Genomic DNA, 72,089 nt, shown 5'->3' with positions numbered 1-72,089 from the left:
CTCATGTGGTTTCCCACAAGATGAATGTCCAAGTGGTGGCAGCAGCCTTAGGGCTTTGATGACTTTCCACCGGGTTAAAAACACTTTAAGCAGAGATACTTCTATTATTTACTGGGTCATTTTGCTTCAAAACATGTCACTGATTCCATCCTGCTTCTTTGACTTCCTTTAGTGTGGCAGGCAGCTTCTTTCAAGGGACCTGAGAATTTATTCAGATCTTCTCAGTATCTCTGTCCCTCCAACCTTCTTTGCCTTTGGCTCATAGGCAAACAGCAAACTGCTTTGATTTTTCTCTTAAAATTTCTTTTCCCCGTCCCAAGTGACAGTACCTTCCCTTCCTCTCCCTCCCACACTCCAGTTTGGGAAGTTAGCATGAGTTTCATGGAGAAAACATGACCATTTTTTTCATTTTTCCCTTGGGTTTTCAATATTTTCTTAGAGCCAATTTGCTAATTTCTGTTTCAGGGAAGCTGCCCTCTTCCGCATTTTAATTTGTTTTCAAAAATAGGACTTTACTGTACTCTACTTTCAATCTAACTTTTGCTGTCAGGTCTCAGATCTATTTAAGGCAAACCCTAATAATTTTAAAAACTATTTTAAGGGTTGCTATTTTTAAGAACATAGCTGAACAATATAAAGTTTATCAAGATTACATTTCTACATTGTTTCATTACTTCATTCAAAAGAAATATAGGGACTTTTACAATTTCATGAGAGAAATAGGACTTACTCATAAATTAATATTTTCAAATAGCAATTAAGTATCTACTCTGTCGAATTCATTGTCCTTGGTGTTCAGTGATGAGGACGATGCTAGGTTATCACTTAGTGCTTTAATGTATGCAAAATCATTTACTACTGTTATCACATTTGATCCACACAACAAACGTAGGATGTAGGTATTACCATTATCCACAAATATTAGAGATGAGAAAATGAAACAAGCAGAGGTTAAGTGACTTGCCCAGGGTCACACAATTAATATACAAAGCTAGAGTTGGTCACAGATTTTCTCATTTCCAATCAATTGCTCTAGCTACTGTACCTCCTAAGTTATCCAAGGTAGCAAAATATACATAGAACAGAATACCTGTTATATGAGAGGAAAGAAACTACTAAATCATAAAATAAAAGGGGGTTAAGAATATTAAGGGGTAATTGTGATTTAAAAAATCATCCTCTAGTGCCCTACCAATCAAAATTCCAAAAAATTACTTTACTGAGTTAGAAAAAATTGTAAGTAAATTCATATGGAGAAATAAAAAGTCAAGAATTTCTAGGAATTTAATGAATAAAAGTGCAAAAGAAGGGGGGATTAGTCCTACCTGATCTAAAATTATATTATAAAGCAGCAGTCATCAAAACTGTTTGGTATTGGCTAAGAAATAGAGTGGTGGACCAGTGGAATAGACTAGGTGCAAAAGCAGGAGAGGAGTATCGTAATCTGCTGTTTGATAAACCCAAAGAGTCCAGCTATTGGGATAAAAACTCTCTCTTTGACAAAAACTGCTGGGAAAATTGAAAGTTAGTATGGAAGAAACTTAGCTTAGACCAACACCTCACACCCTTTACCAAGATAAGATCCAAATGATTACAGGATTTAGACATTCAAAACAATACTATAAGCAAATTAGAAGATCAAGGACTAGTTTGCCTGTCAGATCTATGGAAAGGGGAGCAGTTTATGACTAAGGAAGAGATGGAGAACATCACTAAAAACAAACTAGATGATGTAGATTACAATAAATGAAAAAGCTTTTGCACAGATAAAACCACTGTAACCAAGATAAAAACAAAGGAGTAAATTGGAAAACAATCTTTACAACTAATGATTCTGACAAAGGACTCATTTCTAAAATATACAAAGAACTGAGTTGCATTTTTTTAAAAAAGCCATTCCCCAATTGACAAATGGTCAAAGAATATCTAAAAGCAATTTACAGATGAGGAAGAGATCAAAGCAATCCAAAGCTATATGAAAAATTGCTCTAAATAATTATTAGAGAAATGCAAATCAAAGCTTCTCTGAGGAACCACCTCACACCTCTCAGACTGGCCAATATGACCAGAAAGGATAATGATCATTGCTGGAAGGGTTGTAGGAAATCTGGGTCACTATTACATTGTTGGTGGAGCTTTGAACTCATCCAACCTTTCTGGAGAGAGAGAGATTTGGAACTATGCCCAAAGGGCAACAAAAATGAGCATACCCTTTGACCCAACAATACCACTACTGGGTCTATACCTTGAAGTGATGATGAAAAAGAGTAAAAACATCACTTGTACAAAAATATTCATAGCAGCCCTGTTTTTGGTGGCAAAGAATTGGAAATCAAGTAAATGTCCTTCAATTGGGGAATAGCTTAGCAAACTGTGGTATATGTATGTCATGGAATACTATTTTTTTTATTAGAAACAAGGAGGGATGGGAATTCAGGGAAGCCTGGAGGGATTTGCTGATGCTGAGTGAGATGAGCAGAACCAGAAAAACACTGTACACCCTAACAGTAATATGGGATGGGTGATGTTCAACCTTGATGGACTTGCTCATTCCATCAGTGCAACAACCAGGGACAATTTTGGGCTGTCTGCAATGGAGAACACCACCTGGGGAGTTTGAACAAATTTCAAGGACTATTCCCTTTAATTTAGGAAAAAAACCAATATCTTATTGTCTGATCTTGTTATCTTTTATACTTTTTGTTTCTTACTTAAGGATGTGATTTCTCTCTCATCACACTCAATTTGGATCAATGTACAACCTGGAAACAAAATAAAGACTGACAGATTGCTTTCTGGGGGGGGGGGGGAGTGAAGTAAGATTGGGAGAAAATTTGTAAAACTCAAAACTCAAATAAAATCTTTAAAAATTAAAAAAAAATCATCCTTTGGGACCCAGTTTTTTTTGATAACTTTCATACACATACACAAGGGTACATGAGAACAAAAAATCTTATATAGAAGGAGTCACTCAGGATGTGAGGACATGAATTAGTGTTGATTGATACCATACAGGAGGAACCATAACCATGAGAACAAACAATCAATAAATATTTTTTTAAAATCATATGATGCGTCAGACACTAATACATGCTTAGAAATGCAAAAATGAAATGAGATATTCCCTGGCTTCAAGGATCCCTACCTTTTCTCAAGGGAAATAACATGAATTCCTATAAAATAAGCAGAAAAATACATGAAATGTAAATCTAAGGGAATTTCAAGGATTTAGAAACTACCAATTAGTGGGTTTGAGGAGGAGCCTCATAGAGATTCTAAATATGATTCTGAGAAGGGATCAGCCATGGGTAATACAGAGTGGGGGGGAATGATGAAATATTAAGTGTTTGAAAAAAGCAAATAATGTTTGACTGGGCCATAGAATAGTTGGAGGGGCTAAAAGGTTTCTTAAAAACCAGACTCATTGCCTTAATTTCATAGTGATGATTATTTTTGTCAAGACCCATGATTTGACTGAGATAAGGAATTATCAGTAAGGAAACTCCCCCATCAGAACATATTAGCACTGTCCTGCAATTTATAGCTAATCCCAAATTCATTAAGAAAAGCTAACTGACTTTCCAGGGATTTAATTCTCTTTCCCCTAAATCATACTAAGTCTCTCTAGCATTTAGAGGCATGAAAAAAAAAATAATAAAATGACCATAGATTTGGGAATGGTTAAACAAATTTGGTCCATTCTTTTACACCATAAAAATAGATGAATATGAATAATTCAGATAAGCATTCAAAGGTTTATATGAGCTGATGAAATATGAAGCGAATAAGTAGAACAAGGAAATAATGTTCACATTGACTACAGTAATATAAATAGAAAAATATAAAAAGGGAAGGGGGATGAATTATGTATGATAATAATGCCCAAGCTTGGATCCACCCTAAAGAAAGTTGAGGAAATATGCTAAGCTCCATTCTTTGTAGAAATGGGGGATTTGGGTGTGAAATGCTGTATGCACTGACAGACTCGATTGTTGTATTAATTTTGCTGAACTGAGTTTTTAAAAATTCTTTCTTACAAGGATGTCTTGTTAAGTACCTGAACATGGAAGAGTATATTTAGAAATTAAAGTGATATAAAACTATGCATCAATCATTTTTTTTATAGATAGGAAGGCTGGCTATCAAAGATCAATTTGATTAACTAAACCTTTTGCTTAGAAAAGTAAGAGATGAATACAAGCTAGGTTTTCTGGTTCCATAACCCAGGATCAATCATTATTGCTGCCGCATGAATACCAATTTGGTGCTCGTGGTCACTAGAAATAAATGCTTTGATGTCTCCTGACTACCAAAACTACAGTCTCAAAGGTTATCACTGATTTTCCTATCAACAAATTCAATATCCTGTTGTCTGTGTGCTTGTTCATTGACCTCTCTATGGCATTCGGCGCCACTAGAGATTGTCAAAAGTAGGAGAATTCGATAGATTTATGTCAATATTCCCCATGAAAAAGTTATGATAGTATATCACTGGAAATAGAAGAGAAGGGCAATAGCTTTAGGAAGGTCCCTGCACAAAGTATTTTCTAGAATTTTTAAGAGTTGAAATTTAGTCGTGCAATATCATATAGCAAATCATCACCTTTCTTTGAAACTTCCAAACACAGAAGGTCTATTCAGGACAAATGACAGTCAAGATCTTATCTACTTCCCCACTACCCACTACAAAAAGAAATGCTGATCTCTTCAGTTGTTTATGAAATCTTTGATGGAAGGACCAGGACTATGGATAATGACTTATTCAAGGCAGCTTTGGGATAATGGGAGACCTCATCTTTGCCAAGGCCTCTCATATCAATTCTCCTCCATGCAATACCCTCCCCTTTCACACACACACACACACACACACACACACACGCACACACACATAATCACATATTCTGTCTGGTTGCAGATTACTCATTGTACAAAATAAGCCCCAAATTTTGTTCAAAAAGCTCCAGAATCTTCCATCTGTAAGGGACCCCAGAAGTCTTTTGATTTGACCCATAATCAAAACCTAATCCCTCCTATGATATGATGGAGAAGTAGTCTTTCACATTTTATCCAAAGAAATCTAGTAAAGATTAATTCACTAACTCCTTGAAGCAGACCCTTCCACTTATGAAATTCGATGGCAGAATCTAATTCGGTGAATTGACCAGAAATACAGAGAATTTTAGACATTAAAAAGAACAAAAACAAGAAGAAATTCTTGACTACAGCAAAGACTTCTCAGACTGCCTTTCCCTTTTACTACCTTGTTTTAGTTAATATTCGCCAGTTGGCTTCATGCCTCATAACATTCTTGGAATAAGAAACATGATTTTCTATATTCTTCAATGTATTTGTGTCATAAAAGTCATTCAATATATTTTTTATCATTACTTGAGGCATTCATATCAAGCATCATCTCTGCCTATTCTTTTTGCATCAACACTCTCTCCTTCAGCTTATTCAAATTTCAGTCCCCAGGATACCCTTTGTCAATACTCAATTTCACACTATCCATTATACTTTCTTACAACCAAAATTGCCATCCAATTAATATGCTCAGTGCGGCTGCCTGGATTTTCATCTATGACTATTTAATTGCTATTTTGGTGTCTCCACATCAGAGGACAGGAAAGGCATTCTAACATTCAAAATACTGGGGAAATACTTCTTAAAAATTCATTTTTCCTAATTATTTTGAAATAAATCTAGAGGACTTCAGATTTCCAGCTAGAAGAGATTTTAAAAAGGCATTTAGGCCAATTGCTTCAGTTTACAGAGGAGGAAAGTAAGCACCAGAAATCCTAAACTATCTTCCTGGGGTAACAAATGTGATAGAGTTGGTATTTAAACTCGGGGGCTTTAAATTGAAAGTTGCAATTTGTTCTATGGTACAATGATGCCTCCTAGAGCTTTTTTTAGTTTTCCATTTAAATACCCATCCTACCATTTGTTCTCAGACTCATCTAATGGCAAAGGATGGAAGGTTTTTTCTCTTTCTGTTACCCATTAGTAAATAATGGTTTCTGTTCTAGTACTATTGAAATTTTATTTATGCAACAGAATGCACTGTTATTAAACCTTTGGCTCTGGCCTGCTCACGTTCAATTTCTGGCACTATCTGCATATCAACGCAATGTTCTCTGATGTCAAGTGACAATTTTCTACATCAGTTATGTTGGCAGAATTCATTCCTACTGAGAGACAACTCATTGGCTTCTAGGTAGGAGAAAAAGTGACTGATGAATTCTTGTAGAAGTTACTTTCCATGTCTTCCTTTATGGCTCAACTCTGGTGTCTCCACCTTTATAAAGTCTTTATTGAACCCAAACTGTTTTCTCCATTCTCAAAGTGAAAGTCAAAACACAGAACCTGAGACATACTATCAAGCTTCCCTCTCTCTGTTAAAATATTTATCAGCCAGCTATACCAGTACTGGATCTTTATCCTGAAGAAATCATGAAAAAGAGGAAAAATCCCACATGTACAAAAAATATTCATAGAAGCTCTTTTTGTAGTGGCAAAGAATTGGAAATTGAAGGGATGCCCATCAATTGGGAAATAGCTGAACAAATTGTGGTATATGATAGAATACTATCATTCTATAAGGAATTATGAGGGATGGGATTTCAAAAAAGCCTAGAAAGACTTGAATGAATTGATACAGAGTAAAATGAGAACCAAAAGAACATTTTACACTCTAACAATGAGTGATGATCAACTATGATGGACTTGTTCATTTCAGTAGTACAATAATCAAAGACAATTTTAAATTACCATTCATATCAGAAAAGGAATTATGGCATTTGTTATCTTTACTAATCTAATTATCTTCAATTTTAAAAAATTGTTTCATATATAATGCCATTTTTCTAATGTTTTCTTTCTTCTATTTGGATTTGATTCTTCTCTTACAACATGATCAATATGGAGCTATGTTGATCATGATTAGAAATGTAGAGCCTATATTAGATTGATTTCTGTTAGGAGGTGGGAGAGGAAAGGGAAGGAAGGAGAAAAATGTGAAACTCAAAACCTTACCAAAAAATGATTAGTAAAAACTACTGTTGCATGTATTTGGAAAAACAAGCAAATAAATAAAATATTGATCAGTATAAGATAAGAGATTGAAGAATATGGAGCAGACATAGCTCCTTATAAATGTAATATAGTAGGTTTTCAGAAATTGCTACCTATACTCCGCTCTCTCCACCATGAATTCTTGATGCTTCACATTTTTTTTTGCAATAGAGAGCCCCAAACAGGTATTCATCAGTGAGCAAAAAATAACCTTGACTCACCATTGCAATTCAGTTCATATTCTATTTAATGTTAAGGTAATGAATGCATGACCAATGCCAGCCATTGGGCTAAGAAATCTGGATAGTGACAGATGTCAGACATTGCTAGCTCTTAGGCACAGCTACCTATTGAATTAAAAAGTGGACACATGGAAATGGGGTGGCAGAGGTATTTTAAGTAAAAGGGAGAGACCAATACAAAAATTCAGAGATAGGCTTGCAGATACAAGATTTGTTCAGTGATTTAGAAAAGGAAAAACTGATTGTGAGATAGAGTAGTCAGGAAAATCTTCTGGAGTGGGTTGAGATTTCTGAGAGCAACAATAGAAAGGAAAGAGAATTTCTCCCTCCTATGTGTCTTTTTCACTCCAATTCTCTTGTCTAGAGAGGCAGAATTGAGTAGATTTCTGGGTTAGAGAATTTTGGCTAAGAGTTAGCAAGATCTGAGTTCTGCCTCTCATCTTAGCTGTGAGTTCACAGGTAATATCTGTGCCTCAGTTTATTTATCTGTAAAATGGAGAAAGTAATACCTATATTCTCTAGCTCACAAGGTTGTCATGAGACTTAAATGATATAAGGAATATAAAGGGTTTTGTAAACTTTAGAGCATTCTATTTGTGCCCTTCTGATTGAACTGAAATTGATGACCTGGTCCATCAGAGAGAATAAAATTGCAGGGATAAAAGAATCATGGAAGGGATCTAATATAAGGCTTTCCCTTTACAGAACAAGAAACTGGGAATTTCCAGGTAAAACCATTTGCCTATGGTGCACCTGATTCTAGAACCAGTGCTCTCTGGTCTCAATTCTGTACCAATGCCTTCTGACCTCTTCCATGGTTTTAGTATCCTTGTCTCTACTTTCTTTTGGAGGGAATGGAATCCTGGTAGAACAGGGAATATGAAGAACATATAATCTCATTCCCATATCGACAGAACACAGCTATATTTCACATAGAGATTGAAGTCAAAACAAAACCGAACCAAAAAAAAAAAAACCCCAAAACAGCCTGTCCAACTAAATTTCACAAATTAATAGTCCCCAGAGTCCACAGCCCTTGCTAATCAAAGTGCATTGACTCATTGGCTTTGGAGATTAAGTAAGAGTCCAGGGATCAAAAGGATGTACAGAGGCCTCATCAGTACAAGTGGTTCCAACCAGCCAAGGAGCAGGAACAATGTAAGAGCCATTAGGAAGATCAAACTCCGCGAGCCTTAGTGGTCTGGACAGTGGCAATTCAGAGACCTCACCATAGGAAGCAGAATTTCATGTATTGACATTACAATATAATACCACTTAGAGATGTTTGTAAGGGAATGAAAAAAGCCCAGGAGTCCTTTGAGAAGCCTGCCACGTGTGATAGCCATCGAACACAAGACTGGACTAATAGTTCTTAACTTGGAGTCCATTAATTTATTTTAAAATGTTTCAGTATAATTGATTTCCTTTGTAATCCTATGTATGATATTTATGCATTTAAAAGCAACAATATTCTATTTTCTTAGGCTGCCAAAGGCTTCTTTGATCCAAAATGGCTGTTGCTGACTAAGATGTGGGCAACAAAAGTCTCATTCTAGGGCTATAATGAGGATCTTTACAGAGGTCAACAGCCAGCCAAGAAAAGGCACCTGCCAAAGTTATACAGGAACCAGTCACTGGAAGGAAGATTTGAGCCCGCTCATTTGACGCTAGAGACAGTGAACATCCTATTGTGATACTTTGCGCAGTTTTGAAACAAGCTTTCAAAAATAGGAAAAAGCTAACCTGTCACTTAAAGGTTTATGCTGCTTAGTGCTGCCACTGCACTACCCAGGGTTCAAGCTCATTGGAAACCCTGGGACCACAAGGCTCTCCCAAGGTGCAATCCCCTCTCTCAAGGCGAACCTATTCCAGAGTGGCCCTGCCCATCACAAAATAAAGTGAACTCTCCTTGGAGGTCCCACCAGTTTCTCCAGGATCTGTCACAGTGTCTGCCTCAACCAATATACATTGGGGGATCTGAACCCAACTCCCTTACAATCAGTCAAGGACAACGGAGGCTATTGCTCCTCAAACTTTACCTTACTGTTGAAAGATTATTGCCAAAATATCAATGTTCGGACAATTAGAGCATTGAGAGGTTAGTTTCATCTCACTGGTGAAAGACTATTCCTATAGAATCACTATTCTGATAATTAGATCATTGAGAGACAGGTTAACTTTACTATATTGTCCCCTCCAAATAATCTACCTGGTATTAGGGTAGTGCCATGGTGCCTCAATAACATGGGAGAGACCTCATGCAAAAGGACAAGGTCTCCCACTCTATGCAGGCTATCATCAGAAATTCTGCTTCCTGTCAGATCAGACCAAGGGGTGAAGATGGTTCTGGAAGAGGTAGTGAGAAGAAAAAACTCCCCTCACTATAATCAATATAATGTGCAAATCATATTGTCTTTTACATGATGTCATAGTTTTCTTCAATTAAACAGGGCAACAATCGATCATCAATCAGTCTTCATCATGGGATTAAGCTCAAGCAAAGCCTCACCAGTTGGAGATTTCACAGAGGAGTTCCATATCAGTTTTTTCTTATCAATCTTTCCAGAAAGCTTATACAATTTTGGAATAAATATTAGAGTTTGCTATAGGAAAACACTTTTCTTTAGGTTTTTGCAAGGCAAATGGGGTTAAGTGGCTTGCCCAAGGCCACACAGCTAGGTAATCATTAAGTGTCTGAGGCCAGATTTGAACTCAGGTACTCCTGACTCCAGGGCCGGTGCTCTATCCACTGCACAACCTAGTCACCCCAGGAAAACGCTTTTGATGACATTTTACTCTACTGAATCACTTAAATGATAAATGAGTAATTCTGTACATCTTTAGTTAGTTGAGTTACTTTAAAGAGGGGTCTGCTATAAATTTTTGGTGATACAAATCTATATGTTCCATACCGATCCTTGTTCAAAGATGTCATTGTGTGGTTCACAACAAACCTCTAACCGCTGTAGTTTCCTTTAGGAAATTCTCTCAGTCCATTTTGATTAGTAGGAACTGAGATCTCATGGGGCTCCAGTTACTCCAAAAAGATCGACATAGTTATCCATACAGGAAAAAGCCAAGTGGACGAAAAGTCTTTATTTTCTTGGCTAGTATGAAGACAATTTATAGTGACAATCCATCAATACATTTATGTTGGGCCACTACTAGGAAAGAACAGAAGTTGAACAGGCTGGATTACCTTGAGAAAGTGTTAAATTCTTTAAATGACCCCAAACTTGTTCGTAAAACAAAAGCATATACTTTAATGCCCACATTCTTGCATTGGTGGTGCATACATCATTCAGTGAAAAACAATGAAGATGAGGATAAGGTATGAACAGCAAACAAGCACATCATAAATTAGGATTAAGAGAGGTTTCTTAACATATGACATCGAAGAAAGGCGGGCCTAAAAAAAGAGGCAGATTGGTCATAATGTAAGAATCAAGAATTGATGATAGCATGTTCCATTGGTAACCAAGAAAATAGGAATCTCCCACCCTAATCCTTTCCTCAAATGCATTGGCTGGACCTCACTTATAGCTGATTTGCAGGAAAATGCAGATAAGATTTATGCTGGATCTATAGTCATGGATTGACTACAATTTCCTTTGATTAAGGAAAGGTTTATATTAATTGGATCATTGATAAAAGCATTGTATTATTGAATTGAATTTGGTAGTTTAAAAGATCCAAGGAATTCTCCAAGGATCCTGGTTACTAATGAACAATTCGAGTACTACTCAACCTTTCTTGTGTTTTGATCTTAATGTTGAATTTGGGGCAGCCTATTCATTGCCTCTGCTCCTGTCTTTTTTTTTTTTTTCTTAAGGCTTTAGAGACTTCACTTGGATTTGAAAGATGACCCCATTTTTATAAGAGATGCCCTGGAGGAGGTCTACGGTAGGCCAAGCACAAATAACACTATCATTCTGAGCTTCAGGTTTTTACAGACAAGGAGTGAAATTGCGCAGTGGGATGTAAAAAGGCGTGACACTGTGTCTTGTTTTACATGGACTATAAACTTAAGGTATTCTCTGATCTTGGTCCTTCCATCCAACTTAAAGCATAACTGACTTTACCTGGAAGGGAATCTTTTTCTGCATAAGATAAATGCTTCCTACAATACTCCGACCTCATCATGGAAAGCAGACATGGTTTTCTTTTTCTCTAGGTATTGCCAGCAGCTAACACCGGGAAATGCACACAAAAGACACTTAATGAATACATACAGAATTGAATCATTCTCTCCCTTAGACTCTTCATTGGCTTTTTAAAATAATGTCAAAAATAGATCTATTTTTTTCATCTGCAAAATGGAAGTTGTAATATTTGTGCTGTTGCTCATAGAGATAAGTAAACTGAAAAATTCTTGAGGTCAGTGTTAGAAAAATCAGTCATTCAACTATTCAATTTTTACTATGTGTGAGGTCTCACAACCAGACAACAATGAAAAAAATTCTTCTTTAGTGGAGCTTTCATTTTTATCAAAGGAAGAGACATACACATATGTAGATACATATATGTGCATATCAAATGTATATGTAAATATATACACACACTATACTTGTATACACACAGAAAGTGATATTTTGGTAGCAATAATGGGAAGTGCTAGGAGCTAAGAATACTAAGATGCAGAAAGTCTATGATTATGTTTAATAGGTGTCTATAGACAAACAAGATTGATTTTTATATTACACAATTGTAAATCCAAGGATAATTGATATAGAACCTGAAAGTACTTCAGAAGGCATCAAGTTCAATATCTCATTTTTCAGAAGAGGAAACTGAGGCACTAGTCATAAGATGATTTGTCTAGAACAGATGCAGAATATTCAGGATGCTTGTGGATAAAGCTCACTAGACTCTAAAACCAGCACTTCAATCTACAAGATTGCTTATGGCATTAGAAATATTTGTGCCAGATTAAAAAAAAATCACAGGCCATTTAATATTGCTATAATAATAATAATAATAATGATAATGCCATCAGTAAGTTGATGCCATTAGATTTAAGTTCTGGTTCTCCTACATACTTATTCTGTGCTTTGGGTAAGTTTTAAATTCTCCAAACCTCAGTTTTCTCATCAGAATTAGGGCAGATAAGAGTCATAATAGCTATTTTTAATTTAAAAAATAATTAATTTTTAATTAATACCAATCTATTTTTTCTTCCTCTCCCTTGTATTATATATGACTCAGACTGGTATTGAAGAAAGTACTTAGTAATATAGAAATGTGGGAGATGGCTATGAATAGATATAGGAACCCAGCTACCCAGTTTGTCCAATCTCTTCCCTGCCCTTTGCCCTTCCACTTATTAGATTATGGTGCTATTTCCTCTATGGTACAGGTATCATTGTTTTTAGAGCAGTATTGAAGGAGATATAGTAACTATCTCCTATATTCCGCTTCCCCTGTAGCCCTAGAGTCCTTTTCACTGCTTCTAGTCCTATTCTTCATGAAAAGTCTGCCCTTGATAGGAGGCCTGCAGGGCCAATGGCAGGTCTTTTGAAAACTCATGCTTTTGCCATTTCATCACCTGGACAGCATGATGTTGGGGTTTGACTAAAGATTCCTTGCCTTTGATTGTAACACAGTGTGATCTGACAGTATCTGCTGTTCTCATCCAACACAGAAACTACCCTGTCCCAACTTGTTAAAGGCTTCAGTAAAGTAGCCTGCCTTGATGGATGCCTAATGTGGAATCTCTTATGAATGGTTGTCAGTGGAGGCCAACTGATACAACAGCACCAACAACCAGGATCATCACACTGATGGACTGTTGCCTCCAAGGAAGTCAACAGGTATAAAGATTCATGAAAGCTTATATCTAAACAGCTTTTATGTACATGAACTTGCTCCCTTTATCTCTGGTCCTTTTTTGCCATTGCTGCCAAAGAAGTTGACCAACTTTGTTTAGTTTTGTTTTCTCTGTGGGACATTTGATATCTTCTACATGAAGCCTTTCCTTATTCTTATAACTGCTAGTGCCCTTCCCTCAAAAGAAAAGAATGACTTGCATTCATTTTAGAAAAGTCAGTTGACTTGCCCTACATAATGTAAAATTCCAGAGGACAGGGAGGACAGTTTTGTTTGTTTACTTGTTTGTTTGTTTTCTGATTGTAACTCTAGCTCCTTTCTGTTTGAGGCCACAATAGTGGGCACTTGATGAACATCTGTTGACTTATTGATAGATTGATGTAAAAGCGCAGGAGAAGAGGGGAACTCAAAAATGTGCTTCTCTTGTGCTTTTTTAAAAAGTTTTTTTGTAAGGCAATGGGGTTAAGTGGCTTGCCCAAGGCCACACAGCTAGGTAATTATTAAGTGTCTGAGGCTGGATTTGGACTCAGGTCCTCCTGACTCCAGGCTCGGTGCTCTATCTACTGTGCCACCTAGCTGCCCCTAAAAATGTACTTCTCATTAGAAATGGAATTAGGATTAGAAATTTAAATCTAAATTGTAGAGGAAGTTGTTAAATAATAAAATAAAGAGGCCAGACATGGACAGACAAATCACTTTGTCTCATTCAGCTCTTTACTCCCTCCCCCCTTTCGCCCTTCAATGTTAAAAAAGATGGTGAGAAAAACTGTGATTTGCTGGAAAATCCTTATTGGACCAACTAGGACTGTAGAACCTGATAGATACTAGGAGAAATCGAGATTTTTAGCCTTTCAGTTCCATCTTCATTCTTCATTTAGACTACATCATGATGGCTACCATCAGGAATTGAGGTAAAATTCCAAAGTACAATAATGCACCTTTGTCCTCTCTCATTCATATGTATGTCTCACTTCTTGCCTAGATCTTGCTTCTCAAAGTCCCCCGAGACCCAAAGACATCGATGCCATCCAGATCCACCTTCCTTCCTCAAAATGTCTCTTCTGCCCTCTGAATATAAATCAAAATTCATTTTCCTTAAAATCTGTGTACATTTGATTAGAAGATATAACCAATGCTAGCTATGAATGAGGTTCATCCCCTAATAAAGAAGTAGTATAAATTTGTCATTCCCTTTTTGGGGTAGGAGGAAATTGGTTTAAGTGATTCGCCCAGGGTCATGCAGCTAGTTCATATTTGAGGCTGAATTTGAACTCAAAGTCCTTTTGACTTTAGAACTGATGCCCTATTATTATACCATCTAGATCCCCCCAAATTTCATTTAATATGCAAATTTAGTAACTGAAAGAAATCTCTAGGGTAGTGGTTTTAAAGCATAGATGTATGATCTATTTTTTTTATAATTATAGTTAGATGTAGTTGGTTGACTTTTTAAACATATATATTTAAGATGATGCATTTAAAAATATTCTAATGATATCTACAGCCTTCATCAGAGGACCAAAGATGTCTAAAACACTTGGAATTTCTTTCTTGACAACTTTACCTTCTTCTTTCCCTACCGGCTCATCTTTTCTACATAACTTGGTAGAATGGCGATCATATTAAGTCAAAGAACTAGAGAAGGAAATGACTTCAAAAATCAATACAACCCCATCTCTGCACCAACCTCCCCTTAGCTCCAGAGTTTAAGATGATAGGGGTGAGTGTAGCAATTCCATTTGATTCATTTCAAATGCACATTGGCATTAATATTCCATTTCCCTTGGGTTGCCTGACAGTTGCTTCAGTCACGAATCAATGAGATTGTCTGGGGAAAATTATTATTATTGTTATAATTATCATTATAATCATCATTCATAATAAAATAATTAGAATTAGCCTAAGGCATTACTGTTAGATTTAGGGATATTATTTGAGAAGCCTTTAAAAAGGAGAAGGAAGAGGAAGATGAGGAAGATGACTGGTGTGTGAATGAAGAAAGGTCAAAGGCAAATATCTGAAAAATGTCAAATGTTAACAGAATGAAAGCACTATAGATTCATTGATAGAGAAGCATCTATCCAACCCACAATCATAACATAAATGTTCATCAAGGGTTCCTTTCTTTCACAATTGATGTTTTTCAGAGGTGAAGGAATCTAATTCTCTTATTCTTCCTTCTTGGGAAAAATAATTTTAATATAATAGTTTTTTTTCTTCAGTGTATAGCTATATGTTTATTTAAAAAGTAATGTCTATTTGTTATCTCATGTTAGACAAATTTAAGATAATAAATGATAGAAATGTTGTATGCTGAAATGATATTAGTATCAATGATGCACTGAGAAGGATCTATTTTTCTTATTCTCAGGAGAGACCCTACTCACACCATCTCAGCCTTTTCAGCAATAAACCTAGAACCTATCTCATTTAATAACTTTTCTTCTTCTCAGTATTTTATTCTGTGATTTCTATCTCATCCCTGTGACATATGTTCCACTGAAATTGTTCAAGCTAACATTAATGACACAAGGAGAACATATGGGAGGAAAACTCCTTGAGAGTAGGCATGGCATTGAACCTCTCTGTATCCACGAGGCTTGACCCATAGGAGATGGGAAGTATTTATTGACTAGCGTAATAGGCTTTGGAAGACAATACCTGATAGAAGCATTATGGACAGCCCCCAGAGAAGCTTTTGATGAAGTTTTTAAAAATGCCTTTTATCTTGGGGTCTCAGGTCTTCCATTGATAATCTTGCTTCTAAGAAAGCATATTGTCATCATATTGTCACTCATATTGTCATCATCATTATCATCTCATCACTAGGAGTAGTTTATCACCTTAAGTTCTATTATTCTCTCATTCTCATCCTTCTGAGGGGTTTTAGATAGAAATTAGCCTAGCATAAGAACTTTCATGTTGTTTTATTTTATATGGAATCTTTTTGGTATTGTTGAGTAGATGAATAAAACAACTTTAACTGAAAAATATTAGAATATATACTCATCCTTTCACTAAAAGTTTCATGATCACCGAAAGCATATTCAGGACATCCCCAGTCGCAAAGAGGACAACAGGGTTGATCTGTACTGAATTTTGCTTCCCATTGATTTTTATATTTTTAGTAAAACATTTGTATTTTGGAAGCTTTTTATGCTAACTCTGAAATTCTGGGATTATCTTCTTGGCAAGCAATATTTTTCATTTACTTCCTAGTTGTGACCTAACTTTGTGAGTCAAAACAAATCTCTTTTCCTCTTTGAGACTCAGTTTTCTCAGGTGGAAAAATGGGGATAATGCTTCTATTTAAATGTCACTATAAAACTAAAGAGCAGTGTGGTAGCTCAGATGTGAGGTAAGAAGGACCTGAATTCAAATTTGGCTTAAGAGGCTGTTTTTGTGAACCTAGACAAGTCTCTTAGCCTGATTTGCCTCAGTTTCCTCATCTATAAAATGACTTAGAGAAGGAAAGTACTCTGGTATTTTTGCCACAAAAATTCCAAAAGGGATAATAAAAAATCAGACTTAACTGAAAAAAAAAAGACCAGAAACAATTACACAGCAATAGTGCTATTATCTGTTCCTTTATACTTAATGCAGAGTAAATCATTACACAGGCCAACAATGCTTTTGTTAAATGAATGAAACTACCAGAACAAAATAAGCTTACTAAAAACATCTTTAGAACAATTCCACCAATAGAAATCATGAAATAGTTGCCATATATGCATGTATATAGGTATATGAAATATTTATTCAATCATCACATATTATTCTTGTACATATATGTGTGTGATATAAATTCCAACTTTTTATAAACATTATGAAAATTTGGGATGGTGATATTGGTTAATTTTTTTATTATGTTTTGTGAATTAACATCATCTCTGGACAATTTGGGGCAAAAGATTGAGCCATAATAATGGAAGCGCTAATTCCAGTCCAGTTTATTGGTTGAGTTTTACAGAATACTTTAAGGTTCATATTTGTAGTTTGGGGATTTAAATCCATCAAAGATAGTGAGCTTCTGATATATTATTCAAGCCACCAGCTTGTAACTTGCTAGGTATTTTGTAGGAACTAAATTTTTAAAAGCCTGAGGTGATACATTGCATAGTTTTAAAAAATAATTTCCTTGAAAAGCAAACATTGATTTTAATCAATCAATAATTATATACTATTATATTCTAGTCACTGTGATTGCTGATGAGACTTCAAAGAAAAATATATAGTTGTCACTGCCTTCAAGGTCCTTACTTTGTAAAAAAGGAAGTAAGCTTCCTTGTGGGTATGTATCCAGTTGTTTGTGAAGTTGGGAAAACTCAAGGCTATCTCAAAGAAAGTAGTTTGAAAGAAAATTTCCATTCTAGGAAATGGATGCACACACACACACACACACACACACACACACACAAATACAACCATTTGTTTGACTTAAATTATTCATTTTCCAAAATAAAGTAGTCTAACATCAAAGCTATAAAGTTACATCTTTGTGGAAGTTATGATATAAATATGTTTATTTATAAATATGCATACATGAATATATCCAAATATAAAATGATGGTTACCATTTATAAAGGGCTTTAAGCTTTGACAAGAGTTTTCCATATACTATCTCATTAGATCCTCCCAATAATCTTTTGAGGTAAGTGCTATTATTAACCATATTTTACAGGCAAAAAATCTGAGTAGTAGAAAATTCTGGTGAATTACCCATGATGCCAAAACTAGTGAGTGTCTTTAGCACTCAAACTTAAGTCTTCCTGACTCTAGAATTGGCATTCTATCCACTGTGCCACACAGCTGTTGAAGTTTTAGAGAACATCTAGTAATTCTTTGCTATATGAAACCTATTCATTCTCTATACCATCTATCTATCTCTTTTTCTTTGCTCCACCTCTTTATGTATTTTCTCATCTTTCTGATGAAGGACCAAACTATTGGTGCATGTGTCTGATTATACCTTCTGAAAAATAAATGAAAAAAGAACACTACTATGATTCTCTATTCACTTTGTCTTCTTTGAAACATCACTATTGGTTCCAGAATAATGTATTCAAATGCTTCCTCTAAATGATATAGGGGAACAATTTCTCCCTAAGGCAGAAAATTGTATAAAATAATATCCTGTAGAAAGAAGGAAGTAATATTCATCATGCTAGGGGAGAACTCATCTCCTGGCTTCAAATCTCTGTGGATTCAGGGTGAACACTTCCTTAACACAGGAACACTTGCCATTTAAATATTCTGGGGATTTTCATTATTTTTATTTTTTGAAGGGTATCTGTTTCCTGATTCAGTAATTTCTGAATGATCCACGAGGCCAACAACATTTAGGAAAAACAAAGTAATTTAAACTAAAGAAAATGATTTACTTTCAGTAGAAAATAACCAAGTAGATATCATCAAACCCAGAGACCTAAAACAGTAACAGAATTTTTAGAAAGTAATGTGACCCCTCCTACCCACTTCTTTGATACCATATACCAGTAGAAAGAAAAGATTTCTGAGACCTTCAACTTTAGAAGGCAGGATGAGTTATTGATATAATCACAGAGAATTTAGAACTGGAAGAGATCACATTAGACATGCCATGCAACTCATTTCAGAACTAGAGAATTCACCCAAAATGGATAGCTACCCTTTGGCTTTAGACGTAGATTGGCTGAGATGAGAAAAAGGGAAATGATAGATGTTGCAGAGGTTGTGGGAGAATTGGGACATTAATGCATTGCTGGTGGAATTGTGAACAGCTCCAACCATTCTGGAAAGCAATGGAACTATGCCCAAAGATCAATAAAGCTGTTCATTCCCTTTGACCCAGCAATTCCAATTCTAGGATTATATCCAGAAGAAATAATAAAAAATGGGAAAAGTTCAACATGTTCCGAAATATTCATAGCAACTCTTTTTGTAGTGGCAAAAATTGGAAATTGAGGGGATGCCATCAGTTGGGGAATGGCTAAACAAGTTATGGCACATGAATACTATGGAATATTAGTGTTCTATAAGAAACCATAAATGGTAAGATTCCAGAGAATCATGGAATGAGTTACAGAAGGTGATGCTGAGAGAAGGGGGAAGAACCAAGAGAACAATGTACACATTAACAACATTGTGAGATGAATAACCTGGATGGAAGCAGCTCTTCTCTGCAGTTCAGAGAGCTAGGACACCATATTAGACTAGCAATGGATCAAATGCTATGCTCATCTAGAGGAAGAAAAACCAAACCAAAAACCAAAAAAAATTTAAAACAACCCTTCAGAATCTGATGAAGACTTTATGAAAAAACATCTCTTATGTATCTCTTTCCCTTAACTGTAATTCCTCATAATGAAATGACTAATCTGTAAACATTTTTGTCACAAATATGTATATACAATGTTAACCTGACTGCTGTTGAGGGGAGGGGGATGTGGAAGAAAATTTTGTGACTTAATATACATATATATATATATATATAGTATATAGATTAATGTTGAAAAACTTTCATAACATATATTCATAAAATAAAGTATCAATTAAAATATTTATTAAAAACCTTCTAGGAAACAGGTATTATGCTAAGTAGGAGGGACACAAAGAAGGACAAAAAAGAGTCCCCATTCTCAGATAGTCTGATAGGAGAGACAAAGTTCAAGCAACTATGGACATACATGGACATACATATACACACTCACATAGACTCACATAAAAGGACATCATTAATGTTAGGAGAATAAGGAAAATCTTCTTGGGAAAGAAGCCTTTTTAGCTGGAATTTGATTGAGGCAAACCTTAATAATTGTCCTAAGGATGAACCTGATTACTTACTACTCAATAGAAAAGATCTCCAGATCACTAGCCAATGATTTTGGTCAGAATAAGGAATTTATGTTGTTCAGTATTCACATCCTTGGTGGGGAAACATTGAGCTATCTTTGCAACTTAATTATCCAGATCAACTATTTAAAAGTTCATGTGATTTTTTAAAAATTATTTATTTATTTTTACCCATATGCACATGCAATATTTCCAAGTTACAAAATTTCCCTTCATGCTCCTTTCCCACCCCCCCTCCCCTTAGCAGGGAACAGTCAGGTTAGTATTGTACATGTAAAAACATGTTGACAAATGAGTAATTTTAGGCATGATGAAATATGATTAAGGGAAAAGAGATACATAAGAGATAATTTTTATAAATTTTATAAATTTATAAAGTGTTCAGCAGTAAAAGTGTCCATCAGATTTGAAAGGGTTATTTTTTTTTAATTTGTGTATATTTTGTTTTGTTTTTCTTCCTCTGGTTGGCGATAATATAGTACAGAGCCAGTCAAATACAGTTGTCTTAGCTCTCTGGACTGCCAAGAGGAGTTGCTTCCATCAAGGTTGCTCATCAAACAATGTTGTTGTTGATGGGTACAATGATCTCTTGGTTCTTTCCCTTCACTTAGCGTCAGATCCCATAAATCAGGTTCATATGATTTAAAGCTGGAACCAAGATTAAGGAATGCACAAGGCTATATAGACAATATGCATGAGGCTCGAACACTGGTTTTTGAAATAGTGAGAGTGACTCTATATTTGCTCTGTCATGGTGCCCCTCTTCTGGTGCATAGGTAGGTTTGGCACATGAATGAAGTGAGTCATATGCATTATTTCAGAAACTAGCTCAATATCCTCAGAAAATAAAGCTTATCATAAATGAGAAATAGAACATTAATTAGAAGGTACTCAGAAAAGAATTTTTCTACATTATATTTATAGAATCCTTTTTTTATCAAGAAGCAGCTCCCAAAAGATATAACTCACAAAATCAACTCATTTTCTCTCATTAGATATTCAAATAAAAGAATTCCAATGTTCTAACTAGTTTTCTTTAATATTATTAAGACTTATTGAAAAGCTAATTCCTTAGACCAGCATTAGATTTAAGGGCTACAGTTTTGCTATTTTTTTTTCATTTTTTTTATTGTTCTTGAAAAATGTTGCTAGGCACCTCTATGTTCTACTCTAACAAAATCAATATGTCCCTGAGTCACAGAATCACAGAATTTCAGAGCTGGAAGAGACCTAAATGATCATCTATATCAGCTCACACTTGATCAAATTAATTTCATTTGAAAACACTTCAGATATAATACTAAATTAATCTTTATAAATTTATGTAGATTTCCTCAAAATGCTACAGCAATAGATTTCTTTAAGGAAATAACATTTAATTATATCTTTGTAAAGGAACCATAGATCAAACGTGAGACAACAATGTTGAAAAATTAACTAGAATTCCATTTAGCAAGAAGTCATTAAAAAAATAAAAAGGAGACTTGTTAAAACGATCCCTACAATTTTCAGTCTTCAGTTTACGTTGATTCTCATCAATTATTAATGCCATTTGTGACAGAAACAAAAGACTGCTTCTATGAAAATGCAAGTTTTGCTTAAATTTTATCCTTTACATGCTCGCTTTTCATATAAATATCAAACTATGTTCATTTCTCTTTCTTGAGTATTTATTGCATAGGGAATCAATTAACAGCAAAGTTAATTGCCAACTATAAAGTTGCTAATTGAGTCAAATTACACATGATGGTTTTGTAATTTGGATAAATGATGGCTTCAGATGGATACATGACCTCCAAACTTATGTCATCTAAGACCTGGGGCTATGTAATATAACAATCCAAAGAGAAATTACATTAAAATACAAACAGACTCAAGTCACAACAACTTGGTGAAATTGTGGCACATATATAATAAAGATTCCAATCAAGAAAGTTTCTTCTAGGTAGAATAAAAAGCATCCAGCCTGGAAGAATAGTCTTTTTCGCATGACTACCTTTTAAACATTCTATATGCTACCCTTACTTTTCTACTGGTTGTTTCCCAGACTTAGTTTTTGTTTTTGTTTTTGTTTCTTTATTTTAAGGCAATGGGGTTAAGTGACTTGCCCAAGGTCACACAGCTAGGCAATTATTATATGTCTGACGCCAGATTTGAACTCAGGTACTCCTGACTCCAGGACTAGTGCTCTATCCACTACACCACCTAGTCGCCCCCCCCCGACTTAGTTTTCAGTCTTCAGCTTCTCTGCCTTTAAACAGTCTATATCCCCAAGATTAGAAATGAATATCCTGCTTTTCTCTTAGAATTGATTAGAACACCTATTTTTCTTCAACGTTTATCTGATAGATCATTTGATATCTTCTTTAATTTCAATCTTCCTCCTTCTTCCTCAAATTATCCCATTCTCAACTTGTCTAAGTTTTGACTGCATTTACTGATCCTTAGGATTTTTTATTAAGTTTTATTTTGTCTTCTTTCTCTTCCTTTTTGTGCATTGTACCTTGCCTGAGTAGGTAATTATAAATGTTCTGAATGATTGAATGTATGGATGGATGAATGAATGGAAAAGCTAATATCTCCTTGGTGTCTGTGGAACCTATATCACAGTTGCTAGATAAAGATATTGGTGGCAACTATGTTTATTTCTTCTTAAGTCTACTATCTTGCTTATTCTCTAAATATTATCAGTTTACTCATGATCTCTCAGTTATATAAGTACGGATGTTGCCATATATTTAATTGTTGTTGTCACTTGTCCTTCTTTCTCCAAGAAAACCATGACATCTGGGAAGTGACGCCATGAGAAGCACATGAATTGGATTTGAGTGAAGGGGTTGTTGTGCTAAGTTACCATGCTCACTTTCTCCTCCTGTGATCAGATATGGATCAGAATGACTAGAGATGACTCTGGATATTTAGTAGTAGATATGAACCAAATGGCAAATAAGAAAAAGACTGTTTGACTTTGGAGACAACTTTCATATCTTATTTGTCAAAGGAGGGTTAGTGGAAAGGAAAATAAAATTTAAAGTGGAAATGACTGAATATCCTGAATTTACAACCTAATTCTCTCACTTTTGGACCCTGGACAAGTTGTTTAATTCGTTTGTGTCTATTTTGCCTTTCCCTGTAAAATAAGGAGGTTGGATCAATGGGCCTCTCATTTCTCTCTTCTAGTTCTGGCACTTCAAAGAATGTCAATGCTTTATACACTGACTCTTTCAATTACATGAAATAAAACTGCATTATTGGTTGATTTTTAAAGATAGTAAAAGTCATAGATGTTGCAATGGGTGAAGTGCTGGGCCTGGAGTTAGAATTCAACTTCCTGAGTCCAAATTCAGACTCATACTAAGCAGTTGTGTGACCCTGGACAATTCACTTCTCACTGTTTGCCTCAGTTTCCTCACCTATAAAATGAATTGGGAAAGGAAATGACAAAATACTCCAGTATCTTTGCCAAGAAATCCCCAACAAGGGTCATGAAGAACCCGACATGATGGAAACAACACAACGGCAGCAGCAGTAGCAGCAGCAGAAGCAACAAAAGGAAAAGGCAATACCACTATGGATCTTTGATCTAATTAATTGGGCATTTCAGTGTGTATCATGACCCATCCATGTCTTATCTCATGAAATCATTGCCCATGCCATTCTATTCAGTGTATATACACTATAAAATAGATACTTAACAATTATCCAGTTCATTTGAGCAATGTAAAACAAAGTCGAACTACTCTAATTATACTCATAGGTGAATTTTTACCTAAATTATCAAGCTATCTATGTGGTATGGCAGGAAAGCAAAGGAGAAGATTATCAGAATTTCTCCCTGCACTTTAATCAAACAGCTAATTTCATTTTGTTTGCCTTTTATACAGTTTATCAATTTCTGGAAAGCATATTAATTTCATTAGTTATGTTTTACCTATCCATCCAGTGCTTCAGCACTCATTCTCTTTATTATCACTTGCTTGAAAATTCACTCATCTTGGATGCTTTGGTTTTTCCAAGACTATACCCTCTAATTACTCCTACTCAGTTTTCCTTATCTTATTTGTTTGCATTATTTGCCATTTTAAAAAATCTTTCCTCTTATTTCCTATAATTCCCCCCCCCATATTATCTTAGTATACTTTCTCCCCTCTCTGTGGACATAAAAGAGAATACATTGGATGTTAGAAGTGGTCAAATAGCCCTGTCAAAGAAAATTCAGACCCTGAGCCCATCCTCCCCTGCCTTCTTCTCATCCAGTGGCGAGTAACACTCTCCAACTGTCAAAATACTGACCCTACTTCTACAAGGGCTCAAGTTGGCTTATTAGAAGTTACAAGTTGATGCCCTCCATTAAAAGGGCATATGATGCTCAAATGACTGTCTCTCATGTCTAAAATTATCTTCCTCCTCTCATTGTTTCTTAAAATCTCTGTTCCTTTTCCCCAAAAACTTAGCTCAAATACCACATTCTGGGAAAAGTCTTTTCCAGGTCCCATTTCCATCCCAAATACAAAAGTACTGCTTTATCCTTACCTTCCTACTTTTCTAGATGGTTTGTACCTTTTATGGACCTATTTATTTTCTTTTTGACTTTCTAACTTTAAATAGGGCACTCTAATTACTATACTAATTAGCACCTTTCTTTTATCTTAGTATTTACTATTATCAGGATTTGGAATCAAGGATAGTTGTATCAGGATTATTAGAAGAGACAAAGGGCCAGGAGCTCTCCCCCAACTCCTGTCAAACCAAGCTAATGATCCAAAGGGATCTTGGTACCAATTTTTTGAAACTGAAAAAGGATCTTGCTTAGGCTACATGAGGGAATGGTCAAAATGAATGCATGGATATGGGATCACCCTACTGAGATATTAGATTCTATAAAGTGTCGGATCTGTCTTGGTGTTTAAGATATCTTTCTGACCCAGAAACAAGTTAACCAAGCCTCATCCTCTTATGAAAATCTGAAAACTTTCATATTGCCACTACAGAGGCACACAAATTCCTTAATAGCAACTAAGTTCAAACCATATGTAAGCTGTCATCCATGGCACAATGTTACACAAGTCAGCCATATATCCTGACAGAGAAAGCAACAATAACTAATTGTTTTAAAGCTCAAAGTAAGTTAGGCTTGGCATATGGCATAATATTCTAAAAAATTAAGAGTGTAAAATAAATGGAAGGGCTAACTTTGGGAAGTAACTGGCTTCCCCATCTTTTCCAGGTGCCACTCCCATATCAAACTACTTCTATATGGTTACTTACTATTCTACATGGTTTGTAGCTTCTGTGTACTATTTATTTTATTTTTGTCTTTCTGACTCTAAATAGAGCACACTATCCATTATATTAATTACCAACTTACTATTATCTTAGCATTTACTATTATCATGATTTAGAATCAAGGATAGTTGCAGCAGGAGTATTAGAAGAGGCAGAGGACAAGGACCTTGTCTCCCACCTCCTGTTGAGCCAGGCTTTGATCCAAAGGGATCTCAGCTTCAGTTTTTGAAACTGAAAAAGGCTATTTATTGCCTTGGTTACATGAACTGTCTTCAGATATGGGCTAGATAACTAATTATTAAGGATTATGAGGAGAAAATTCTTATAAATAGATAACTTCTGATATTTCTTCTTGTAACAAAAATCATATGATTTATATACTCTCTGGAATATGGAAATTCTTTAAGATAGAACTGCATTTAATGATGCTATGTAACTAGGTCCTTACTGACATTTGCATCCTTGATCTTCTTTTTTGATAACTCATGCACTCACCAATATCTACTTATCAAATTCCAAGTATCTACCTCAAGCCTTACATATCATACTACAACTTTCTAACCAAACTTGGTAGTTTGTTAATTATATTTCTTCATGTAAATGGAAAAGCTTTCAGGGTAATCTAATGTTGAATAATTCCCCAAACCTTGTTATAAGCTTTGAGTTTCATAAAAGGTGATAAGTCTAAAGTAATACCATAATTTAACACAGAAGCTGAGAATTGAAAAGAGGGTTGTTATCCTTAGTACATTGTGGATAGGTTTTGCCTAGCTATTTTCACAGTCATGTCAAATGGTTAATAGCCAGATTTGTCAATAAATGTTAAAATATGTGTGTATATTTAAAAATAGATTCTAAAAGACACTATTGAAAGACATAATCAAAATGTATGAGAAAAACTCCAATAGTCTCTGATCATATACCTTCTGCAGGATTGGATTTTGATCATTTACTCACTTTTTTAAAACTACTACAAAGTGCCAAGGTTGGCTGCTTTAGAGTTGAGGGCATCTTATCTAATCCATTCCCCCTAATTTGTTCTGAAGATAAGCTATTATTCAGTGACTGCCTTAATTGTTTCTTGTTCTGGAAGTTCTTTTATTTTAGCATTTAATTCATTTCCTAATCATTTGAGCCAAATGGTGTTTGAAAGTTGGTCTTAAACTAACTTCTGTTGTTCATGTGAGAGGGGCAAAAAAAGAACAAAAAGGCACAGGGCCTTTGAATCTCCCACACCAGTGTGTCCTTTCAATCTATTTTCAATAAAACTATGCTTTTTTTCCCCCTTCAAAATGCGAAGACTACTAGAAAGACAAGGTTCTTTTAAGAATGTTAGAGATGTCAGGATTCTGGAAGCTTCTCAGAGAGAATTGCTGAGAAGGGGGTTGTTCTTTATACCCTGTATACAATAAATTATTTCTCCAAATCAGCTTCAAGTAGAAGTTTTTTCAATATTTACCACATCTTTTGGATGATGGATTTGGTGTGCTGTTACTCCAATTCAAAGATGTGTAAATATCAGGAAAAAACCTTGTTGCCCACTCACTTTGCATCTTCTCCTTAGCACCATGGAAGACACAATAGCTTTTCCAATTGAATTCAAGACAATCAAAATCAACAAGAATTTACTGAGGAGGAATTATCTTTTCTAGCTAATTAGAACAGAAAGACAAAAAAAAGTTTTCCTGTCTATATTCTATCAAAGAAAATGAGATAAAGACATGTACCTACTTATAAAATATGGATATGGGATGACAGAGTATCTGGAATGTCATTAGTGAAGAACTCTCTCCACCCTATAGATAGGTGTTTGTATGTAGACATACATAAACCCAAATGTGTGAATGAATCCTTTCTATGAAGGAGTATTTATTCTAATCAGGGAGACTCCAAGACCAAAGAAAATAATATATATTCAAATACATATATACATACATATCTACAATATCTGATTATTTGCATGTGTATGGATTATATGATGAATGTATACACACACACACATATAATATATATGCATACATAAAGACCTATGCAGAATAGATATGAGGAGCAAGATATACATACATGTATGTATATGTGTATTTAAATATACATGCTTAAGACTCAAACAGAGTAGATAGAAGGTAATATCATAAAAGAAGGCATTAGTGAAAGGGGAAAGTCTTTTGCAGAAGGCAGAATTTGAACTGGGGGAGCCTCAAACCCAGAGCTTCATGACTGTAATTCTAGTTCTCCATTCACTAGGTCAAAGAATCTCTTGCTATAAAAGATTTTATATATATATATATACATATATATATATATATATATACACACATATTATATATATAAAATATGTGTGTATATATATATATTTATGTATGTATATTTGTGTTTGGGGGGGTCAAGTGGGAGATGGTATATGAGCTCTTTTAACATCTAACTGAAGTCTCAGTGAATTTTGCTATTTGAATTGAACCCCTTCAGAGAAAGTAAGAGCAGGAATACCAAATTTTAGCATTGTCTTTGAAATTGATTTCCACAATCTCAATCCAATGTGAATCTGGGAAATGAAGAATGAAATCTAAAAATCCCAAAGACCAAAAGTCATTTTAATACCCCATTACTCCAAGATTTCCTCCTTTGACTGTTCACATGAATTCTTGTCAATGTCATGGTTTCCACAGAGAACCCTAAAAATGGGAGCAAGTGGGTCAAATTCACTTTATTTCCCAGTACGATTTTTGATTTTTGCCTTTGTATTTGGTTAAATAATTAAGACATGAGAAAAGATTCATCAGAAAAAGCAGATTGACCAAAGAAACACACATGAGTGAATGAAATTCCCTTATTAATATAAAAGCAATAATTTGCAAAGGTTTGGGATTAGTCTGCAAGAGGATGGAGTTGTGTCATTCTTAAACTACAAATATAAATGATTTTTAACCACAGAGTTAAAGAAATAGATTTCTCTCCCGTTCAGTTGTAGCTTAATGTGAAATGGTTACATGTATTTAATCCTGCAAAATGATAGTAACAAGCTACCTCTGAGTGGGCTTTTCCTACATAAAGTATTTTTAATGGGTTCCTGCTAATGTGTTCAATTTTTATAATGAAAGTCTCACCAAATTATAGGACAGACTGCTCTTAACTCTTACTGCCTTGAAATGGGACAGTAATTGAATGAGGCAAGAAATCCCTATTTGACCTTGAAGACTGTGATTCAAATTTTCCTGTCTCTTGCGATTTTGAAAATAGAAAGAGATATGATAGTCATTTTCTAGCCTTTTCCATTTTATGCAGTCACCTAATGACACTAAATAAAATGTTTCAAAATTGACAAGGCAATGAATGAACAAGAGAGTCATCCATATTTTATAAAAAAAAAAATCAGAAGTATTAATGAAACCGAAGTTTCATTCAGAGTTCTGTTTAAAAAAATAGCATTTCCACAGAAGGAAATGGTTAATGAATGTCATTCATTTAAAATTGACCAGAAGAAAAATTGCAAGGAAATATTTGAATGTATAGGAAAGCAGGCTAGCATCTAAAAGAAATACACTATCTTTAACAAAGAAGATCCTGGATACAAGCATCTATGAAATGACCCTTTGCATTTACTAAGATGCAATAACAATCTTTGCTATGCTAGGTTATAAATTTAAGAATCATCTATGTGAACATATTGCATCAAATATATTCATAAATGATGTTGAAGTATAAATATATTTATGACCACATGTTTATGATCAATATGTTCAAGCATAGTGTCCTTTTTAATGTAATACCAATTATCTCTGGAAGAAAATTATTTCCATGGGACTGGCTAATTACAAGCTAAATCAGGAAGACCTATCCTCATTTTAAGGAGCAAATGGCTGGCTACATTCTCTACAACCTGTGTAAAGAACTTTAGAAAGGAAGGATTGGCCTTAAGCATATGATATGAGAAGAACAGAAATTCTCTTCTAAAAGAAAGGGTTTGTTTTTATAAAAATGAGCCCATTAATAAAAATTTATTTCAATTTGACTTCTAACACCTATGCTAAAAGTGATACATGAGTTGAAGGATAAGAACAGAGTATCTGTAAAGGATTACAAATTGCTAATAATCACTTGGAAAAAATGTTTACCCTCACAAGTGCTCCAACAGTTATAAATTAAAACAATTTTGAAGTTCTATCTTGCAGAGTCAAATTGGAAAAAAAATAATGAGCCGATGCTGGCAGGTTTGAGAGAAAACAAATAGATGCATTTATTGCTTGTGGAATTTGAGTCAATGCAATCTTTTTTGGAGAGGAGTTTGATAGTACATATTCAAGATGATAAAAATAATCATACTCTTTTATCCAATAATTCCATTGTCAGAGATACACCTTGACGAAACAAACAAACAACAGACTCATCTATTCAAAGCATTTGATAGCATTATTATATATAATCTGGGAAAAAAACCAGAAACAACCTATAATTAAAAGATAGAGGAATTTTTAAGATTGTTATTGATAAATTTTATTTTTAATCACTATTATTTTCCCCTGTATCTTTTCTTTTATCCTGTCCCAGAGAACTATCCCTTATAATAAAGGATATAATAGCGGAATTGTTAAATGAATTATGGTATATTCATGTAACACAACAGTATAGCAAGTGCAACAAGTATGAAGAATACAAAGAAACTGGAAGGATCATTATGGAAATAACACAAAGTGAAGGATCATTATGGAAATAAAGACAAACCTCGGATAATGTTACATTCGTTAACTATGATCCAATAAGCAAAAAATGAATAAGAAAGAGTGAATCATCCTAAATCATTATTTATATTGACATTTAATGGTAAATTTCTAATAAAAACTTATTTTCAAGAAAGAATATTTATTCTAAAGAGGAGACTCTAAAATAGTGAAAAATCTAAAGCAAAGTGTGTTTGTGTATATGTATGTGTGTGAGACTGTGTGTGTGTATATGTTTGTACGAAAGTGAGAGAGAGAGAGAAAAGAAGAAGAAGAAAGAGAGAGAGAGAGAGAGAGAGAGAGAGAGAGAGAGAGAGAGAGAGAGGTGAGAGTTTTTACACGAAATAGAGATTGGTTGAAATATGGTATAGGACACTGAATTTATGATGTGTGAAACAAGCATGAAAAATTTATATTCTGAGAAGACTTATCAGAATGATGCAGGCAAAGAAAGCAAAACCAAGAAAATGTACAGACCTACCACAACGTAAATGAAGAAAACAAAACCAACACTAAAAGACAACTCACAGTGAATAACTGTAATAAACACTGCTCCTGGAGCACTAAGATGTGCTCTAAAAACACAAGCTATCAATATTTTTTAAAAGATACTGAGTTTCAAGAAGCATGTATCATTGAAAAGAGGAAGGAATAAAATTATCCAATTCCTTCCCCAAAAGGCAATCAGTGTTTTTAGATATTAAATTATAAAGTTCCTTAACCACCAGAAAACACTCATTAGATGCTTGAGATTTTATTACATTCACATTGGATAATATCATCTTATAAAGATTAATTTCTTTCTACCAGTGCCTAATTCTCTATATACCTGTGCCTTGATTCAATCATCTTATCCATTAAGTTTGCTTCACATGAAGTCAGTCAGCACGGCTTTTTCTTCAGGCCATCATTATTATCTATAGCTCTTTTATAATTAAGGAAGCATGTACTTCCTCTCATCCATTGGACAGCTTTTTAATTTTTTTCTCATAGATCTGTCAATATTTAGACCATTAGGATGATTGGATCTTCCTGCTGGATTCCAATTTTGCAACCAACACAATCTACAGAACAGTCAATAGAACGGACTATTTGAACCTGGGAGGTTTTGGGGACATATATGTTTTCTGAATCTCTCTTTAGTCTCTGATTTCTGTATAATTTATGTAACATGAAGCATTGCAAGGGAGTATATTCAAAAAAAAAACCCTTTCCATTGTTTATTTAAAGTTCTTTGTATCATGTCTCCAATTGACTTTTCTAGACTTTCTGCACATCACTCTCCTCTCTGCATTCTACATTCCAAACCAAAAAGATGTCATAGACCTACTCATAAGTGCCATAGAGATTTGAGTAGGAAGAGGCCAAGTTAAAGTGGGGTGGAGTAAGGAGGGAAGGGTGTGTGCAAGGGCAAAGACTTGAATAAAATGATTAAAATAAGTATATGATTTGATGATGTGTAAAGAACAATTCTGGGAAACTGAAATTGGACCCAATTTATTTGCTACCTATATGACCTTGGAAAAACCATTTAATCTCACTGGACTACATTGTCTCCACTGGTAAAATCTGGGGAGGGTTGAACTAGACGAGGTTTAGATTTCTTTACATATTGGGATTTATGCATTTCTCATTCTCAATTCACAGTGAGTATAATAGCTTTAAAAAAGCATGATTCAATGAAAAACATTCAGGATTTGGATCAGAGAATTAGGGTTCAAATTCTAGTTCTGCCTTCTGTCTATGACCATGGTTAATTTTATTTGTACCTTTATGAACTTTGGGCACCAATTTCCTCATCTTATTCAAGGGAACTGTTTTAAAGAAACACAGGGGACCTTTCCAGCTTTAATCTCAGACCATATGATTCTACTAATATGCCTGAATTTGGTATACGTGTGTGAGAGGAAGAGTAAAGAACAGTCTTATGAAAGATCATTGGAAAGGAAAATGGTGAGGAAGGCTGATTGAATGATGATTGATGTTTGTCCTTTGTTCTCAAAGAAGACCATGACATCAGAGAAGTGATGTCATGACATGCAAATGAATTAGATCTGAGTGAGGGGGTGCAGTGCAAAGCCAACAGCCTTACCTTCTCTTCCTGAGTCATCTGGGGGCAGCTAGGTGGCCCAGTGGATAGAACACCAGTCCTGGTATCAGGAGGACCTGAGTTCAAATCTGATCTCAGAAACCTAATAATTGCCTAGCTGTGTGATCTTGGGCAACTCAATTAACCCCATTACCTTAAATAAATAATTTTTTTTAAAAAAGATATGGATGAGAATGATGGAGATGGCCCTAGATGCAATGGGAGACATTTTTTTTAAAAAATTAAATTTGGGGTGGCTTGGTGGTGCAGTGGATAGAGTACTGGCCTGGGAATCAGGAGTACCTGAGTTCAAATCCGACCTCAGACACTTAATAATTGCGTGGCCTTGGGCAAGCTGCTTAACCCCATTGCCTTAGGAAATCTGAAAAAAAAATAAATTTTTCCCTGGTCAGAGATTGACTGAGGCAACACCCATTCAGTAATTAAGGTTAAGTAAGAGAGAGATGAGGAGAAGAAGCCAAGAAAGTTCACTTCAACAAAAAAATAATCTGAGAGGGTAAGACCCTCAGAGTTTCTGGGCCAAAGTAAACATTTGCTATTTACATTTTCTCTGTAGTAATCAGGGCCCAAACAATGGCCAAGTGGGTTTAGACTGTGGCCCATTGTTGGCCAATCAAGGAAATCCAGATTTGGATTTGGGATTTGAAATCCCAAGAACTCTTTCCAGGCCTTTGACAGAGTACCCATAGATACAAGAAGAAAAAGGAAATGAAAGAAAGGAAGGACGGAAGGAAGGAAGGAAGGAAGGAAGGAAGGAAGGAACGAAGGGAGGGAGGGAGGGAGTAAATGAAAGAAAGGAAAGGAGTAAAGGAAGAATGAAATAGAACAAAAGAAAAAAGACTGGTAGCCCAACATGCCAGTGGTGGGACTACTCCCTCCCATTACTTACAGAGGAGAGGAAGAAGAATAGCTGACTGGATAAAACAGATCAACATGAAGGAAAACCCAAAGCCAAGGAAATGAGGGGAGTGATATTTATCAGACTAAAAAAATTTCTCCTGAGAGATAATAAATACAACAAGCTATTTGATTTGAGGCTTGATAAGTTAATTGACATTTTTTTCATTTATAGAAAATATATCTATCTCATGAATTCTCTATTCACCTATCAAAATGAACAATAAATGTTTTTATGTATCTCTAGGTCCTTAGATAAAAAGGTTCTTTTGTAAATGCAAAGCAATATTAATAAACTGGGATATAAACTGAGTACAAAATAATGTTCAATAAAGAGAAATCCTAAGCTTTCTTTTTTTAAATCTGAAAAATATTAATTACTGGACTTGACCCAAGTAGACTTGTTATTTTATATGCTTTGAATAATCTTTAGGGGCATTCACTGGGCTCTCCAGAAGCAATAAAAAATGATTTGTAAAATCAGAACTTAATTAAATACAATACCTCTACAATAAAGTAATATTGCGATTGAAATTTAGCTTAAACATGATTCAAAATAGTTATGAATCCCAGTGCAACCATGGCTGATCTCATTATTCTATTTGGATGTTACTGTATTTATACAAAATATTAATCTTTTGAACTGAGCTTTTTTTAATCTTATATTAGTATTTTTGAAATTTTATGCATCATTTTCATTTAGTTTTAAAGATATGATAGCAAGCACAAAGACATTTCAATATTTTATCAAGAAAGTTTATCAATAGAGGCATTTAGAAAACAAATCCTTAATCATTAGAAGCTTGCATGATGTTTCTAAGAGAAAAATCAATCTATCTTCATTTCTTTTGTTGAATAGTCTTATTAAGCATGGTATAATTTTGAATTTAGCGAATTATTTTATAAATTTTTTAATGCCTTTGGCAATAACCTTCATGATAATTATGGTACAGAACAAGTTACTAATCATGATGCTATTATGACCAAATAACTTGCTCAAAGCAACAAAGCAAATACATATCGTGATTTAGTTTTTGCTTCTGTTGGGACAGAAGCTATAGCTACGCTAATAATGGTGCAGGTAGAAACAGGAGTAGCGCCAAGTGTTGTTGATTAGAGTTTGTAAGCTAGTCTGCTGACAACTTTTCAGATTTTTGAGATGGTGGGTCCTTCAGTTTAGAATAACTTTACAGGATGCCGTCTACATTACTCTTCCAATGGTAGGATACTTCAGTTCTGGTGTCATGAGATGGGCCTGTCCTTTTTTTGGCTATCTGTGCCAGATGACTGTTATAAAGTTGGCATCCCCTCTGAGTATCTTAGGAAATGAAATCCATTCATCACACTCAACTAGATTATCTATAGTATTTGAATTTTTTATTCAAATTTAACTTTTAGTCATTAAGCAACTTCTAGTTGGTAGCTATGGTTGCAACTTACACACCTGGAATTTTTAGAGTCCTTTTTGGTGTATGATTTTTTGAGGCTTCATCCATATCTACTTCCAAATGGAATAGAATGAGAGCTGGTTCTGGCTGCCAAAAAGTGGACTAGATTTTTTTGTGCTTAAACGACCATACCCAAAGAATGCTGAATAATGTCTTTGAATTGCAATGAAGACAAGTTTAGAGGAAAATGACGTAATATTCTTTCTATGACCCAAAGCAACATTTCCCCCTTTTTTAACACATCTAGAGATAAAAATGGAATTTAAATTTACAGAAACATTAGAGTGAAGTTATCCACAAGGATAATTTAATATACAACTGCATAAAGAAGTTCAGAATCCAGAATGCAAGGAATAATTGTCTTTCTGTACTTAGCACCAGCTCCACTTTATCTGTAGGATTGGATTCCTCTTGGAGGACCATCATTCAAATATCAAGATCATTTAGAGAACATCCAAGAAATGACAAGGTAGGCAGGTAGAAGTGATCATCATGTGATGCAAGGAAGGGTTGAAGGAACTTGGAATATTTAGAATGAAGAAATGAAAATGAATATAAAAAGAATGCATGATAATTATAATGTGTGTGGAGAGAGAGAGAGAGAGAGAGAGAGAGAGAGAGAGAGAGAGAGAGAGAAATTGTTATATAAATGAAGAAAAATCTCATTCTCTTTTGCTCCAGAAGAGAAGACAAAGGAAAAAAGGTAGAAGCTACAAGGAAGAAGATCCTGACTTATCATAAGAAATAACTTTTTTTTTTAAAAAAAAAAAGGATAGTTATCTAATAATGGAATTGACTGTTTCATAAAGTCTTGGTCATTAGAAGTGTTGAATAAAGGTCAGGTAATTATCAGTCAAGGATGCTAAAGAAGAGATTTAGCCATTACGTAGGTGTTTAGATAATCTGCTATTTAAATTCCCTTCTATCTATGAAATACTGATTCTATGAAAATTATATAAACAATTTGTAATGCATAATGAAATCAAATGATTATTTTTCCCCTCATAGAAAGTTGAAAAATTGGAGAATTGTGGCCACATCATTTGAAACAAATGGTTTATTATGTTTTTGGAAAAAAAAACAAATAAAACTTGAATTCAGGAGAGATTTGTATTCAGTTTTAGCCTCTGACACTTCGTATTTTTGTGATCTTGGGCAAACCCTTAATGTCTATGCATTTAAATTTTTTTTTTATAAAAATGGGATGTACCTGTTGGTATTTTGCATCCAACTCATAAGATTTTGAGGAGGATCAAATGAGTTATTGCATGTTAAGGACTCTGAAAATCTTAATGTACCATCATTATCATCAATCATCATTATTCAGAATATCCACATTACCACATATAATACTTCCATATTAATCATCTTCCATATTAATCTTAATGCATAATGCCATATTTTGGGATCACTTTCAAAATTGGTAAACATTTTAAGCATTTTAACTTTATTTTCTTTTACTATAAATTACATTTCTTTATAAATTCTTTATTCAGACATTTTGATCTTTAAGCTTTTCCTCATCCATGACACCAGATTTCTCATCCTACATTATTGTATAGGGAGTCTCTCATGATTACAATATACTCTTATAATCCCTAGTTTCATTTAAGGTGCTACTTTCTCCAAGGTGCTACTTTCTCCATTGGCCTTCAGGATATTCTCTTGATAGTCTTAGTGTTCCTATCTTGAAATAGTTTTGTGTGATTTTTTATTACTTTCTCTATATATGAAAGTTAGACCCTCCTGTTCCCACTCATCAAAAACTCCTTGAAGACAAGATCTGGTTTGTATCCCAAGAGCCTTATGCAGACACACAGGAAGTAATAGTTAAACTTAATGTAGTGTTTTCTTAACATTCAGTTGCTTGACTATGAACATATAAAATATAGTTAAAATGGAATTTGTGATTTATTTACATTTTAAAAGCCACACATATTTTGCTTTGCCTTGTGGTAACATTTTAAGAAATCATCACCATAATAATAATTTAAAAAAACTTTTCTGAAATATTCACAAATTTTTGATGAACAAGATTACAAATTTTCAACTTGCAGTTGAAGAGTTTTTCAGAAATTACCAACATGCAATCTAGCCTTGACTGTATGATGGTATGGCTGTCTCCACCCCATAATTTAGAGACATCTGCTTCACTATCTGGGAACTAGAAGAAAATTTCAATGATTCCAACTCAAAAGGCTAAGTGAAACAAGAAATAGAAAAAGAAAATAAAATTTGTGATGATTCCTATTTGCCCAAGGTCAAGGTATTTCTGTTGGCTTTCTTACTCTGCCACAATGTTGTATCCTTCATTAGAGATGCTTAGTTTCCTGTTTCCAAAGGCTTCTTTTATCTGCTCACTCCATATTAGTACTCATCAGCCATCTGCACAATTTTTCCATTATCTATTGTTATCTACCTTGACTTCGCCCAAACAGTCCATTCCAAGTTTGCCTTCAAGATCAATTATCCATTTTCCTGTTTTCAAGATAACCATATCAATATTGTATGAACAAATGATTAACCTCCAGTACTATTTCTAGAACATTTTAAAAGGCAACTCAAATTCCATGATCTCTTAAAGATACAACAACAATATCAACAGCCTTGATTGGAAAAGTTATCAAAGTTGATGTTACACATACACATAAACACACACACACACACACACACACAGATGCAAAGATGCACAGATGCACTCACTCATTATGCTACCTAGCTGCCCCTCACTTAAGACTCAAAAATCCTATCAGAGAAATATCTTTGGCTATTATTATCCACCAAAGTTTTGAAAACAAGAAAACGGAATTTCAGAGCAGTTAAATTATTTGCCTCTTGCCAAAGAGCTAGGAAAATGTCAGGCAAGGCTGAACCCAGTCTTTCTGACTCTCAGAAACTACCTTTAGTAGAGAAAGAGGAAATAAGAATGCAAAAATGACTTTGTAAAGGAGGTGACACATGACTTAAACTTTCCAGGAAGGGACTACAAAAATCAGAGAGAGAGAGAGAGAGAGAGAGAGAGAGAGAGAGAGAGAGAGAGAGAGAGAGAGAGAGATTGTGTGTGTGTGTGTGTGTGTGTGTTTCTCTTGGATGTATGTAAACCAAGACAGAATAGATGGTCACCAAGGGAGAGAGACTAGAGAGAGAGGTGAAGAGAGCCTCAGGGGGGTGCTTCTACTCTTGGAGATTGAAAGCATATGAGTGAAAAGATGAGAAGTGGATGTTTTGGTAGAAAAAGAAGCAGGAGAGAATGGCATCACAATAAGGTGGGAAACTAAGATGAGGTGGGGTAGTGATTGGGAGTTTCAAAAGCAGCAAAGAAGTCAAGTAGATTGAGGATTAAGAAAAGGTGATTGGATTTAACAGTGAAGAGGTAGTTGGTAACCTTCGAGAGAGCAGTTTCAGTTAAGTGGAGGCTCAGAAGCCTGATTGTTAGGGCTCAAGGAGTGAGTGGGTTGTGAGGAAGGAGAGGCCAGAAATAGAATTCTTTTGAGGAGTTTGCCACTAAAAGAGAGGAGAGATAAAAGATGTCAAATTGAAGAGTTATGGGGTTAGCTGGAAATTTTTGAAAGAAAACAGCTGGATATGTTTGTAATCAATTGAAATTTCCTTATTTCTTTTTACCTGTTTGAAATCAACATATTTCCCAATCTGAGGTGAAAAGTTATTTCTATGGACTTACATACACTAAGGAATATGGGGGGAAGAGGAATATGGTTTGAAGCTCCACAGGCCCTAGCAGTTTTCACTATCACATCGGTCACATTGGGGAGAGCATTAAGTAAAGGTGCATCATTCAGAACAACCAACAGTGATATCCTATAGATTTCAGGAGAGGAGCTTTTGACAATCCAAGAAAGCCATAGGAATCTAGTGAAGTTGATGGTCTTGACTTGGGGCTCCTCAGTGATGACTTGGGAAGTATATGTGGGATTGCATGGCTCTGCAGTCTTGTTTCTTTAGCTATGAAATGAGACTGGACAGCAAAATAATTGACAGTCTTTCCAAAACCAAAATGCTAAGATTCGACACCTATCAATTAATAACCATTAGGAACTTAATGTATAAAACAGGATGGCATTCCTAGTAATAGTATTATTTAAAACCAATTTCAAATAACCCCCAAATTATGTTTTTATCTTGGCATACTTCATTCCAGTTCTTATATTTTATAACAGATGAATCTCTTAGAATTATCGATTTAGACTGGAAAGAGAAAATCTACTCCAGCTTCTTTATTATATATATGAGGAGCCGGAGACCCAGGGAGGTCCTTGCCTAATATCACACAGCTAATAAGTTGAAGAGAAGGTATTCCAAATACAAATTACCAATACAACTCTTTTCCTACTCAGCTTACAGTGGGTAGATACCAAGGAACATATGAATTTGAATCCTGCCTCAGTTACTTGTTACCTTTGTGTCCCTGGGTAAATCCACTGACCTTGGTGTGCCTCAGGCAACTCTTTAGGATTTATCTGATATGATTACAATAAGTTTAGGGGCAAAAACTTCTCTCCTAAGTACTCCATTATTCCACTCTCTCTGAGAAGTCATTGATCTAGCAGTTTGCCCTAATAATAGACTGTGACCTGTCCATCCTGTACAAATGTTGTCATTGTAAGTTTGTCTCAGGGAATTCATTGAAAGTGCTGAGGATCTTCTTCCTGGTTCTTGGATTTTGCAAGGGTAGGAACACATGGGATTTCCCCTTGCAATCTCTAACCAACTGATTATAGATAGATAGATAGATAGATAGATAGATAGATAGATAGATATTCATATCAAACATTCTACCATTTACTCTTGTTCTTCAGAGTTCCTCATTATTTACGTGTTACAACCTGCTTCCCCGTCACTTGCAGCTCTCCTTTCCCCTCTGTGTGATATTCATTTTCAATTCTTCAAAGACTGTTGGGTTCCCTGTCAAAATCACAGATTCTTCAAGTATTTGAGTATTCTCTTAGATAGTAATGATGAGTCTGATGATTGAATTCTGAGCTTTGTAGAATCATGCCATCCTGATAATAAAGAAAATGAACTAGCAGAGATGAAATCCTGTTGAGAAAGGAAGGATGACTTTGGTATGTGTGGACTTAATTTGACATTGTGGCTGCTATTTTCTCTCTGCCTTCTCAGGCTTTATCAATGACTTTATCTCTATTATCTCTAAAATGAACACCAATACTTCATAAAAGAATTAACTTAAAAACTACCAGTTTGGAAATATTTCCACCATTAACAATGACATGGAACAAAGTATTACATGCTAAATTACTACTAAATAAAAAACCCTATTTTTTCTGAGTCTTTTGGGGAATGTGGCCGGGATGAGACAATATTTTGATTAGTTTAGGAAAATTTTGACTCAGAAACTTTTTCCATCAATGCATAATAGCAACTCATCTATAATGTATATTATATGAATTTGCCTGAAGACATTGAAAGATTGAGTGCCTTGCCTGTGGTCACATAGCTAATGTGTGCTTAAGGCAGATTTTGAAGTCAGCTCTTTCTGACTGCAAGGCCAGTGCCCTTACTTTCTTCCAAACATTCCAGTCAGATCAATATTACTATACCCATTAGATAGATGAGAAAGCTGAAACACTGGAGCATTTGGATAATATGTGCCCAAGACAGACTGCCAACTCAAGATTTCATTCCAAATCTATCTGCAACTGGATCAGGGGTTCCAAGGAAGAGAAAAGGAAACAACAGGGTATATTGAGAAGGCTACTAGACTTGACTTTAAGGGACTTCGCATCTCTCTCTTCCGTGTAAGACCTATGTGACTTAAATAGCTTCAGTTCACTTCAGTTTTCTCATCTATTGGACAAGAGAGGGCAGTCTCGGGTTGCTATTATCATAATTCCTCAGATATAATTTTTGCTGATTATTTGACAGATAGATATCATGTAGGACCCTAATGTCACCTCTGTCCATCACATGATTCCCAAATTAGGAGTTGAATGCACATCTCTTTTCTCCCAATTTTGTTCACTTAACCAAATAATTAGAGTTGGTTTATTTAGTAATTCCCATTTGTACCTTGGGCTCTGTCAAGTACTTATGGATGAAATGTCCTGGTCATTAACCTGCTGCTGAACAAGAGCCACAGCCAAAACAAGTTTCCTATTTTATTATTCACTGGCAAAAGATTCAACTTGATCTCAAGGCTACTCAAAACTTAGACCAGTGCTTGAGAGTCCCCAGTGGACTCTCAAATAAATACTTGCTGATTGACTGTACCTAAGGATAGGCATTGTTTCTTTGTCCTTGAGGGGCCTATGCTTAGTACAATCACCAGGTCATTGCTAATATAGTAGGAAGTGATAAGTGAAGAGCTTACTCTAACCTTACAGAAGTTTATAGAAGCAGCCAGCTGGGGCCAGATAGTTGAGAGGCAACAACCTCTCTTGGAATTCTTGTATTTCTAGACATGTGAGAGACATCAGGGGAACAGACACTCAGTAACCCTTCAAAGCTTATATTTCTTCGCCACAAACTTTATGACTGAGCTCTGGAGATACAAGAAAAGATGAAAACAAACCAGTCCCTGACCTCAAAAGCTCAAAATATACAGAAAGACAATATGATGTTTTAGGGTATCCTCATGCTGTTTATGGATTGGAACCCAATTGGGAGTCTGCTGCTTTGATTGATGATGATGTTTTGTCCTTCAGTGAGGTGATGCCATGACAAGCACATGAATTAGATTTGAGTGAGAGAGAACTGGGAGGTCACCAGCTTCACTTTCTCCTCCAAAATCATCTGGGTCCAGTGGCCAGATATGAATCAGGATGACTGGATATGGTCCTGGATGGGAGGCAATAAGGGTTTGGTGACATTCCCATTGTCACACAACTAGTGTCAAGTGTCTGAGGTCACATTCGAACTCCTGTCCACCTGACTCCAAGATCAGTGCTCCATCAATTGCACCAGATTAGTTACCTCAGGGCAGCTGAGAATTTCTGGCTAGAGAAGGAAGTGAACATTTTCATTGAATTACATAATTTTAGAGGTGGAAGATATAAAAAGGACCATCTAATTCAACTGATATCTGAACAATGTCCATTAGTGATCTCTAAGATCATACACACTTTGAATGAACATCTTCAATGAGGTGATCGACTCCAGAGCTCTGGAAGCAACTAATTTCACTTTTGGACATTGATAAGAAAGAGAGCAGCTAGGTGATGAAATATATCAATGCATAAGCCATAGAGTCACAAAGACCTGAGTTCAACTCCAGTTTTAGACTCTTACTAGATGTGTGACTTTAGGCAAGTTACCTCAACTGTAAATTTGTGTTTCCTCATCTGTCAAATAAGCTGGAGAATAAAATGGCAAGCTACTCTATTATCTCTGCCAAGAAAACCCCAAATGGGATCATGAAGAGTTGGACATGACTGAAACAAGTCATCAACAATTGACTGGAAGAAGCTTATTTAGGGAGTTGGTTTTCCTGGACATTAATCACTCATTTGAGGGATTTTACAATTTTCACTCATTTCTGTTCCTAATTCTATACTACCACCACTACTACCAGCACTCCTTCCATGAAAATGGAAGGGGAAAAGAAAAAACAAATCTAATCCTTCTGACACATGGCAGGCCTTCACCTGCCTGGAAATGGTTATCATGTCTCCTCTAATTCTAACAATTCTAAATCTTTTATTCAAGTGAAATAATCTTGATTCATTCTCTGAAAAAATGTATCTAATGAAAAGCCTTCATCTTTGTCATGTTAGGATTTTTCTTTTACCTTTAGCCTCTAAAGTCATTCCTGTGCTGCAGTAGAACCTCTTTCTCTGCCTGAGATCTCCTCATCTTGGAACATCCATCCTCCTTGCCCATCCACTTTTCTCATTGCTATATTCTATCTATGACCTCTGTTTTGTAGCAGGCCAAAGTTTATTCCCCTCCTGACTGTGCTTCTGACTTTCTGATCTTCCCTATGACACCCTCATTAGAATCAAAACTCCTTGAATACAGGGCCAGCTTTCTTTTCCCTTATATCTGCTTCTCCAGTTTTTAGCACAGAGCTCTCTACATAGTATTTATGGTTCTTTCCTATCTATTTTAGACTCACCTGTGATTTCATTGGCACATTCTGCAATGAAGTAACTCCTTTTCCCAAATCAGATCAACAGGCATTATATAATTTGTGACTTTAGGAGCTGATTAAGGCATCTATAAATTAATTGATACATGGTCACAAAGAAAATATGTACAAGCGGTGGGACTTAAACACACAGGTCCTTCTGACTGAGACCAACTCTGTCTAGTAAGTCATGCTGTCTTTTTAAAATATTTCATTTATCCAGGAATTTGACCATTCTGAGATTTGACCCAACATACCCTATTCTCACCCGTCGTGCTTGTAAACCAAAGAGAATACCCAGCAACGGAGGGCAGGAAGAAGACTTCGTTCTGGGCATCTAACAAGTGTGTTTATCCTGTTCCCTTAGATGACTGGCTGAGAAAGCTTAAGTCTATTATACATTAATCCTTCGACTCCTATCTCAATCTGAAGAGACATGATTCAGGAAGGAAACTAAAACCCTAAGATACAATGTAACATACAGAGAAGCTAAATTGAAATGGAGGTTTGAGAGATTTAATGCTACATTAATGAGGGTTTCTTCCTCTTTCAAGTTCAAGAAAAAGCCGCTTTTCACATAAATGAACATTTAACGAGGCATTATTTACCAGTGTCTGTGATTCACAATATTTTAAGCAAGATGAACAGCTTATTTCTTTCTTTTTTTATTCTTAGCTAGAATTACTTTTCCCATAAAAGTTAAACATACAAACTCTATCTATTAGGGTATTCCACTTGAATTTATTGACCTAATTTATTTTTATAAAATAGCAGGAGGAAAATATATTTAGCCTTCAAAAGTTTGCTGGTACAAGTGTTTATCCTGTACACCCTTAAGTTAGAAAAGTCAGCCTGGAATTTTCAGGGAATCTCAGACCTGCAATTTTGGTCCTAAAGAAGGGTTAAAATAACATCCCCTGAGGAAACACCCAAATCTGTTATCTACTCCTCCAGTTACTTACTGAAAGCTACTGCAATATTTCTAAATACGTACAAATTCATACATATATCTGCTCAAAAGAGTGGACCTAACAACAAGTGTACACAAACAAATCTATATCTATTATCTTCTATCATCTCTCTATCAATCATCTATCTATCTATCATCTGTCTATATAGCTATAATATACACATGTACATATCTACAAAGATACTCACAAAACTTTACAGACACATACAATACGTAGATATCTGCTTTTATGTGTGTAAACATGCATATACATTTTACATGTCTGTACAAAGAAGTGAAAAAAGCTGTCAGAATGACAATTTTGGCTCATGATGATGAAATAAAGGCCAATTTGTGAGAATCTGAAAATAATATCAGAAGACAGAAAACTCAAATGTACTGACCTTAAGGAGGAAACAAAACACAGTTGAATGATGGAACATCATTCATGTATAGCACTCTTCTTAATGATGCTACCATCTGAATCATTGACTTCCAAGACCATGACCATATCCATTGATTGTCCCTCCTTACTTATTTAAATATTTAAAAAATAAGAATGGATAGAAATAAGTCAAATGAACAATCATTTATTGGACTAGGACTAAAAGCCCTCTTGTTCTGTTTAGCTACTGAATCACACATTCTCTCTCTCTCTCTCTCTCTCTCTCTCTCTCTCTCTCTCTCTCTCTCTCATTTTAGACTTAGATAAAATCAATACCCTTTCCCAAAAGGTTTGGGTGGAAAGAATTAATCAAATAATCACTTAAAAAGCAAACACTTCTAAATGTGCAGTATTTGCACCTCACTGAGCTAGGTGCTAGAGATACTAAACTAAAATTTTAAAAAATCCCTTTACCTAAAGGTAAATTTGAGAATGAATTGTGTAGGCCAGATAAACAGAGTATAGAGAAGGTGAGTAGATGGGAAGGTAGCATTCAGGGGAAGGTCCAGGTCTTCTGTGCAAGAGACTTTCAGAATTTATCGTTTTACAAAGAATCACTTCAAACACAATAAGATGACTCAAATATGGCTCTGCTTATTTGCTTAAGGGCATAAGATACATAGAATGTCCATTTCTGTACAATAATGCATAATGAAATACAAAGGTATTCTTGATCTTTTCTTGCTATGTACTCTATACAGAGCCATGGAACTGTATCATTCAACTCTCAATGTTAAGACACTTATGAACTGCTATGCCCTATCAATATTGTGCAAGGTTTAGTGTCTTTGTGATCTAGGTTCAGCCCACCTTTTGACATTATTATCTCCTGACCAAGAGCTAATTACTTAACTTCAATGACTTCAGACAATGTCCTGAAACTTTCAATTAGGGCATAGATGAATTGCAACGTTATGTAAGGATGGTAGCATGAGAGAAAGATCATTGGTTCTGGACAAACTTCTGCTGTTTCATACATATTTGAAATTTAATAGTCACAACTTTTCTCTACCCTAGTTTCCAGAACTGTGAAATGAAGGAAATTGGAGTAGATGGCTGATGAGATCTCTTTCAACGCTACATATATTAGCATATGTGTGTATGCATGTGATCATTTCCCATACCATATGTAAAAAGCAATAAATCAATTTTACTGAGGAAAATTGTAATTTATTGGAAATTTCATTATTATTGATATTATTATAAAGGACTAAAGAGATTGAGTGACTTGTGTAAGGTTATGCAGTTAGAGAGCATCTGAGATAGTATAATGCATTTCTATAATACAAATACATTCACATACATATATGTGCATATATGTCTGCATAAATATATGCAAGCATTATATTTGAGATTTAGTGAGTATATGTACATGTGTGTGGTGTGATGTGTATTTCTATATGCAATATATAGGGTATAACTATGATACATACTCGCATAGACATACATATCATACATATAGCTCTCACTATAGATCATATAGATCATTATATCTACATATTTACATAAACATATAGATAGATAGCAACTAGGTGGCTCAAATTTGACCTCAGAAATTCAATAGCTATGTAACTCTGAGCAAGTCACTTAACTTTTGTTTGTCTTAATCCATCAGAGAAGGAAATGGCGAGCCAATCCAGTTTCTTTGCAATGAAAATCCTCAGAATGGTATGGTCCATGGAATCACAGAGAGTAGGAAATGACTGAATGATTGAACAACAATATTTGCCTGAATAGGGATATAGGCAAATTCATATGCCATTTGTAAAAATGATAAACCAATCATCCCAAGAAAAAAACAGCTATTTCCAAGATGAGTTATAGTTGTTTCTGATCCCATAGCTCTAATAGAGGATTTCCTCTGCCTCACTCCATTGTTTATTCTTAAGAATACACAACATACCCTCCAGGGCATCTGTGATCTAATCACTAAGGGTACTCCTTCTAACCAGCCAGATCACAACCTATCCATATTCATACATCCTATGGGTCCTTTTCCTATTTAAAAAAAAAATTGCAAGGAAATAATCAAATGACTTATCTAAGGTCACACAGCTAACTAAGTGAAGTATTGATTGTCTAAGGCTGAATTTGAACTCAAGTCCTTCTGACTCCAGGGCACTCTATCCAGAGTGCCATCTAACTGCCCCTTTTTTCATGTTTTCTCATAGTTTTTTATCTTAGTAGCCAACCTCATGCACTGGAGTCTATCCTTTCTTTCTCTTGATATGCAGAAAAACCAAGTGGAGCCTTTCCAATTGATCAGTCCCTCACTCTCTTTTGCACCTTGACATTTCTTTGATATATCTTTCTGCCTCAGACTTCTTAAAATCCCTATTTCTCCCAGAAACAAAGTCCCATTTTAATACCCTAATTCTTCTGCATTTGTGCCTGGCTATAGGTCATGTGGTATATTTAAATTTCTCTGGAGAAAATCACAATGTCACCAGGAAGAGGCACGTAGTAGGTACCAGCAGGCAAGAAAACAGAAGAGAAGTCTCAAAGTAACATAGATAGTTAAACTAGAGTTAGTTTCTAGAAATAGTTATCTAGAGTTCATCATTGCTAGGACTAATTCTCTCCAGCATTCTAGGGGAAGTATAGTCTCTGGACCATGTGGAATGAGGGTGAGGATAAGGAAGGGGGAGGGAATAATGGGAAAGGAAAGATAAAAATCTTTTTACTTATCTCTTGCAACTTGATTCTACTAAGGACTAAACAGTTCTTTCCCCTTGGCCTATGACTAATTGCTCTTCCCTGTAGACCTGAACATACAGAAGGGAGCCAGATGGAGCAAGTCCTTTCCTTTTTATTGTTTTTGTTTTTTTAGGATTTTGCAAAGCAAATGGGGTTAAGTGGCTTGCCCAAGGCCACACAGCTAGGTAATTATTAAATGTCTGAGACCTGATTTGAACCCAGGTACTCCTGACTCCAGGGCCGGTGCTTTATCCACTGCGCCACCTAGCCACCCCATGGAGCGAGTCCTTTTCACAGAGAAAGGAATATCCAGACGATGCATATGTTGACTGCTAACTTGTTGGAATCAGAAATATTAAAACCTTTAGGAAATTATTTTTGGCTCATTCTGAAAAAATATATATATTTCTTGCTCCCTCCTTTTGTAAAATCGTAGGAAACATCTCTCTGTGGATTTACAATAAATTGAACACTATTTATTACATACCAGTTTGGCCAGAATCATAGCAAACTAAAGAGACCAGGCCATATTCATGCCTTATGTACCCCCATCTGGTGAAGGTACACTTTACATAGTGCATTGGCTTTTGTCCTGATCACTGAACACTTAAGTGACTTGTCTGAGCTAACTCAGCCATCATGCCAGAGGGGATATTTGAAAGCAGGTCTCCCTAATTCCAGAGTGAACACTGTGTATAATGTGCTGCTTTGCAAGTAATACTCAACACAATTGTTCCCTGATTCTTTTGTTAAATCATTTAGAATCTTAAACGGAAGAAAACCATCTCTTTTGAAGAAGAAATTTTAAAAGTTGTGGAACAAAAATTGATAATTTTAGAAATGCTAATAACTTTTATTGCTTAAGAAAATAAATTCATTAGACTGAAAGTCATGACTTATGCATTGCTCTATAAAACCTCTCCATACCCTTAACAGCTGTGAGATGCTTTCTAATTTCCCTTTTAAAAATTATAATAACATTATTTCGAGAAGTTATCTTTGCTATGACTTCCCTTATAATTGAGAATTAATCATGTTGCCAATGGAGCTAACAACTGTTGTGCCATAAACAACATCAATCCTGTAATTAAGATAACTAACAGTAATAAGGGGGAGCAGGTTAGTGGTTTTTTGATAGAAGGGGGCTGTAATTAAGTTAAGGTAGCTTGGACACAGATCCAGTGTGCTATGACTTATGGGGAACAAACATTCAATATCTATCCTCTCTCTCTCTCTCTCTCTCTCTCTCTCTCTCTCTCTCTCTCTCTCTCTCTCTCTCTCTCTCTCTCTTTCTCTCTATCTTAAGATTGGATAATTCTAATAGCATTTCTAGTTCTTTAGTATCAAAGACACAATGGAACTTAGCAACTAATTGCCAAGGATAATGGGTTAATGTGGAAGTAATTCAGAGGAAACATTTCCTCTTAACTATGATCCTACCCTAATTCTCAGCAATGTAATGTTTTGGAAAGAGATACTAATGGATTTGTAGTCAGAGGTCCTGAGTTTGAAACTTGACTATGTCAAGACACGTACACCCACATCATAACATCTCCAGCCCCACCAGAAAACTCCTCTCTATTCTGGATCTTCCCTAAGCTTTCATTGACAAACATGGTTTTCATATTGCTTGGTTCCAGGCATCTAATGCACTCTTCAGACATTCCACGCCTCCTTTCAATTCCCCTTCATGTACAGTCTTTTCTCATAAGACTTTTGGGTCCTTGAGAGAAAGAAAATACCTAGCATATTTTAAATTTGTATTCCAGTTCATATTTTTTTTATTTCCAACAGTTTATTAAAACATAAATCCTTTTATCTATCATCTATCTAACTGCCAATTATTCGCTGTATGAGTTTGGGCAAGTCATTTCTCTTCCCTAGGCTCTTGTGTTAGCACCTCCAAAATAATGGATTTGGACACAACAGAATTCCTTTCACCTCTAAATCTATGGGAAAAATTTAAAAGTAATTGTACATAACTGTTGAATGGTAAAAATTCTAAAAAAAAAAAAAAACCCAACCACCAATAAGTCTCACAAAATCAATTTTCTGGTTCTATCTCTCTTTGAAATTACTTTGTTTCTGGGGGCAGCTAGGTGGTGCAGTGGAGTCAGGAGTACCTGAGTTCAAATCCGGCCTCAGATACTTACTAATTACCTAGCTGTGTGGCCTTGGGCAAGTCACTTAACCCCACTGCTTTGCAAAAAAAACTAAAAAAAAAGTACTTTGTTCCCCTTTGTGTGTTTCTTTCAAGTACTTACATTTTTATTGAAGGATCCCACTTTAAGATTATGAGCATATCACAGCCTTATTTCTTTTCGATACTGTTAAAACTCAGTAACGTTCTGCTGAAAATGTGGGAGTTTAATTCCTTCTCACTAGTTATTGTTTTTACTGTTCTCATTTGCTTTATTAAGCTGTGCTTGTATGAATACAAGCAGCCAATTGTGAATTCCCTCCGTCTCCAACAATCCCTTCTAAAGTCTACTCTTAACTTTCAGGGAATCCTGTCTATAGTATTTTATCTCTAGTTGCAAGGACAAAATCCGTTAAAATTTCATTATGAAATCACAATGACTTGCAAGTTTGATGGCTCAAATAGCCTGTTCTGTTGCTCTATTGTCAGGGTGGGTTGACTTCAATCCCCTGGAAAGATCCTTGGATGGGAAGTGACAGAGAAACACCATATTTCAGAATCAGAAAAGCATCTTCATCACTCCAAACATAAACAAGAATCCTTCAACAATGCCCTAACAAGTAATCTGCCCATCCTGAACTCAAAATCACCCAGGGAGAGGAAAACTACCATATCCAAAGGCAATACATTACACATTGTACAGCTTAGATTTTACTAAGTGTGGTTTTTATAAGCCCAAATCTACTTTGTATTTTTAGGTTGTTTTTTTTTTTTTTTTAAAGGCAATGGGGTTAAGTGGCTTGCCCAAGGCCACACAGCTAGATAATTATTAAATGTCTGAGGCCGGATTTGAACTCAGGTACTCCTGACTCGAGGGCTGGTACTATACACTACGTCACCTAGAGGCGCCCCCTAATCTACTTTAGTCAAAAATACTATTCCTTTGCCCTTAGCTCTGCCTTAGAGTGGATACCTATATTGTTGAACTTAGAATCAGGGAGATCCTGAGTTCAAATCTTTTCTCAGACTCAGACTTGCTTTGTGTCCCCTGACTTGGCTCTCTTCTGCCTTCCCAGTCTTCATACATTATATTAGCCTATGTACACTGATTCTGGCTTCCCTGCTCTTCCATGGACAAGATGTACCAGGTGTGGGAATTTTCTCCAATTGCTTCCATGCTGTTATCCTTCCTCATCTCTATCTACTATATGCACTGAAATCCTTTAAAACACAGTTAAAATTTCATCTTCTATAGGAAATCATTCCCAATGATCTTAATCTTACTGCCTTCCCTCTCTTAATTACATCCTACTTACCTCACATATAACTTATTTGTGTAAATGTGTTGTCTTCCCCATTAGAAAGTGAGCTCTTTGAGACAAGGGACTTTCTTTGTTCTTTTTTAATATATCTAGGGCTTAAAGCAGGTGTTTAACACTAGGTTCTTAATAAATATTTATTGTTTAATTGCCTCAAGCCAATTCAGACATTTCATACCTTTTTTAAATTGTATTTCACTAGTTTTAAAAAGGTTATTAATAACTCACATTTAAAAAGTCCTTTCTATGCTTCCAAATATTTACTGGAGATCAGCAAACATAAGATTCTTAATAACCCCAACTACCAAAGATAATATTCTCACAATATAGATAACGTCAAGCATTGTAAGTTTGAATCCTATATTTTTCACTTAGTATTGTGTATATTTGAACAAGTTATTTTTTCATAAATCTCAACTTTCTTACATATAAAATGGAATATGGTCAGAGGCTAGACTAGATCACCTCTCATTCTTTTTCATATGTGACTAATTAACAATTAGAAAAGGAAACGGTGATTATGGTTTTGTGGAGAACTGATCAGCTGATCATATTAGGTTAACCTTATTTCTTTTCCTTGCAATATTTTTAAGGTGGTAGATCAGTGGAAATGATGTATAGTTTACTTAGATTTTAGCAAAGGATTTGATAAAGTATTTGGTCATATCTCTTGGTAAAGAGAAAGATATGGACCAGAAAACAACAAAAATTAGTTGGTTTATGAATAATTTAAATGTCCTGAAACAAGAAAAAAATCCTTCAGAATCTGATGAACACTTTATAAAAATTATCTCCTATATATCTCTTTCCCTTAATCCTAAACCCTCATACTGAAAATGACTAATATGTAAATGTTTATCAAAAATAGGCTAATCTGACTGTTTGCTGCTGAAGGGAGGGGGTGTGAAGAGAAGGTGGAAGGAAATTTCATAACTTAAATATACATGTGCATATGGATGAAAATAAATAAATAAACGAATTTTTAAAAATAGAAATCAAAGAATGTCCTGAAACAAAAAGTGATCACTAATAATTCAATGTCATCATGGCAGGCGGTCTTCAGTAGAGGATCTCACGAATCTACACTTAGTACTATACTTTTAATATTTTTTTAATCAGTAATTTGGATAAAGACATAGATGATATGCTGGTTACATTTTCAGGTGGTAATAATGAACGACAGAGTCAGAATACAAGGCTTTAATAATCTCTGGCATTATCCTGACTCCACTAAGATGAAATTCAATAGGGATAAATGTAAAGTTTTCACATTTGTGTAGTGTAAAAGAAATGGGCAAATTGTGATTTGTCTAAAAAAGACCTCAGGGTTTTAGTTGACTGCAAGCTCAACATGAGTAGGGAGAGTGATCCGTCATCCTTAAAAGCTAATATGTGATCCTGGGCTGCATTGAGACATATAGCTTTCTGGGAAAAAATGAGGTTATAGTCTCTCTGTACTTGGCCCTAGTGAAAACCCAAGTAGAATATGAAGTTCAATTGTAAATACTCCAATTTAGATAGGACAATGACAAACCAGAAAGTGTCCAGAAGAGGGCAACAAGAATGATGAGGGACTCAAGGTTATGACATACAAGAATCAAATAAAGATACTTGGGTTGTTTAGCTCAGAGGAAGGAATACTCAAGGGAGAGAGGAGAGTTGTGTTTATTCAGCTGAAGCAGGGCTGTCCTATAGAAAAGTTTATGTCCATTTTCCATTGTTTAGTCATTTTTTTTTCAATCATGAGTGACTCTTTGTAATCCATTTGGGGTTTTCCTGGCAAAAATACTGGAGTGGTGTGACATTACTTCTTCAGTTCATTTTTAAGATAAGGAAACTGAGGCAAACTTGGTGAAATGATTAGCCCAGGGTAATAAAGCTAGTATGTATCTGAGGTCAGATTTGGTCTCAGGTCTTCCTGACTTCAGGTCCAGTTCTCTAACCATTTGTACCAGCATGCTACATTTCATTTTCTAACAGAGAGAAAAGTTAAAGCAATGGAAGGATGATAAAAGAGACAAATTTAGACTCCATATCAAGAAAGCCTCCCTTTTATTTAGATCCATCCATAAGAGGAGAAGTATACATTGAGAAGTGGTGGGCTCTCTCACTGAAGACACTCAAACACAGGCATGATTGCCACTTTTCAAGGTTGGATAATTCCTTTTCTGGTATATATAGCCCCCTGAGGTCCCTTCCAACTTCCAATTTCTGTAAATTCTGCACTAATGATAAGAAACATTCTGAGTCACTCAATGGAGAAGTCTTCTGAGTGATGGCTAAATAGCATTTAAAGATGCACTAAGAATAGAATAATAAAATGTATAATATATGTAAAATGTTTCACAAATCTTGAAGCACTCTATAAATGTTATACTTCATAGATCTTGTTCTTCCTCTCATAATGGTATTTTTTCCCTTACTAATTCCTGGGAAAGAAAGAAAAACAACAGATTACTGGCCATAGTTAGTGGGGTGAGAATGGTAATGATATTATAAGACAAGGAAAAGATGTGTGATGGCAGTCAGTTCTTATCATGTTCTGATTCTGCTGTTGGAGGTTCGATTTTTCCATTGCAATTTAGTAGCATGTATATATTATGTCAACCCTGATGTTAGATGATCACGGATAAATTATAATTGAAATATGGTCACTGAAATCTCCTTGCAGCCTGCAGAATACACTTTATATTAATTCCTATAACTAGATCTTTCCCCCCAACTTGACACTATCTGATTCCTTTTTTTCTGTTGCAAGATCAAAGTCAATTTGACCCATTGTGTCTCAGCTAATGGCACTTGGCTGTTCCCTTTTGTTACAAGTGCCCACTTAAGGCAGCTACATCTTTATCTTAACTGGAGGGGTTATGTATTATATGCAGCCCATCTAAGGGAACCGACAATAATGATTCTAAATGCCCAGTGAAGAATCATTTCCATTTTCTATACCACCTAAAACTGTCTATGTGACTTTCACCTAAATATTACTTGATAATTTTCTGGAGCACCAATTGGGCACAGGAATAATTTTATCATTTAATCATTTTCCTTGTTCATAATTTCTTTCCATTTTTACTTATTATAGCTGAAATAGAAAGACCCTAGGACAGGGCACTGAAATGTCATCAGAAGACTTACTTAAGAGTTGATTTATTTCATCTGAATTCTAGGCACATTATAACTACAGGAAGCTCTTTCAGGAAGATCACTAGCTGATCCACTTTATTGTATAATAGGACATCTTAGACATTTGGGGGATTGAAGGGAGGAATTTCACAGTCATGTATGACAGCTAGTGAAATCTCCAAGGGATCCAGAACCTTTCTGTGAAATATAGCTATATCTATTTCTATCAATCAAATCCAATGGTAAAAAAAAAATAAAAATAGAGACTTACCTTAACTGTCATGTGATTTCATGACTCAAATATAAATGATTACCTCTTCAGCGAAATTATTTATGCCACCAGAAATATAGCCAGATGGTATTAGCCCCAAATAAAAAGAAAAAATTGCCTACTTTGTTTGATGTTTCATTGTTTCCCCAGAGAATCTGCAGAATTATTAAGATGCCTGTATGGGACAGGGGAGAGAGTTCATATAACAATCTCTGATTCTTATAAACTATGTGACTGGCCAAATTATTTATTTTCTATTTCTTAGTGGAAGTCAGCTTCATTCTAGGAGTTCTGCTGATGAAATCACCAATGAAAGATGTAGATCCTTCTAAGGTTGAGTAGTTTATATAATTAGACTTATTTAAAATAGACGATTACTAAACAACTGCTATGGGGATTCCTAACCTGCAGGTCCATAAATCGTCTTCCTTTTTAATACGTTTTTAATACTTTTAATACTTTTTAATTTTATTTTATGCATTTAAAACATTATTGAAACAGAGTCCATAGGCTTCTCCAGATTGCTGAATGGGTCTATAAGACATAAAAGTTTAAGAATCCCTGATCTAGGGGCAGCTAGGTGGTGCAGTGCATAGATACTGGCCCTCGAGTCATGAGTACCTGAGTTCAAATCTGACCTCAGACACTTAATAATTACCAACTGTGTGGCCTTGGGCAAGCTGCTTAACCCTATTGCCTTGCAAAAAAAAAAAATAAAAAAAAAGAATCCCTGAGAATTCCATATACTATGTTAGGTATGTCAAAGATGACAATGAATTAGACCATGAACTCCAAATGTTTACTTATGCTGATAGATATCACTTTAGTATGTTTTGCTTTTGGATTGCATCAATGATTTTACTGCTGTCCGGACAATTCACCAAAGGTTTCTTTCATCCAGTGGGTATCTGTGTTTCTCTTCAACTGAGAATCTTAGAGAGGTTTCACACCCAAGTGTAACCTCAGATTAAAATGCAATTGAGAAATATTTCACTAAATAAATAATAACATATATATCAGCTGACTGTGGTCTTTTAAAAAAATTATTGATTTAAGGCAATAGGGTAAAGTAACTTGTGCAAAGTCATGCAGTTAGATTATTATTAAGTGTCTGAGGCCAGATTTGAACTCATGTTTTCCTGACTCCAGTTTAAGTCTCTATCCATCACACGCTATATTGTGAAATATCAACAGTGATAATATTGATAACAATAATGATAATACTGGCATTTATACAGTACTTTTAGGTTTGCAGGGTAATTTACAAATGTTACTTATCTCATTTTATCCTTTCAACAACCAGAAAGATAGGCACTAGTATTATCAGAAATAGATAAAGAAAATATTTGCCTTTTATTTGAGTAACACTTCATTCACCACAATACAAAGCCACCAAATGATGATCTATACTTCATTTTTACTGAATTGTTTGGGTATTCTGATCATTAATGTCCTCTAGTTTACCGATGCTATATAAGTTTATGTCATAGTCAGCTTCCAATAACAGGATCAGACTTTTGAGGCATGTGGTGATTGACAAAGCTCTGAGAATTTTCCAGGAAAGATCAGGAAAAAAACATACCATTTTGCACAAGTAAAGACAATTAATGTATGAAGAGTGATCTTTTTTTCATTAGTGAGAAAAGGTCTAATTTATGAGTTAAATTTTAACCCGAAAGATGTACAATGAAAACAAGTAGGCTACAACATCTTACCAGGAAGAAAAAAAAATAAATAGATGTCGCAGAGAAGAGATCATTCATAATACCCAAGATTGGAAACACATGAGTCATTTATGTTAGTTAGATTACAGAATGATGAATGATAAGATGAAGAGAGGATCTTTGATGGAAGTTTCTATCTGCATCCAGAGAAAGAAGTGGTAAACAGAAGTATGTCTAGAATGAATGTGTGTGTGTGTGTGTGTGTGTGTGTGTGTGTGTGTGTGTGTATAATATCATTCTACACACATTTCTAGATTCACATATTATGTGTGTGTGTGTGTGTGTGTGTGTGTGTGTGCCTAGTGGCCATTTCTAGAGCAGGAGAGGAGGGATAAAAGAAAAAAATTAAAAGCTAACCCTATTATATATTTAAAAGGAATATCAAGACATAAAGTAGATAACCAGTTTCACAATATACGCATGCATGTAAAACATAGATACATCCGCATGTATGTATGACTCAGTGGATACAACACTGGATCTAGAGTCAAAAGATGTGAATGGAAATTCATACTCAGATACTTGTTTTGAACACTGGGCAAAGCACTTAACCTCTCTTTGTCTTATCCACTAGAGAAAAAAAAAGGAGATTCACTCCATGATATATATGTGGTAGACAGAGATTTAAACTTGGAATCAGAAGAATCTGACTTCAAATCTGTACTTGCACATGTATTGACTCTGTGAATCTGAGCCAATTCCTGAACCTTTCAGTGCTCAAGACCAATGGGGTCAGATTCATATAGAAATGGGGACATTAAATTAGATATAAGGATCTCTGCAGGGTCCATATTGACTTTAAAACTCACATAGTCATCTGATCTATACTTTATTTTTTTTTTGGTGAAATATTTCCCCATTTAATATAGTGAGGCCACACTTGGGCATGAAGCCTAAGACTCTCACTTGAAGCTAAGATTCAAATTTCCATTGGTTGAAAGGGACCTTTGGTGGATGGTTTGAACAGCGATGAAATCATAGGTTCAATCTAAAAGCAAAACCCAAACATGTGATATCTAGCAGAACAATGTCTTGACATATACGCACATAATATATATATTTATTATATATACACATATATGTGTGTATTTCTAATGTATGTATAAAAGGTTCAGGGCATTCTTTTATTTTTTATTATCCCCAAAAATGTGGAAACAGAATATTTATTGATTGAGGAAAGGCTGAAGAAACTGTAAAATATGAATGAAATGGGACATCATTATGTGGAAAAAAATGGCAAAAATGAGTCCTCAGAAACATAAAATGATGTGTTTAGATGCAAAATGAAGAAAGCAATCATATCTTACTGCGTTTTTGTACAATAATAACTGATCACCCTGAAAGCAAGTCCCTTGCACTGGACTGGCCTTTTTTCCCTTGACCCTGTGTAGATGTAGCAGCCACGTCAGATTCTATACCCAGTCCACCATTTTAACTGAAAGTTTTAATTTTTTGCTTGTACAATTAGACAATACAATTTTCCATAGAGCAGGGATTCTTAAGCTAGGGTCCATGAATTTATGTGTTCTTTCAAATATATTTTGATTACTAGATTTCTTTTATAATCTTCAGCAATTTATGAATGTTTTATGTTAAAGATAGGATGATAAGCATTAACAGAGGTCTAAGGTACAAAAAATGGGTGGCAGCCCTTGCCTTAGAAGAACCAAAAATTTGTATTTCCAAATACAAATAGAGATTTGTACTAATACAAATTCCAATACAGAAAATAATGCAATTGTAAACTCTAAAGAGAACACTAGGAAATATGAGAATTAACTGGAGAATTGGTAGAAAATTAAATATATCATTCACCTAATAAGTATTAGGGGAGAGGGCCAATGCCTTCTATGCTTTGCACGTTAATTTATTGGTTCAGAGGAATGTGACTGGCTTTCTGTCATATAATGAGAGATGACTTTAAAATAGTCTTATAATATGACTATATATTGATGAATTGTGGTAGGATAGATTCTTAATAATATTTCAAGTACTCAAGAAAGATCCTGCTTCATTGATGAAAAGGCTGGCTGGCTGAAGATTTCAGATTCCAATTAGCACCCAGGCTTCAGAACATTAAAGAACTGACTCGAAGACCCTCAAAGATCCTCCTAGGTAAGGACAGAAACACTTTGGAGGAGAAGCTTTAGATTTAATTAAAGGCAAACTGGCAACACATTAGCTCGGAGACTAATGACTCTCTTTCTATAGTTCTGTGAGGTTTGCAAAGTGCTCACCTCACAAGTGATGAGATCAACTTGGCTCCTTCTCTTGGAAGTAGAAAAGGCATTGACCCAGGTTCACCCCAGCCTCTCAGACTTCATATTTTCCTTCAAAGCTCATCTGAACAGTTTCCTCATATTTAATGTCTTTTCTTATCTCTCCTTTTACTTTATCACCTTGTACCTAGTCAGTGGTATTGATTTTGTTTAAATTCTGTTTACATGTCCTCTCCTCCAGCCAGACAGTAGTCCTCTTGAGGGTAGGCAAAGACTATTTTACTTTTACTTTCCTATACTTAAACACTTAGCCATGTGTCTGAAACAGAGAAGCTGCTTAATGTCTGCTAAGTGGTAAAAGAGAGATTGCCTGTATGTCTTTGTCATCCTATTTTGTCAATGCTATCTGTCTTGCAATCCAGGAACACTTTCCCTCTTCCTATGGGTCCCTCAGAATCCTAATTTTCCTTAAAATCTCAATTCAGAGATGATTCCCTCTGACACAAAGCCTTCCCTGATGCAGACAGTCCCAGAAATAACAGTGGTTTTCAGACCACTGGCCCAGTTTCTAGATTGGCCCCCACAGGCATCACCAAAGGGAGGGACCATCACCAACACCAACACCAATAGCTGTTAATTAGTTGCTATGGATGGGCAGGTAAGCCCAAGAATACTGGAAACATTGGAAGACAAACCCCAAAAGACCACTAATACTGCTTCTAACTTGTTCCTCATAGTCATAGTTCAGAAATGAACTTTTTTTTACATGTAACCTAGTAACTACTCATGCAGAGCTGCCACCCCTATTTCCTCAACAGGAGATATGGTAAAGTTTGAGGGAAAAAAGAAAGGTTCTGAACACCAAACCCTGCCAAATGGCTCAGCATCAGAAATGACTATAGTTTCATCCATGGAGAGCACTTCAAAGATGATCCATTACCACCAATTTTACCATTGAACCCTTTGTATCATAATTTTTTGCTATTTAAATTGCATTAGAAATCTACTATTTCTATTTTATCCCCCCCCATTATTATGTGAATGATATTTTTTCCTATTTATATCATCAAACCTTGATACATTGATTTGGACATAGTAAGTAGATTATTGTACACATCCATTCATCATCCTCATTTGTACCCCTGATGTATCATACCTCCTCCCTGTTTGCAAGAAGAATATAATCTCCCTGAAGGAAGAGAACTTTCCCTCCCTTTTCTTATATCACTGGATCTAGTACAGAGCTTTACATATAACACTTAATATTTGTTGTACTGAATTGAAGTAGACAGTACAAGTATTAGTATACACATTTTAAAGAAGAGGAAGATGGGACTTTAAGATAGGAATTAACCTGCTCAAAACCAAGCAACCAATGTGTTCTCCAGATAAGTCAATCACTTTTTCCAATATTATGTGCTACAATTAGCAGTGTACAAAGAGAGTGAAAGAAGGACTAAAAATGAATATATACCTTAAAGTGGAAACATTGGGAGAGGTCAGTATTACACCCAGCCATGTCACTAGCTCATTCATAGCTCGGCCTAATCACTTCCCTTGATCTAAGATTATTATCTATAAAATGGACTAGACTATTTGGAAGCTTTCTTCTAATTGCTTTTCTCATTCTAAAAATCATTTTAAAATGTAGAGTGTGAGAATTCTTAATTTCTCTTTGTACCTAATCTTGGACTTGCTGCATATCACCTATTCATTTCCTTTTTATTTCACTAATCTGCCATCCCTACCCTCTAATGATAAAATCATAGGATTGTAGAAAATAGGATTAGATCTTTGAAGTCCTGGAGTCCAATCTCCTCTATTTATATGCTGCATGTATTCTGGGCTACCTCCTTAGAGGGAAGCTACTATATTTAGATTCTTGGAATAACCCTGTGACAGCAAAACTACCATAAAAACTTCTTTTCACTCACACTTTGCCTTAACTTCCCCTGAACATAGCAAACAGAATTAGCTCTTAGAGGCAGTTACTAAGATGACAAAAGAAGAATAGTTGCTACATAACCTGCCACCTGCATTATCCTATGGCATTTTTCTCACAAAAACACAGTGTAATGGGAAAAAGAATGGGCTCATATTTCGACCATTGTGATAGTGAGACTCATGTGTAAGCTACAAGAGTTGCAAAGACAAAGTCTGGTGCTACTAAAGTTTTCTCTCTGTGTAGTTTTCAGAGTTCCCCTTGGGTACAATATCTCCTCTGAATAGATAGTTCAGAGGAATTCCCAAGGTCTGCTTCTTACTATAGCTAGAATACTGATCTTCTGCCAGGGATGCTATTCTTGAAGCTATTTCCTCCTTCAAAACAACTTACAAAACAAGATACTTCTTTCTAGGAAAGTAGTTGCTAAGATATCATGGACAAGGATGTTTGGGAGAAGCCAGAGGAGACAAACAGCAATAAAGAGAGACAGACCCAGAGATAAAGAGAAAAAAGTCAGAGATGGAGATAGAGAAAGACAGAGATGGGGAGATATAGAGAGAGACCCAGAAAGACATACTTACATACAGACAGATACACACACACACACACACACACACACACACACACACACACACACATACAGAGGAGAGAGAGAGAGAGAGAGAGAGAGAGAGAGAGATGGAAGGAGAGAGAAAGAGACATCCCTGCTTCATCTCTACAGAGGAAAGTCTCTTGAGCCTGTGTGCCTTCAAATTTTCTAAATCTTAGACACTAGGGGAATAGCTAATTTGCTTTCTTGGCTAATCACCTCACTCCCTTGTGATTCAATCAAAAAAGTGAACATGCTTTGTAAAGGGATCACCAGATGTTGTCACAATTTCAATATCATGTTACCACATTAGAATATCATTCATAGCTAAAATCTATGACTATTTTTGAGTTGAGCATGGAAGGAGATGAAATCATATCGACCTACACATTACAGATAGGTTGGGTGATTTACCTAAGGTAATGCAATATTCAGTATCTAAGATAGGATCCCTCTGTCTTTCTGATTCCAAGTTCCATCTTCCCCCTGCTGGGTCATATTGCTTCCATCATATCACAAATCACATTGTGATTTACTTATCTGTCACTAAATCTCAATTCCACACTTGTCATTACCATAACTCTCCTGCCTCATTTCCTCCTTTTACCTTTTCATTTTTTGGTCCTCTCTACGTGCATCTTTCCTATTAGTTGACTTCTCACTGGCCTCCTTTTTGCTGGCTGTTTTCTAGTTATAAAGGTGCTGATTGATCAATAACACTGGAATGGAGAGGAAGAAAACTTGAGAGGTTGGAAGTCCATCAGAGGTAAAACCCATTTATCAAACCTCATTCTGGACTCACTTCCAATTTCTCTTAGAGCTAAAACGAATTTGGCCATGTGCCAGTTGGTAACAAAGAGACCAGATTATTTTTAAAGTCAAACAATTTGGGCACAGAATTGGATTATCCAAAGGTGTTCACAATGGGTTGATAATTGAGTATCTCCACTGGAATCAATCAAGTGTTTTCCAGAGAGTGGATATGGAGTTTCATGATGATAAAGATTTAGAATCAAATTGGGTACCTATAAATTGGGGGGCGGTTGGACAAATTATGGTGTGTGATGTATGAAACAAGAGAATGAGGAATGCACAGACTTCCTGAATAGATCCAGATGATAAAAGTGAAAAAATCAGAACCGTGTATATAATAGAAACTAGAATTAATATAATGAATTAAAAGCACCTGAACCTTATGTGCAACATTAGGAAATGGAATATTTTGTACAAGGAACAGCTCTGAATCATGAAAAATGTGGGGGAAAAGTCAGGTAAAGGCAGAATGGAAAGGCAAGAAGGACAAGGAACAATGGGCTATGAAAGAAAAATAGGGGATTTTTTAGATCTTTGAGGTAATCGGGACCCAGTGCTGTTTATTGAATAAGGGGATGATATGTTCATATACCCTCTTTGGGAAGATGAAGTCGACAAGATTAGGGGTGGGAGTTTGGACTAGAGTGTGGGAGAGACTTGAGGCAGCAAGAAGAGTTAGAAATCTGTTGTAGGATAAGGCAGAGATGCTAAAGAAGCGTCTGCATTAGGTTGGTGGGTGTGTGAGTTGAAAAGCAGGGGATAGTTGTTTTGTTTTTAACTCAGGGTCAAATTCGCATGAAAATGTTCAGCCAAGTTGTGAAACTTTGAAGCATGGAATGAACCCCTGCTACCTTAGGGTCAGGAAACAACGTCCAAAGAGCAATATTACTAAGCAATCAGTCACCAGAGTGAATTTATTGGGCCATACACTCTAAGGTAGAGCATTGGTAACAACTTGAACATTGTGAGATAAGACACTGTTTATCAGATTGAAACAAAGTGAATTTTGGTTCCTAATCCAGAGGAATAAACAGTATGACTTGGACCTGCAGTTTTGAATGATTTCTAATCATTGGACATGCCTGATAGTCACCACATTCAGGATGCATCAATTTAAATTGCAAAATATGCAAATGTAATGACTAGTAGTAGGCTCTGGCCTTGGAGTCTGAAAGTTCTGCGTTCAAATCCTACCTCCCAAAACTACTAGTTCTCTGTCCCTGGGTAAATCACTTTACTTTGGTCAATCTTGGATTCTTTATCTAAAGTGAGGTTAACTGTTTCTGCAGAACTGACCTTAGAGAACGATTATATCCAGTGAAATAATATTTTTAAAGTACTTTACAAACTACTTGACATTCTATGGGTTTCATGATCATCTCTAACTGGAATCATTTCAAATCTAGTTATCCAGCTCTGACCTATCTTAGGGATCTCTAATCTCACATCTTTATCTACTTCTTAGAGATCTAAAACTGCATGTTCCAAATGCATCTTAACTTCAATGTGTTCAGAACTGAATTTATTATCTTCTTTCAAACCCTTCCCTTTTATGAATTTTCTTATTTTTATTGGGATACTATCATTGTCCCAGTCACTCAAGTTCATAAGCTTGGAGTCATCCTTATATTTATTCTCTCACACTCCTCTCACCACATATTCCAATGGGTATTCTCTTTCCTCTACTGCAACTGCCACAATCCTGGTACAGGTCTTCATCACCTCATATCTACACTTTTGTATTAACCTCTTGGTTAGTCTCCCTGTATCAGATCTTTCCCTATTCCAGTTCATTCAGGATTTGCTTGCTAAAAGTTTTTTTTTTCCCCTAAAAAAGCAGACTTGCCCATGCCATTAACTATTCAATGACTGCTAGAGGGTTCCTTTTTTTCACAACTAAAAATAAAATCCAGATAGATGTTTAATGCTAATATTTAGAATTTTATCCAATTTTTAAAATTCCAGTTTTTTTGCTGATAGATTACTATTACTAGTTACTAACTCTATCTAGAATGAGAATGACATTCATCTTAATTAATTTGATTAATTATAACTGATATAACTTAACAAACAAGGGTTAGTTAAGCTCTCTTCTATTTCCATATTAAATTAATTATCTATAGCTATTAGTGACCTGGAAATAAATCACAGAGGAAAAATCTTCCAAGAGAACATAACTGATATGCTTACTGATGTAATCTGAGTATTAAAGGAGAAACTGAAACTTTAATCTTGGTTGTAACCTCCTAGACTGTCATTTCTAGCTTTAAATCATTTCTTAGATAATATCTTTCTTTTCCCTGTCACTCCTAGCAGCCTGTTATAAGCTGGTTGGTCTCCCTTCCTAAAGGTTCCTCTCATTCTAATTCATTCCTATAGTGGTGTCAGTCATTCTCCTAATGTACAGATCAACCAGGTTACTCCTCTGCTCAATAAACTTCAGTGACTCCAGAATTCCCCCAGCATCAGGAAAAAAAAAAAACTGCTCTTTGGCTTTTTTTCTTTTAGGTTTTTGCAAGGCAAATGGGGTTAAGTGGCTTGCTCAAGGCCACACAACTAGGTAATTATTAAGTGTCTGAGACCAGATTTGAACCCAGGTACTCCTGACTTCAGGGTCAGTGCTCTATCCACTGCACCCCTGTTCTTTGGCTTTTAAAGCTCTTCATAACCCAGGGTCCTACAGTCTTTCCAGGCTTTTTAATACCTACCTCTCCTCCTGGCCCTCCAGTGACTCAGTGACATTGGTTTCCTTGTTCTTTCTCATATAAAATATGACTGACAAATTTCTTCAAGCCTGCCTTTCTCTCCTCATCTCTGCCTCCTGGCTTCCATGGCTTCCTTTAATTTAACTAAGCTCTCAGCCCCTCTACGAAGTCTTTCTTAACCTTCCTCAATGCTAATAACTTATAAATTAATTTCAGTTTACTCTTCATATGCTTTATATGTCCCTGATGCTTCCATTTTGTTTTCTCTATAAGATTACGAGCTCCTTGAGGGAAGAAACACTTTTTGTCTGTTCCCCCAAGTTTATCACAATGCCTGCTTCTTTGCTGCTACTTCATACATGATGGTGACTGGCTTTTAGATTGCAATAGACTTACCATCTTTGGGTCATAATATAATAAAGTGTCAGCTGAATAAGTATTAAAATTCCTGAAATGCCTATCCCAGAAGCAAAGAAAAGTTAAAAATCAATAAAGATGTTCTGCCTAATTCTAAAAAGAATACAAAATGACCCAACCTTTGAATAACTGTGAGGATCATTTCAATCCAAGTATCAATGTATTGGAAAAATACTCCTAGAATATAAAACCTCTTCAATGATCATTTCTCATTCCATGTTGAAAAATTATCTTTCAGCTTTCACTTTTTTTAATTCAATGGTTCCTTCAGAATATTAAAATCTGTTTTTAGACTCAAGTAAATCTTTCATCAAACATATTGCTAAAATTTTACAATTTTATCTTTCAGCCTCTCTTAATCCTCAACGCACAATAAGACTTTTATTAATTCTAATTGCTCTTTGATCAGACTTCTGATTATTTACCCTAGGGCTACATTGTAGCTTCTAAGTTGTTTTTGCACTGGGTGTAATTACCATATGTTTTCATTAATCGGATTCTGGGAGCTGGCTGTTTCCTTAGTGGTCTGAGTGTCAATCAATTATTCTGCTAGTCCATGCATCAAAGCAATTAGAAAGGGGCTTGGTTCTCAAGGTGTAGTCATTAGATTTATTTTATTACACATTTCCAACCTATTAGAGGGTAACCAAGAAAAAAAAAAAGGTAAATATCAATTTTCAAATGTGGAATTAACTCCCAGAATACCAAATAGCAGACTGGTCCTTCTGAAGTCAAAGTGTTCTCAGATCAAAGCTTCTGCCTGTGTAATCTTTGGAAAACTGTGAAGTTTCTCCGAACCTCAATTTCCTCAATGGTGCAATGAGGAGGAACAAACCCCAAAGGGTCTTTGCCACTTCGAATTTTTTGATCCTATGACCCTTCTCAGCTATCTAGATGACCTTGATAACGTTTTTTGGCTAATAAACAAAATTACACACTTTTAAAAATAGGCAGGCATGTCTAAATAAATAGACTCAAGCCAATAGGCATTGGTGTTTTGTTTATTAAAAAGTTAGGAATGAACCAATATAGCTAACAAAGAAATTGACTTGCATCAATCTTGTCTGATATTGTTTCTTAGCAACATTTCCTCAAAATAATTTTTGAATATTCCCTGAGAGAATTTTCTCATTTTTATACACAGAGCTATAACTAGCAATTTTTGTGCCTGAGGCAAGTGTTAAATGAACGATCCTGAGATAAGTTGCTTGAAACAGCCAATCCAACCTGTTTAAGAGAAAATCAATTGAGGGATTGGGAGGTGGGGCAGAGGATCTAACATATCACCTGTGGTGAAGACTGGGTTATCATGAGGACCTTCTGGGAGAGAGACTTTGGCAGAGAGAGGTGATATCTTATAGTTTCCTATTTTAACAAATTATTCTTGCTAACTTGGTTCTAAACTCTACAGATTTTATATTGCAGAATTCCTGAAGGTTTTGTCAGTAGCCTGGGGCAATGCCCCAGTTACCCCAATCTAACTATTACCTGTTCTGTACTTTAATAATAATATAGATTCCTATATTTAATTCAAAACTGTCTTCAAGTGAATAGACAAACATATATATAATATACGTATATATATATATATATATATATATATATATATATATATATATAGTTCTTCACGAAATATGGCATATTGGCCCAATTGATTAGTCGATTTCCAATACTGTGACTGCTAAGAAAACCCAATCAATGTTGTACTTGTAGATTCAGAATATGGAAATTCCCCTCATTTCTCTCCAGCTAGTTTAAGGGTATTTAAATTACTGGAAGTATATTAAACCACACTATTAATGAAAAGTATAATTTTCATTTTTTTGCAATGGATATGATATAAAATACTTTACATTGAAAAAGAATCACTAACTCACTTTGTATCTTAAATATAATAATAATGCACTTAAGACCTCTTGTACAAAGTCTGTTTCAGCATGTTAAAATGGAAATTAAATTGCAGTTGTCAAGGAAGAGGAAATAGACTATATTTCTATTTAATGCTGTTTTAAAATAATGTACATTTTTCACCTGAAACACACTGAAACATAGAAGTCAAGAAATATTAATCCTGAAGTTGACAACAAAACTGAAGCATGGGTTGGAAGAAATAGCCTTACTGAACCTTTGTTTACAGCATCCAAATGATAAGAATACAACACCCAATGATAAAAAAAATAATTTTCCTTGGATTGTGTAGGGATACTTCTATGTATGTGTGTGAAACAAAGTATTTTCTGGATTCATGTTCTTCCATATAACTATTTAAACAGAATGATGTAGAAAATAAAAACAATGAGCCATCTGGCTGCAAAATATCTTCTGTCCCTTATTCAGCTAACACATTCTATTAGAAGTCAGCCATACCCAGATGCTGAAGAAATCAAAAATGCAAGTTTTTTTTTATTTGTTTGTTTATAAATATCCTGGAAAGGAATGTTTACAATCCACCAAGAGGGTGAACAGGTCGCATACATTTTCAGATCCCCTTTCTCCCAAAATGACTTACATGAAAGAAAACAAATAGCATAACATATATAATGAAATCCAACTGTCCAGGAATCATTACCATTGATGATAGGTGACATGTCAAAAAGTCATTCAACCCTCTTCAAACATCATTTCCCATAGAGTATTTAGCCCCAGTGGAGCTGCCCTGAGAATGATAGGCTGATCCCAAGTAGAATATATACAATCCTTAATTTTGAGGATTTCATATTATAATAAATCTAATTATTAGTAGAATCATCTAGCCCAAACCCCTAGCTTGATGGCTAATAGAAGCCTATAAACCTGAAGTGACTCACACAAGATCACAAGTCATACATGAGAGAAGTGAGATTTCATCTTGGTTTCTCTGATTCCAACCCATTCATTGTTCCTTCCATGCTAAATTGAAATGGAAAAATCATGGCATTGCAAGCACCCAGAATGTTTCTTCTGTTTTCAAAAAGGACACTGAGGTTCTGAAAATAAAGTTCTTAAATGGCTCAAAAATGGAGACAAATTCATGCTGTGCCTCAAACCAGATTTAGGCAAGGTCCGTAATACCAAAAGTCCAATGTAAGGAAAATATAGAGCTAATATAGCACAGGCATATCCCAGATTAATAATGACTGCAATCATTGTTTTGGATATTATGAAATATCCATAATAGTTAATGTAGTGATGCAGACGATAGCATATAAAAGGGTACTTTAAGGTAATTTGCAAATTTAATCTTATTTGATCTTTACAGTACCCGTGTAACACAAGTATTATTGTTATCCCTATTTTAAAGAAGTGGAAACTGAGATTAAATGATATTAAGTGACTAGACCAAAGACAATGACTTAGAAATTATCTGAGATGGGATATGAAATTAGTTCTTTCTGATTCCATGTCCAGGGTTCTATCCAATGAGTTACATCATCTAGCTACTTCTTAGCTCACATAGAACAGAAAGTCTAAAAATGTTGCATGCATACAAACATATATACATACATGCTTTTGTGAAACATATAGAATGTGAATATGCTCTAAAAATAGAAGATATTGGTGTAGATGTTCTGTACTGGTTGTACTAATTATATTTCCTAATTTGGGAATTTTATATTAGAGGATAAGCTTTTATTTTTATTGGGTTGTCAAGAAATGGAAATGGAAATAAAGTGTGGGAAAATTGGGATGAAGAAGTTGATCCAGTACTTGGCAACCTGAGAACATGGGCTCAGGCTAAAAACAAGAACATACACATACATATATATATATACATATATATATATATGTATATATGTATATGTATATGTATATGTATGTGTATGTGTATGTGTATATGTATATGTATGTGTATGTGTATATGCATATGCATATGTATATGTATATGTATATGTATATGTATATGTATATGTATATGTATATGTATATGTATATGTATATGTATATGTATATGTATATATCAACACCAATGATGGATTAAAGGATGGGGTATTATTCTTGATAGGACCTGAATCTTGAATGATGTAAACTAAGAACTATAACCTACTTCCAAAAGGGAGATAGAACCACTGAAGGACTTCAAAGAAAATAATGTTTTTAAAAAAAAACATAAAAGAATTTATTGGATACAAAATTGCAGAGAGAGCTAAAATATGGGAAGATCAATGAAATCGGTATGTTGCTTTCACATTAATATTTATTAGTGTTAATATTAGTTGAGACATGTCATGGTGATAGTGGACAGAAAACTGTGATGATCTTGTCTTTGTCCTTTGGTTTTGAAGACCATATCATCAGGGAGATGATGCCATGACAAGCAAAGAGAATTAGATTTGAGTGTGTGGGGGGGTGCTATGCTAAATGAACAACCTCACTTTCTCCTCTGGAGTCTCCTGGGTCCAGTGGCCAGATATGAATCAGGAAGATGAGAGGCGATCTTGGTTAAATGACTTGCCTACGATCACACAGTTAGTAGGTGTCAGGTTTCTGAGGCCAATTTTGACTCAGGTGGGATTGGTGCTCTATACTACTGCATCACCTAGCATCTCCCAAGGATTAAAAGACTTGCTCAGGGTTATACAACTAATAAGTGACTGAGACCAGATTTGAACACCGGAAGATGAGTTTTCCTAACCCCAGGACTAGTGTACTACTGTTCCACTTAGGTTCTCCTTAAATACATAAATACATAGATACATACATGTATGCATAAAACTTGAATTGACTAGAACATAGGAATTGTCTGTGTGATTAATATCTCCTGAAAATTGAGTGTCAGTTTAATTCTTTAAGGTTCTAGTCCTCATATCTCTAATTTTGAAAACCAAAATGCCCCTTTTAAAACTGTATTTTTTCTGACATTTCAGTTGTGTCTGATTCTTCATGATTCCATTTTTTTTTTGGCAGACACTGGTGGTTTGCTATTTCTTTCTTCAGTTCATTTTTTAGATGAGGAAACTCAGACAAACTGGGGTAAGTGACTTGCCCAGTGTCACAGAGCTATTAAGTGTCTCAGGCTGGATTTGAACTCCAAAAAATGAATCTTATTTAACTTCAGGTCCAGTACTCTATCCACTCCACCACTTAGCTACCTCTAAAAGTAGTCTTCCCCAATTAAAATGTAAACTCCTTGATGATAGGGGTTGTCTTCATGTTTTGTATTCACAATCTAATCGCTTAGTTTCTGATCCTACATCATTTCTCGCTTTTCCCTCCAAAACCCTTGGAAAAAACTGCCATCATTTATTCCTCTAACTTGTACTTCCAATGCTGTCACTCAAATGAAACTCATTTCTCCAAAGTTAATCTAAAATCATTAAGGGTTTTTTTCTCAGTCTTCTTCTTTCATGCTGTCTCCGTTTCTCTATTCTCTAGAGTAATGTCGCCTCTCAGGGATTTCTTGACATTTTCTATCTTAGTTCATTTCCCGTCATCAATATTGTTGGTTATTTATCTATATTATTATGACTTTTAATTATAGATAGTCCCCAAGGGACTATTTTGGGCTCTTCTCTTTTCTCCCTACTTATTCTCTTTATTGATAACCTCATCTGCTTCAGTGGACTGACCTATTTACTCAATGTGGATGACTTAGGGATATATCTCTATATCTATACACATTTACCTTGGTACACCCAAACACATAGCAAGAACTGTAGTGCGTATTTTATAAATAATAACTCATTTGGACTTCCCAACCTGCAAAGTCAATGCTGTTATCATTTTATTTTGCAGGTGAGAAAACTGGGGCAACAGAAGTAAAATGACATGCCCAGGGTTGCACAACTATAAATTGTATGAGGCTAGATTTGAACTCTTACTGATTCTCATAAAAACAAAAATATGAACTTGGACAGACTTGTAGAGATAGTGAAGGAGGGAAGGGTCCATGGAACCATGAACACGATTAAAAAACTGACCAGGAAACTTAACTGACTCTAGGTCAAGCACTCTATCCCCTTGCATCACCTAGCTACCTCTGAAGGTCTTCAGAGTCTCAACTATAGATTTTGTTTGCTTATTTGTTCTTTATTTCTGAAGTGGAAAAACTTTTCATCCAAAGCATACCCATTTCATTGATCTCCCTATATTGCTAAAGTGGGCAAAGGGCTCGACATTGCATTATAACTGTGTGACCTTTAACCCATACTAGGTTCTACAACCATGCCATGTCCCTCTCCTAATCTGTGCTTCAGTTTTCTCATCTATATATCCAGGATAAATAATCTTTCCAGCACTGACCTCATAAGGGTTTCATGAGGGTCAGGTGAAATGAGATCTGTAAAATGCTCTATATACTTTGAAGCACTATGGGAATGTCAGTTGTCATTTCCATTTATATAAACAATACTACCCATGGAATATTTCAGAATAATTCACACATTAGCTCACGTTGACTTCTTCCTGTGTAGTTTACACACTTTTCACACAAAATGTTTTTTCTCAAAGCAAATTTTGTTGTTAGATAAGTGTTATTTTGCATATTTTACAACTGAGGAAACTGAGTATCAGAGAGATTAAATGACTTGCCCAAAGACATTGGAACTTATTTTGGAGTTTAAAAATGTGTCAGTGCTCAGGTAGTGCAAACTCTTAACTTTACAGATGATAAGCCTGAGGCCCAAAGTAGTTAACAAAGAAGACACTGTCTGACATCTATAATTTGGAGTTACTTTGTTGGCTGAAAAGAATACAGGCTAAGAAAAAGATCCACTAGTTTTGATTGCCATATGTTGTTAGAATATGCTGCTGTTTTTACTTTTCAGCTGACAGATGCAATACCCCAAAGCACAATATCCTTCTTTTGGTTCTCTTTGCTTACCAAGGACAACAACCATGAGCCTCTTTTCCCCTACTGTGTGGACAATCACTCCATTTCAGCTAGACTGTCAGTGCTTTGACTACCCCATGGCTATCCATCTTCCATACATGTCCACCCCAGTGAAGCTGCATGGTGATGTCTTTGGCATTTGAACCAATGAAATGAGAGAATTTACAAGATTCTGCTGACATTGGTCGCCTTATTCTACTGGTTATTGAGTAAAGCTAAGAGGGAATGATGACAAAAGTATATTAGAAGTAGTGTGCGATCATGACTTCTCCCCCCGCCCCCCCACTTCTTTTTTTCATATTTTAGCAGCGATGGACTAGGGAAGAATTTGACTTTGAAAAGCTACATTTCATTAAAGCTTATATTTTGAAAGAACTTTTCATTGTCTCACTTCCATATTGTCTGGTGAATTTTTTTTTATCTTTTTACTGAATTTTAATTTAAATTTCTTCCTTTTCCCATTGTCTTTTTTTTTTAGTTTTTTTTTTTTTTTGCAAGGCAAACAGGTTTAAGTGGCTTGTCAAAGACCACACAGGTAGGTAATTATTAAGTGTCTGAGGCCAGATTTGAACTCAGGTAATCCTGACTCCAGGACCAGTGCTCTATCCACTGTGCCACCTAGCCGCCCCTCCCATTGTCTTTTCAAAAAAAGTTTTGCATGTATTGTTAATGTTTGCTTTGAATATTTGTAAAAGTCAGCTTCCAAATCATATTACACTTCATGAAAAGTCCTTTGTTGTTAGAATTCTATATTAAATTCTATATTAAAGTTATGTTGTTTTTTAAAAAAAGTGATAAGAAGCTTAACCTTGGTAAATATTATTTCTACTATGGCCCCCTAAGACCCCTTTCAAGTAATCTTTCAAAGTGAATGAAAGAAATTTAAATTTCAAAGAGGTCTCAAAAGTCAACTTGTCTAACTCATAGCCGACTACAATCCTTGGTTGAAGACTTCCATGATAGGAAATCAGTTCATCCATCCTTCTATCCATCTAAAGAATTTATTAAACATTATGTAGATAAAATATGTTAGGATAATAATAAAAAATAAGGAGGAAATTTTCATTGATTTAGTACCTATTTTGTTTCAGCCACTGTGATAAACTGTTTACAAATCTCATTTGGTGCTAGCAACAACTTTGATAGGTCAGTGCTATCAATATCCCCTTTTTACAGTTGAGGAACCTGGGGCAGAGATTAAATGACTTAGCCAAGATCACACAGCCAGGAAGATTTGCATTTAAGATTTGAACTCAGAACTTCATAAAAATGAATGCTGAAAACCATCATTCTATATTATGGAATTATTATATTATTATAGATTAGAAAAATAAATGAATACATTTAAGATTTGAATTCAGATCTTTTGAACTCTAGTCCTGATGCTCT

The sequence above is a fragment of the Macrotis lagotis genome, chromosome 6, assembly GCF_037893015.1.
Source record: "Macrotis lagotis isolate mMagLag1 chromosome 6, bilby.v1.9.chrom.fasta, whole genome shotgun sequence".
In the NCBI taxonomy this organism is placed as follows: Eukaryota; Metazoa; Chordata; class Mammalia; order Peramelemorphia; family Peramelidae; genus Macrotis; species Macrotis lagotis.
This window is presented reverse-complemented; position numbering follows the sequence as displayed.